General features: G+C 35.9%; 3 protein-coding genes across 3 annotated transcripts in view; 2 read left to right on the top strand and 1 right to left on the bottom strand.

Moving 5' to 3' along the window:
* LOC137933272 (NFX1-type zinc finger-containing protein 1) overlaps positions 1–9,722 on the top strand; it is a 17,172-nt gene extending 7,450 nt beyond the window's left edge. Inside the window, exons 7-14 of the mRNA XM_068777149.1 lie at positions 1,043–1,198; positions 1,613–1,760; positions 2,907–2,990; positions 4,913–5,187; positions 5,916–6,062; positions 7,282–7,456; positions 8,190–8,332; positions 9,619–9,722. Of these exons, the coding sequence (XP_068633250.1) occupies positions 1,043–1,198; positions 1,613–1,760; positions 2,907–2,990; positions 4,913–5,187; positions 5,916–6,062; positions 7,282–7,456; positions 8,190–8,332; positions 9,619–9,696 (1,206 nt within the window). The 3' untranslated portion in view covers positions 9,697–9,722. The remainder of the gene's footprint in view (positions 1–1,042; positions 1,199–1,612; positions 1,761–2,906; positions 2,991–4,912; positions 5,188–5,915; positions 6,063–7,281; positions 7,457–8,189; positions 8,333–9,618) is intronic.
* Positions 9,723–12,787: 3,065 nt separating this feature from the next.
* On the top strand, positions 12,788–18,808 carry LOC137933431 (uncharacterized). The gene is made up of 4 exons (XM_068777384.1): positions 12,788–12,902; positions 16,115–16,131; positions 16,890–17,049; positions 18,642–18,808. Exons 1-4 carry the CDS (start codon positions 12,788–12,790, stop codon positions 18,806–18,808), a joined length of 459 nt encoding a protein of 152 aa, XP_068633485.1.
* Positions 18,809–21,462: 2,654 nt separating this feature from the next.
* LOC137933430 (metabotropic glutamate receptor 2-like) lies at positions 21,463–49,122 on the bottom strand. The gene is made up of 17 exons (XM_068777383.1): positions 48,604–49,122; positions 42,147–42,342; positions 40,121–40,263; positions 38,634–38,804; positions 38,024–38,168; positions 36,086–36,337; positions 34,723–34,897; positions 33,347–33,453; positions 32,341–32,490; positions 31,082–31,215; positions 29,898–30,064; positions 28,415–28,573; positions 26,799–26,961; positions 25,334–25,547; positions 23,851–24,002; positions 22,898–23,099; positions 21,463–21,635 (listed from the first exon to the last, which is right to left on the bottom strand). Exons 1-17 carry the CDS (start codon positions 49,120–49,122, stop codon positions 21,463–21,465), a joined length of 3,222 nt encoding a protein of 1,073 aa, XP_068633484.1.
* Positions 49,123–72,089: the final 22,967 nt, after the last annotated feature.

Below are 72,089 nucleotides of genomic sequence, written 5' to 3'. Positions count from 1 at the left end.
ATATTAACGTACTTTTTCTAACAATTGGAATAAATAGTTGTTTGTTGAGATATTAGTTGGACTCGTATTTATATCTCGTGATAGTTAGGATGTAAAACAAATCAGAAAACTGTCGCTAATGTGATTTTGCCCCGGATAAAGAATATAAAATGTCAACCATTGCAGTCAATTCTTTCACTTAGATTGTTCTTATAATGGGGACAAGTCTTTAAACATAATTGCAATAATGCTGTCGTCATCGTTCCTGCCTATAGATGCCCAATGCAAGGCATAGAAAGGAAAGAGAGTCGTCTAAAACTCAACTGACATAAATAATAAAGAAACCAAATAATGTTAATGTTAAATTAAGGCTAATAAATGTAAAACGCAATAATTTACAAACAAAAATAAAAGAAAACGTAAATGTAGGATCCTGTAGCGAAGGCGAAGCAAGTGAGGCGAAAAAAGGAATGCAAGATATTGGGAAGAGAAAAAAAGAGAAACGAATGGAACATATTAAAAAGGACGAGAGAGGAGTATGACAATAATAATATTCAATGAAAAATTATTAATTGTGTGTCTTTATCATGGTAGAGGAGAACGAGAGGAAACGGAAGCCATAAATAGGCATAGTTCTCCCTCAAAGATTTCTATGGAGGAATATAACATAATGGCCACGCTTGACAGGTGAATTGGCAATTGCACTGTGGTAATATATGCAGAGGACGCTGCTGTCCATCCTCTGGAAACTTGTCCGGGAGTAGTGGCAATCCTATATAATTAATGCACAAAGTATATATTATATATAAGATTGCAGACGACGGTAGGCTGTTCTTATAAATATATATTTTGTTGAGCATGTGTAGTTTTAAAGAGAACAAAATGTCGGTAAATCAGTACCACGTCTACAAGACGTACTTACTAACGCCATCTAGTAGAGTTTTAAAGAAAATATGATAAAACAGTTTTATGCATTCACCGCAAATTTATGATCTACGCAAGTCTAAGTCTTTACCACTAGGCTACGAGTGCTCGATAATGATATGTGTTTGTTTGATTCTAGAAAATGATGGCGTCTCGAAAGATGAAAAGTTCTAAGAAAAGTATACAGAAGGTGAAAGATTTGTACGAATTGACTCCGGAAAGGAGGTGGAACTTCTACTTCTCAGTCACTGATGCCTTAAAAGACAAACTAATCACCAAGATGAACGATTTGATGGTATGTATTAATTTATTAAAACTTAAGTTCATGTATAAGTTATTATACAAACCAGGGGTGTCAAACTTAACTTAACTTATTTAATTTCGCAAGTATATACACTCTAAATTTATATTATGACTATATTTATGCATGATATTATATGCTATTTCTACTCATACTTATCCAAGCCAATTCTTTGGTCTCCATTGTTGTGTCTATCAACTAATTATAACAACATTTAACCTTAGCACTCTGAGATTTTCAGTTATATTATATCATACATATAAATATATATATATATATATATATATATATATATATATATATTATAGTTTTATTACCATCTGTGACAAAGCTCTCATAGATACTTGGTTGCACCACCACCAAAGCTCCTAATCGTCTCTGAGTTTCTTGTTTTTAATGTTATATTAGGTTCAGTATAACACGTGTGGTGAGGAAATGGAAGAAGTACGAACGCTGCTTGATGGGGAGATAGTTCGAAGCGCGCGTGTGGTGGGAGTAACTACAAGTGCTGCAGCTCGGAGACACGATCTGCTGAGGAAGCTCCTTTCTCCTATCGGTATGGATCTCTATTACATTAGTGTGTTATTACTATTTTTAAGGGGTATAGGTTTATGTCACCCAGAAGGGATGAAGAGGGAGGACTATGCTTGGAAGTTCGCTGGGACATTGAATCAGGGATGAGGAGATCCAAAAGAACCAAGGTCAACGAGTGGCAGTGGGTGGTTCATATCGCTCTAGATTTTCTCAAGTTTCGACCAAGAGCCAGTAGACGCGGCGTGGGTTCCCCCCCACTAGATGGAACAACGGCATATGCTATATCGAGAGAAGTCGCTGGATGTGGGCGGCATAAGACCGGTGATGATGGTGACCTTTGTGGGAGGGCTATACCTTGTTATTGGCGTCTATCGGTGACATGATGAAGAAATATCTAAATACGCACTACACATCGAAGTACAGTCATGTAGATATGTATTTATTGCAATAATTATCGATTTTTACAGTTAGTTTTTCATACAAGATGATATACCGTTTCGTATATTTTCTTTTCTTTTGTTCTGTTTGATTTGAAATTTATTTAGACAATTGTCGCATGGTGAGGTATGTCAGTACGAGATAATTGTATATAAATAATTGTATACAAGAAAGTTATGTCAATTTTTCATAATTTTTTTTTATTGGTCCTCGATTTTGGGGTCTCTCATACTTTCTGTCTTATAATCGTATTATTCGCGTTCCCGTTTTTTTCTTTCTCAATATCATTTATTCATTTATCTTTTATTTTAGACAATTTTTTTCATAACCGTTTTATACCAGAATATTACAGGCTAAGATTTTATTCTGTTTTGATTTATTTTTATTTGTTTGTATGCTTTATTATTATATTTACTTTGCCTAATATTTTAATTTCTACTTTCCCATTTTCTTTACATTTATCACAGATTTAAGAATTTATCTTGACTAGTTTTATACACTTTTTTTGTCTACTTGTCTTTTTAATGGTCTCTGCTATGACCCTTTTGCAGTACTCTAGAAAGGTCCCGCGACTTTTCTCGTTGTCTATAAGGGATGCGATGTTCTTAAATATTGAAATGTAAATGTTGTGTATATGACTGTACTCCCATGTGAAGCGATTTCAAGGGAACTACATATTTGGCAAGAGATACTTCTGATTATTGTGAATATAAATCGATCGCGATTGCAGTTCTGGTGGAAGAGGCTGCTGAGGTCCTGGAAGGCCATATTGTGGCGTCACTTACAAACTCCTGTCAACATCTCATATTAATAGGTAATTTATATTTTTTATTAGACGACTTATTCCACACCACAATGACACACTCACAATTACACATTAATTAATTTCCAAATAATGAAGCTGAGCTCATGATTCCTAACCTGGATCTCCTGGATCGTCACCGGTTGATCAATGTAAAAATCATCACCCTTTTTAACCTAAACCTAATTTGTTGATCATACCGTCCCCAAAGCAGCAATATCACGTCAAATGAACTCGTGCATTATTATAAGGACGAGACTCAAAATGCGATCGCAAGATTCATCGATGCGAATACGGCAACCGTCGCACAACCTGAGGATGCCAATGTGGACGAGGAATGAGGATGTGTTTTTTTTTTAAATGACCCACGCTGTTGGGGGCCTCTCGTACCCCTATTTGTGGTGGGATAGGGACTTTATTAGCATTTAATTTTTTCACATTATCTTTTATTTTCTCTCTCTTCTTTCATTCTTCACATTCTCTTTCGGTCCGTTTTCTATCTTTCATGCTACATTTCTACTTTCTTACCCTTTTGCTCTGTTCGTCTATCATTCTTCCCTTTTTCTTTTTACATTTTTCGTTTTGTATTTTTATTTTACATTGTTACTTATTCTATAATTATTTTCTATCACAGTTTTGTTTCTATTTACATTTTTAATCTATTTATTTTTTTATGAGGATGTGGTTGCACTAGATAATGTTAAAACAAAAACTGAGCAAAAAATTATCTGAAGTATTAAATGTAATAGTAATAACAAAGGCACTGATGCTTATATCTCTGGAATATAGATTTTAATAAAATAAAAAATCTGCCCCCGTTCCCTATCATAGGTTATTTATACCTATGGGTACAGTACACACGAGGACAGGGATCTATTCACGATAGGTCTTGCCTCCACAGTCTCTGATAGCATCCCTCTAAGGGGAGTGCCCCGTGCTAATACACTGACTCTCCAAGCTGGTGATGAAGCTGTAAGACACTCTCACTTTCCGTACTTCACCAAGAACACACTAACGATTCAATCGTCAGTCAGGACGTCAGGTAAGCTGGCTCCCATATTATCCAGAGTTTTACTGGAGTTCTTAGCACACCCACTTCCTGATTCCTATCACGGGATCTAGTCTAAACTACACCTGGGTACAGGGTTTATTATCTAGCATATACCTCCTGCTGAGCAAGTACCAGAGCTGCAGTAACTTGCTGGTTGCTGGCAAGCTAGTGGTCGCTCCTAACCCTGGAGGTGGCCACTACGAATCTGACAACAATGACCAGTGTCTACCACTGGCGCAGTAGGCAAGCTACTGATCCCCGTAGTAGTCTAGTCCAAACAACCAGACCCGCATCATTCCTATCGTTTGCTCACAGGGTGGTTATTAATCCTATTAAAAGGAACAAAACCAAATAGATAAATTGGAACCAAAAATGAAATAAATGCACATGTAAACGAACTTATCAAATAATAATAGAATAAAAGACAAGTCTAGCAATGTATCAAAAAATTCAAATCCCAACAAATCTGTGATATCAAAAAATAAAGATAAAGATTGGAAAATTAAAATGTACCTAGCCACCTAAGAGTAAAAAAGATGAGGAAAGGAAGGCGATGAAAGCAAGAAGGAATGAAAGAACAAAAATTGCAAGATATTGTGAAGTATAAAAGGAAAGAATAAGAGAAATTGAGAAGTATGTAAGGGAGTGTCGAATAAAGATAAAACTCTGAAAAAAATATTTATAAATAAAGTCCCTGTTTCAAACTAGATAGGGGGTACGAGTGGCTCCCAATAGCGGGGGCCTTTAACAAAAAAAAAAAAAAAACAACCAACAACAGACCCGTAGTTCCGGTCGCGAACCCACTGAAGTCAAGTGTCCCTAGCTGTGGTAGTGGACAGTGTGGTTAAGTCCAAAGTTAACGAACATATTTCTAAAAAACCAGGTGACCACAAGCAGCTACGTCCCACCGCAGCCCACTACAGACTGGCGAAGGACTTTAACTTGGAGATATCTCTCTTCGAACGCATGATCCGTAACGGCGTGCATGCGAGGACGTTGACCATGCAGCGCCGCATGCGGAGCCAGGTCGCCCAACTCCTCGTCCCCGAGGTGTACTCGCAGCTGGACACCCATCCGTCTACTCTCACCTATCCTGATGTCCGTGGGATGAGAGACAATTTATATTTTTTCAGTCATAATGTTTTTGAGGATACAGAGGCAAGTATTTACAGTGCTATTAATCATTGAGAGAGAGAAAGAGATTTCCACCTATGTACCTACTCATCACGATATCTTTGAAACTATGATACTTATATACTTGAAATTTGGTAGCTATATTTCTTTAGATAAGTGGATGTAAACTAAGAACGGATTATATAAAATTTCACCTACAATATAAGTTCACAGGGTGTTCATTAAGTGCGCAAAGTGGCCGGGATCAGCCCATTAAACAGCACATATATATTTATATGGCGGCGGGTCGGTGGCGCCATCTAGTACAAGAGAATGAAACGTGACTTTCGGAAGTGTACGAGAGTGGAACTGACCGGAAGTTCCTACTCTGGTGAAATTACCTTGCCGCGATGTTGATTGGGTAGTTCGAGATTGAACGTGGCGCCCAACGGTCGACGATAACAGATCGCTTACTGAATTTTAATCCGCGCTAATTTGCATTGTTTTGTGTAATTTATTTAAACATTTTTAGTGTGAAATCTCAGGTCTATTTACAATGTTTATTTTAATATCGCAACACTGATTTAAACGAGCAGACAGACTTAAAAAAATAATGAATGTAATGCTTTAACTATTTACTTAAGGTTAAACTTAACCGAATTTGTTAAATTCAAGTCTTTTCGTATACGTGTATGCGCGTTTAAAGATATACATAGTTATTATATATGTAAAGTGGTCGATATAGATTTAATCTCTGATGTTTCTGATACCAGGGCTTGGAAGACAGCTGGAGCCATAGAAACAGCTACGAAGCAAACTGGTGTTTAGCTTTGGCGAATTATTTAAGACGATTAGCGTACAAATCGAACGAAATAACTTTATTAGCAACTTATAACGGTCAAGCTGCGCTATTGAGAGATGTAAGTTGAAATGTTTATACATTGACTTTATGCCCCCACTAGAGCCTTAACCTGTCAACTGCCTATGGACATATCTGCCCGAAATAAAGTAGGCTACATTATATCGAATTGGCTTAAAAAATAAAGTTTAAAATCGCGTGCCCTGGATGTACTACCAACAACAGGATCATGAGTAATAACATTTCATTTATCTCGATCCATAGATGGATAATTGAGTGCAAAGTGTTAAGATAGTCTTTAATATTTAATGGAATCAGGCGTTACCTTGCGGATGTCCATCCTAAGTAAAAAAAGAACTAATATTTATCCACTTTCGCACATGCAGTGGTAGTCGTGCAACAAAGTGCACCGTCCGCCGATTAGTGTATGACTCTGTGTTTGGCACTAATCAGTGTAACATAACTCCTGAAGATGCCCCGTGGAGGGGTGAAACACGTGTTGAGTAATTTGGCGGTGGCGGTTGTGTGATTCACATTGTTTGCCGCATACGCATTTATCAGCGGGCTAGCGGGCGGTGCACTTTGTTGCACAACCACCACTGCATGTGCAGAAGTGGCTAAATATTCGTCCTTTTCTTACTTAAGATAGTCTGTAGCAAGTTTGGACAAGTTACTTCTAATCTATCGGCGTCTACAGCTGCAACAGTGAGGGCGTATTTGATTTTGAACAACGCATTGCAAAAAAATGCCAAAGAAATTAATGGAATATTAAAATTAGTGTGTTAATATGGTAACTATGTAGACTGTTTAGAACTAGTGTGCGTGACACGGGAATGAGACGGTTGAAATAAGAGAGAGATGAAAGATCCGGAAACGAACGAAATTAACCGACAGCCCAGCGACTTGGGTAGTTGAAGTGACGCAAAACTGAAGACCGTTAGGACCTTATGGTTCTGGAGTTGAGACCTTGGAAGGGAAGGCACATGATACTTCCCTCCATTTAAAATGACCAGATGATGTTGATAAGGTTGTTGAAAGAAGCTAAATGCAGCCGTGATTAAAACCGGTCTAGTAATGAATCTATTGGTGGAGATGTATGTGCTGATATATGGTGATGATGATAAAATAACGACTTATAAAATGTGATAATTTTAAATTGAACTAAAAAGATTTTAGGAGGCTTTTTCTTACTATATTATAAATTTTGGATAGGTTATACATTCAATTTGAAGCCTTTACACCTATAACCAATCATCCTGTATATTTTGCTTAAACTACAGTTGAGCAGAAGATATGAGTTATTAAGAGACATGAAGATCACTGTAGTGGACAATTACCAAGGCGAGGAGAACAGGATAGTGATATTGTCTCTAGTGAGGAGTAACAGAGACGGCAAGATCGGGTTTCTTTCAGCTAGAAACAGGATCTGTGTGGCCATGTCTCGGGCTCGAGAAGGTGGGTTTATTATTTATTAATTTATTTAATTAACAAATATGTAGTACTAAAATTCATATTTATTTGCCTTATGTATATTTAAAGAAAGTATCTAAAAGTAACCTTTATTTCTAGAGTTTTATACTGTAATCACTAGATGGCGCTGATTTTAATTTTACTCTCCATATTAGAACTTATACTTGTTTGTTTAAATTAATTAAATACATGTACATAACAATCAAATACATGCAGATAAGAATAAAGATAATGTAACATACAGGATGTATGTTAAAGCCTGAATGTGGAGTGTATATCTCATTTGATATCATTTAATGTGTAGTTTCGTTTCTAAAAATCAATGCACCCATGAGTATTGGTAGCATAGCAGTAGAGGACTTCGAATTGCGATTGTAGATCGCGGATTCGATTCCCAGGATATAATGTTACAGAATTTACACATTGTGCATTAATTATATAGGATTGCCACTGCTCACAAATAAGTTTCCACAGGATGGGCACCAACACCTTCTGCGTACCATAATACCACACTGCGATCGACCCAACCCACTTACTAAGCGTGATTATTGTATATACCCCGATAAATATATTTTCGAAAGTCCTATGTCGGTGGGCATCTATGATCTAAAATAGAAAAAAAAAATTATTTTATCATATTTCAGAGTGATCACTTTATACAGAGCGATCACCCTATACAGTATACAGATTAATGTAAAATAGTAAAGTATTTTGCCAGGTTTTTACATTTTTGGCAACATGGACATGCTAAGAGATGCAAGCCAGACTTGGAGGTCCATTGGAGATAAGATGAAGGCACAGAACGTATTGGGGAAGAAGATATTCCTCAAATGCGAGAAGCATAAACACAGCATTGTCACCGTGAGTTTATATTTAAGGATATACTATTTAATTTTTAAATATATTTACTTATCATTTTATAGAAAAGAGAAAATTTAGTTTCTTCAAAGAGACAGCTAATAATTTAAGTACACCTATCCCCCGATATACACGGTAGATACGTTCCTGAGTAAAACGTGTAAATCAAAAATTAAAAATTTTTAAGTCAAAACCGAGTAAATCGAAAAACTTGCAGAAAATGCATGATATTGCTATTTAACAGTTGCGGATTTTTTTCAATAATTTTAGGTGTACACGTAAATAAAAATAAAATGCATTGACCAGTTAAAATATTTAATATATTACGGAAAAGCTGTTTTTTTTTTATTTTAATTACAATATACATTAAACCGAAGAACAAAAAGTAAATTACTCTCATTCTTTTTTTCGAAATCACTCGAAGTTATTTGTGCCGATTCGATGTTTGAAGCAGAAATATTTACATTATGAGAGATGGTAATAAAATCGGTTTTTAAAACAAAAAAATAACTTTTTTGGAAAACCATGTAAAAGCGAATACGTGTAAATCGGGGGATAGGTGTATTGATAGTGGTTGCACTGGAGTTTCGCTGCGAGATGGAATTAGAAATGAGATCTGATGAGGAACTAAAGTCACAGATGTAGATCGAAGATTTGTTCGTCTGAACTGGTAATGGGCACATCGTTTGTGAATCCTATGGTCGTTGGGAACGAAAGGTTCTTGAGAGGTGATCACAAGTCGGTAGACCTTTGGGTAGGCCTTCCACTAGATGCGAGCAGTGCAAAGGCGTCTATCGAAAAGAAGAATTATAATTTACATATAATTTTAAATTAATGTATTATAATATATAGTACCCTGCGATAAATATTGTTCATCGACCTTTTATAAAGAGACGATCGGCTAATTTCGCCTTCGTAGAGTGCTATCTCTGTCGCACGAAATACAAACAGTCCGGTATCTATTAGGAGCTGTTACAACAAGTATCATTTGCTTCTTCTGATAATTATTTTTATTCTTTGTACAAAATACACTAATTTTTCTGTAAGTGGTGGCTTTAGGTTGGGGTAAAAAGAAATAAAAAAAACATGTTCACGTTATTGTTACGTATTTAATTATTTAGGAAAAATGCAACTGTACATAAAAACACCATTATACTTATTGTAAAATAAGACATTGTAATAAATATGAAAATAATTATTATTCTAATTCTCAATTACTTCCATTTTACTGTCTTTGCTTTTAACAATAAAAATATAAGTAAATTAATAATTTATCTGTGTGTTCCTAGGTGGAGAGTTATCACGAATTGGAGGATTGCATAGCTTCAGACGGCGTTTGTCTCAAACATTGTAACTTACACAAGTAATATATATGTTGACTGGTAAAGAATGTCTAAAAGCATTAAGTTGTAAAAATAGTATATAAATAAATGAATCTTGTTTCTCTAATTGTTGTTTTAATACACACAATTAAACACAAATGTATTATATAGACTTCAAGAAATTATATGGTAACACTAATAAATTCATTATGATGGCGATCAATGACAAGGGGATATTTAAGGCAGTCCGGAAGTCTAGCTAGACGATACTTTTCTCTGAAAACCAAGTAGATATCAATAAGCCAATACAATACGTCAACCGAAGCATCTGACATAGATTTTTTTTTCAAATTATAAGGGTTCTGAGTCAGAAGAAGCTGTAAAAGCCAGAAAGGCTACCAGCATCCAACATCAATCGAATAAAGCCAGCCGTACCCAGTAGGCGATTGATCTTCTAGCGCATTCGAGAAAATCATAAATGTAGTGTATATATGTGAAAGAACAATTAAAAGTAAAATTTTAATATTATGGTTTGTGTTAAATTTTTTCTCGTCCAATAGCTCATGCATTATTTGTGAGCAGGGGAATGGACAGAGCTGAACAGTTTTAAATTATACATAAATCTACAAAATTATGTACATAATAACGCTATCTATATCAGTTTATAGAAAGAATAATAAAACTTTCATTAGTTTTCTAGAGTTAGATATGTATGTCACTAGATGGCGCTAATTTTAATTATTTACATGTAACCTGTCAGAACGTTAGATATCGCTAGTAGTAGTAAAGTAAAATGTCATCACCTTGTTGAATCGGGATTCCTGTTGCTAGCCACCCAAGCTTGCTAATTGCAAATATCATCACATACACAACTATTCCTATGGGGCCTTACGGCCCCGTATTGACACTTAGCCACATTTTAAAATAAGAGATTTAATTTATTTACTTTATTGAAGATAAACAGTAACAAAAAGTAGTGAGAAAGTACAAACTAGAAGCAGATATATAAAATTAGTTACAATTGCTACTTTATAACTATCTCACTGAAAACATTTAATGATTTATGGTCAAACAATGACAGAACAAGTAAAAACATTAATAAACAGGGGTCAAAGATTATGGTTTATAAACTTATATTATGTTTGTTTATATATCTATATCATATTTTTATAATATGGTTTTAATCGTATTGTGTGTGCCCAATAATTTCGAACGAAACTGTCTTTTAAAAGATACGAGAGAGCACGAGAATATATCAATATCACCAACATATGAATTGTGGAGGTCACACATTCTGTATAAGGGTGCACGTTTACCGATTGCGTCCAATAGTATTGTTTTTATGTTACACTACTATCTATATTGTGCACGCGACTTTGTCCGCGTGAAATTTAACAAAAAATATTAAGTTTATTTAATTACTTTCGTCTAATATTTTTTTAAATAAAAATAATCTTAGTTACATCTTATTACATATGCTACCTGACATTATAAGCCCTATCAAAATTGGTGCAGCCATTTCAGAGACTAGATGGAACAAACAGACAGAAACAGATAGACAAAATTAAAAAAAAATATTGTGGTAAACGACCTTATAAATAATTCATAAGCATTTAGTAAAAAGCGGTCATTTTAATATTACAAGCAGACACTTAAAACTTAATTTATTTGTATACATAGATTCGAAAGATATAGACATGAAATATGTATTGTCATAGTTTTCTCTTTACGAACCTTTAAAAGTTTTAAAGGTGTGTAGCTGACTTAGACAAATGTGTTAGACATTGATGTACCAAAAAGCTATAAATCTTTTGCACAATCTGAAATGTTCATTCGTACTATATATGAAACGCTTTTTCTTACTATATTCTTCTTCTACTTTTTAGCCTATGGACGCCCACTGTAAAGTATATGCCTCCCTAAAAGGTCGATGTTGTACGGTCCTGCGCTGCCCGCGACCTTAACAAAGCAGTTGGTCCACCAGTGGGGCCCTACCCACGCCCCATTCACCAGCTCGTGGTCGCGACTCGAGAACTCTTCGGCACCAAAAGCCACCGGTCGCAGGAGCGACGTGACTCGGTCACTGCCACTTAAGACAGGCAATTCTTCGAGATACCTCGTTGATATTGGTTCTCCGAGTACAGCCTTCTCCATTGTTCTTCGGGTGACCTTGAGACTTTTTATGATGTCTGTAGTAAGTGACCACGTCTTGGATTCGTATGTTATCATCGGTAACACGTTCGTCTTTAAACATTGCGGTATTGTAAGATAACGTAATGTAAGATAAAATTAAAGACTAAAAATAAAAAAATAAATAAATAAAATGTACCTAGCTACCTTAGAGTAAGAAGATGATGGAAGAAAGGCGAGGAAAGAAAGAAGGTATAAAAGAGCAAAACGAAAGATATTTTGAAGGACAAAAGTAAAGAATAAAAGATATTGTGACGCGTGAATGAGAGTGATAAATAAAGAAAAGACTGAAAAAAATTTTGAACAATAAAGTCCCTAATCCCAAAAAGTTAGAGGTACGAGAGGCCCCCAATAGCGGGGGCCAAATTAAAAAAAAATTGTGGTATTTTGGACGTGATGTGGTTTCGGAGCTTTCCGAACTGCTTATCCAAGTTGGATTGAGCGAGTGATCTCTTATCACTGTTTTATCATTACGTTTTTATTTCTGAAACCATTAATTATTGGATAGGTTGTACAATACACTAATTGAAAAAAAAAATTACCGTTACTTTCACATCTTTAATGCTTTTTCTGCTTATCACCAATCATACTGTAGATTCCATATTTTCGTTTTGTAAAATTGACTTTAAGGTTACAAATGTAAACAAAAAACTGTACAAGTTATTTATTGATTTAGGTTCGAACCCATGTCTCTCATTTAAACTGGCAAGACTGCAAACCGCTATACCATCTCTACAATCAATAAATGTTATTCAAATACAATAATATTAATGGCTTCGTATTGTAGATCAATTTGACAATAAATAAACTATATAGCATAATGTATGTTTGTTTTATAAATACAATTCAGTGTAATTTCTAAATTCTAACGCATATGTAGTTTCGTTTTGTGTATTTTAATATGTTTTTAAACAATAATGTTATAAATATAAAACGTAACTTCTATATGGACAATTACATCGAATCTGATGTATTAAGAATAATAATGCCGTTATATATCGGACAATACATTACATTTTCACCTAAATATTCGATTCGTTATAATTTTGTAACTTCCAATAGTACTAATATAAACTTACTTATAATAATATTAAGTTTATTTATACTGTCTAGTTACGGATGTGTTTTCTACGCATACATAACAAAGGAGGTTGTAATTCTAAAATATAACTATCTATATATAATGAACGTTTGTATTTACGTCGCTGCGTTTGTTATTACTTTTATATTAAACACGACATCAACAATTTTTCATAGCGAAATCTTTTCAATACTCATTATTAAAATACGAAGAATATATAAATCCATTGTCAATGTGAGATTTGATATAGATAGAATTTATTATGTCAATTGGTTCTTCATTTTCAGTGTAGTGATATACAATATAAGTTATTACTCAGTGCGATATCTCATGTATAATGATATACTTGTTTACACTGTGCTAACACAATTGTTCACATTATCATCGGACTGCAACATTGTGATTGTGATTGGGTTTATTCACATACTCCGTAAACTAGTCGACATTTGGACACTTGAAATGGAATATATCATAAATAATTCGAGAGGTGCAAGTCTAGATGCAAATTTAAAACAGATAACCGAAGCTTACGAAGAATTTATAGAAGCTATGGAAATTATCAATAAAATATTTGGGATTCCTGTAAATATTTACTAATATTTTATCGTATTTTCATTTGTAAAGACGTCCACTTAAACATAATCACCAGAGATTTTCAGCGTCTTCTAACATCTTGTTAGTGGACGTCATATATTTCTCCTGCTAATCCGTTGTCATATCATAAAGTCTAGTGATCATCTGTTCTGTGCGGATGGCTTGTCTATTGCTACTTTACCTTCTCAATTGGATTTCAGTGGATCTCCTCCCTAACATGCGAATTTGAGTTCTCTCTCTCTCCTCTCTTTAGTTACCTCTCGTGCTCCTACTCCATCTGTGGTACAGTGACGTTACAACTCGAGTAAAGGAATTTATTTTATTTCACTTATGCTTTCATCTTTCACAATCTCTTATATTACAATTTCCTTCTGTCCAAATCTTTCTTCATATTCAAATCATATCCCGTGCATCAAGTTCCTTCTCTCATCTTAGTTCCTAGACCACATTTAGCTACATTATCATAGTTGGACGCAATTATTTCAAGTTTCATTTTTATCACAGCTATTTTATTACCTTTTCTTATCTACTAAACCTATATTGACTAAGTAAGTAAAGGACCAATATTTAGCCTCTTCCGTACATGCAGTGGTAGTCGTGCAATGAAATGCACCGCCTGCCACCAAATTACTCAACACCGATTAGTGCCAAACATAGAGACTCTGTGTTTGGCACTAATCGGTGTAACATAACTCCTGAAGATGCCCCGTGGAGGGGTGAAACACGTGTTGAGTAAGTAGAATATAAAGTATAAAGTAATTTGGTGGTGGCGGTTGTGTGATTCGCATTGTTTGCCGCATACGCATTTATCAGCGGACTGGCAGGCGGTGCATTTCATTGTACGACTACCACTGCATGTGCGGAAGTGGCTAAATATTGGTCCTTTTCTTACTTAGGATGGACTTCCGCGAGGTAACGCCACATTTCATTAAATACTATATTGACTACTCTTTGGATCTTGCTCGACCCTTTTTGACTTGTTTCAGAGTCTTATTCTTTTCTATTGTATATTTTACTATTTTTTTTTGGAGAATCCTAGAAATAAAGGGCGACATTTATCGTCGCATGAGAGAGGCGATGCTGGCTTTTTTCATCCTCTTCCCCATCTCTATTTCAGAATCAGAGTGGAGTGACTATGAGGTTTCCAATTAGTCCTAGAGTGAGGTCACAGATAATAAATAGAATATTATATATTTTTATCTATTATTAACACTCCCGAAGAGTAATTCTTCGTGCTTTATGGCGCTGTCTGATAATTCCTGACGCGTTTAACACGTTGATGTCACTCTGGAACCTCTTGGCTCCAACGGCAATAAAAGTATAATTTAATAAAAGTAATAAAGCAACCGATCCTAAAGCTAAACTGTTATTTTTTTTTAGTATGATAGGTTTTTAAACGAGTTTCTTGTTTAATACGGGAGTGATTATGATACCGTACTCAGTGACAGTATGGGAGAGGTGTATGACGATGGTATTAAATCGAATCTCTATTTCAGATCACTTGTTTTGTTTTTATGACGTTCTTTCAAGCGCTTGTTAAAGTTCAAGTAATGATCGATGTAAGTATGTAAAGGCTTTGAATATTATTGTTTGATAATTAAGTTTTTGATTTGGAAATTTTATCATAATTTTTATTACATATATTCACCAATACCTAGCTTTGCGTCGTTTCGTTTTGTCTTTTTTTCGAAGTTGCGTCGCTGCTTAATTAATACTAATTTTCACTGTGCGTCGTTAGATTTTCGAGGTTGCGTTGTTTTGGGTTCGAGCCTTCAATTTTCTTTAATTTTCTTTTTTTACAAAAGTTTGCAACACTTGTTTGTAATTGCGCTATGCTATCAAAACTCGGGGATACCCTTTCTAACTAAAAACAACGCAATTTGAATCCAGTTCTATTTTCACTTTGTTTTGCTAATTTTAGAGTTCAGTTTCAATTACGTAGTGTGTTGTACTTTTTTAAAAAGCGAATAATAAATTTGTATAAATTTTTACATGTTGTTTCTGGTTACAAAAAAGATAAATATTTGTCCAATTTATTTATTGGCAGAGTTATATTATTTTTTGTTTTATTTGTTTACTTTGTTTAATTTTCTTTTTAAAAAGCAGTATTTTCGTGACCCGGGAACCTATCTTATATCTTTACATGGTTTGCTATAGAAAATCTTAATTCACTTTGCGACGTTTCAACTCGCGTCGTGTTTTTTGGAACGTAACCACGACGCCAAGTGAGGTATTGGTGTATACATGTTATTTATTGCCATCAGTGATATACTACAAAGTTGTATTTTTTCTTCTTCTATTCAGCTCATAGATGTCCACGCGTATATCGGCTCGTTGTCGCCACTCGGGAACCTTTCAGCCCTTCAAATGAGCAATTGTTCGAACTATGTCGTTTCAGCCTTTCAAACAAGCAATTGTTCGAACTATCTTGGTTTACTTAGTTCTTCTGAGGAATTGTCACATTTGTCATTCAATCTAGCTGCGAAACTTTGAGCATTGCCCTGTCCATTTCTTTGTCTCTTATAATTGCAAAGTGTACTGTGAAACGCGCGAGGTTTAAAGTATATTTTTTTAAATTATTTGCTATTATTTTTCAAGTATCAGTGCAAAGAAAGGTATAAGCCTAACTTACAAAAAATACACTACACATTCTCAAGTTATTGTACAACCAAGAGATTAAGTTACAGTGGGCAGGTTAAATAACGCGCAGAATAGATGGCCGCTGGAGCCTTAAGGTTCTACAGTGGAAACCATGGACCGGTAAAGGTTGCACAGGACGTTCATTCGACGTGCAAGCCTTTTTCAAACTGAACTTATTGGAAAACTGTGGAGTAGTTTTATGTTTAGTAGCAGTAGATGTAACGTCTATTCTATGACTGAAAATATAAAAGATGAAAGATAAAATTCGTTTATTTAACGTTGGAACTTTTTAGCAGAAGGAAACTCCACAACAACACATCTAATAAAGTTTAATATAGATTTATACATGTACACTTTATCAGATACTAAATAAAATCAAAATAATCAGGCGACGTGACTGCCAAGGACTTTTTTTATTAAAATATTTTTTTTATTGAATAATAAGCCTTTTTAATTAACTTTTAATATGCGCTTTGAATTTTGTTAATGGTAGTCCAATTATATTTTGCAGAGTTTTATTAAAATATCTGAATTAGACACTTTGCAGTCGAAACCTCGGTACAGGCAGTTTCATGGTGCCTTGTAAATACACTATGGACGTCACCTATTCTTTTGAATGTATAGTTATTGTAAATGTACAATAATGAATAAGATATATCATTAATCGAATAGCTTCTTTGAGACTTAGCTGTTAATATTTGCGTAATATTGTTATTTATATTCTTTATTTCAGTCACCGAAATGGGGTTTAAGAATATTGTTCGTATTTGCAATGGTGATGAAAAGTTTTATGCTGGTTATATTGTTGAGCATGGAATGTGAAAATTTTCACTTACGCGTTAAAAACGCCTACGCATCCTTTATTATGCTCTTTGACGGAGAAGAAGTAGCAGGTAAATTTATAATGAATATCTTATTTATGTATATACATAAGTGTTAGTAGTTAGTTGTATCTTCGTATATCTTCTAACAAACCCTTCACAGGATGTATGCTTATTTAATAAAATTCCAAAATATATCTCAGATCTTAAATAATTAATGGAATCAGGTGTTACCTCGCGGAAGTCCATCCTAAGTAAGAACAGGACCAATATTTAGCCACTTCCGCACATGCAGTGGTAGTCGTGCAATGAAATGCACCGCCCGCCCGTCCGCTGATAAATGCGTATGCGGCAAACAATGCGAATCACACAACCGCCACCACCAAATCACTCAACACGTGTTTCACCCCTCCACGGGGCATCTTCAGGAGTTATGTTACACCGATTAGTGCCAAACACAGAGTCAAAGTCTAATTGACACTATAGCGGGCAGTGCGCTTTGTTGCACGACTACCACTGCATGTGCGGAAGTGGCTAAATATTGGTCCTTTTCTTACTTAGGATGGACTTCCGCGAGGTAACGCCAGATTCTAATAAATATTTATATCTTCGTCTTCAAAAAGTTAACAAACCCTTCATAGGATGTATGCATATTTAATAAAGTTCCATAAGATATCTCAGATCTTTCATATTTAATATAAATCAAAAATTAAAAGTATGTTATTAAATAAATTTTATTATATCATTCAAGAGTTTAAAGTTGATCGAAATGTGTGGAATTTGATTGATATTGTAATAAATACGTAAAAAACTATTAAATTTCATTTAAAAGAGCAACTGTTAAGTTTCTGGTCGCCCCATAACAGATCAGCATAGCCAGTGGTAGCTGACCGCTTATAATGTTAAAATATTAAAAAAAAATCGCGTATGCGTACTTGAACTTTGTATATGATAATACATTTTTAAAGAAGTTAATGTACACCTCAGTTATCAGAAAAAAGTTTTAAAATCATTATCCATCTTGAATCACCTAATTAAAAGTAATCACCTTTAAATATGTTAATTAACTATTTATTACTATAAGAATCTGACACATCGATTACTTCTGTTACAACAAAGTAATGAAACAAAAGAATTGAATAAAAAATGTAGTAATTTGAATAAAGAATTTTTTACTGTATTGTCTACATAATTAATAAATACATATAAAAACTTTTAAGTTAAACGGTTTTTTGATACCCAAATTTTTGTGGTTGTGGAAAAATGTGTACACAGTCCGCCATATTGGAACGGCGCCCATCTTGAATTTTAAATTTTGACATAATCATCGTGTTTTACTAGTGTAGCCCTTTCATTTGATACCCATATTGAGGGGGTTAAGGAAAAATATGTAATCCGGCATTTTGTTTTGGCGGCCATCTTAGATTTATAATGTTATTGATTTTATTATATTGTATTGCCATCTAAATTAAATGTGTTAACCAAATTTCAGATTAATCTGACAACGAGAAGGTGCTTAAATTTCAATTTCTAATTTTGACCCAAACAAATAAATTCCGTACGGGTCGACTAAATAAAACCGTTTAAATATACATTTGAAACTATTGATTTTTGGCTATGTATTATTATAAGTTTACCTATTTAGCTTTTACATCATCCTGTAGTTAAGGCTCGGATGGCGCGGACGCTTGCAGAAGCGGCGGTACGGATGCGAAGACAACCATGGCTTTCGGCATGCGGCCTGTTCACTGTGGACGCTGCCTTACCTTTGCGGCTCCTCTCCGTGGTCGCCACGTACACTATCGTAGTCCTTCAGTTTTATTTCCTGTGATTTCATTTTCTATAGACCCTCGAAGCCTTTTTCATTTCATTTGTACTTCATGTGGATGAACAATAAATATTTAACAATTAATTATAAATATTTAATTTATGATATGTCTAAAAATTTTAAATGACTTAATTGAAATTCTGCTTCTGTTTTTTGCAAACGTAGGACGCCTATTGCAAGGCCTAGGTCTCAAAGATCTTCCTTTGGTCTTAACTATGTCGTCGGTCTACCTAGTAAACCTCTCTCTTCTTCTAAGGTACTCCACTCCTCAAGATTTGATACGTAACATAAGAAAAGGACCAATATTTAGCCACTTCCGCACATGCAGTGGTAGTCGTGCAACAAAGTGCACCGCCCGCCAGCCCGCTGTTAAATGCGTATGCGGCACCGATTAGTGCCAAGCACAGAGAGACTCTGTGTTTGGCACTAATCGGTGTAACATATTTCTTGAATATTTCCCGTGGTGGGGTGAAACACGTGTTGAGTGATGTTGAGTATTCCGGGACGAAAGGGTGGTAGTTGTGTAATTCGCATTGTTTGCCGAAATCACATAAGTGGGCTGGCAGGCGGTGCATTTTGTTGCATGTAACATAAGAATAATAAGAATCAAGTACGTTTTTCCCATATTCATACTTCCACAGTAATTTATCGTCCCAGTTAGTTATTAGTAACATATACAAATCAAATTTTACGAAATAATATTAAATTCACAGTTTTAGTTATCTTTGATTATACAACCATTATGTACTTAATTGTAAGCACCAATAGCTCAGCGGTAGAGGACTCAGATTTGCTATCGTGGATCGGGTTCGATAACTGGTATTATAATTATATAGGATTGCCACAGCTTACAAACAAGTTTTCAGAGGATGGGCAGCAGCGATCTCTGCATATCATAATATCACACTACGATCGCAAATCCGATTGCTGAAATTTGCGATTATGGTATATCCCCTAATATATCTTTGTGGGAGACCTAGGGCTTCTTTATGGCACCAGTTTTATGGAATCTCTCGTTCTCCCCTACCATAGTAAAGCAGGGACTATTTAAACAATAATTTTTTTTCCTAAATATTATTATTGTTATGCACCTTCACAATATCTTCCATACCTTTTCTTCCTTTTCCTTCCATATATCGCCTTAATAAACAAGTTTCCAGAGAACGGATGTGGCGTTCTCTTGGTACTATACCACGTTGGTCACGCGGTCGTCAACTGGCCAAACGATTATGGTATATCTCTTCATATCTAATGGATTCAGGCGCTACTTTGCGGAAGTCCATCCTTAGTAAGAAAAGGATTAATATATAGCTACTTCCGCTATGTAGCAGTAGTCGTGCAATAAAGTGCACCGCCCGCCAGCCCGCTGATAAATGCGCATGCAGGAAACAATGCGAATTACACAACTACCACTGCTAAACCACTCAACACGTGTTTCACCCCTTCACGGGGCATCCTCAGGAGTAAAGTTACACCGATTAGTGCCAAACACCGAGTCTCATTCGGTGGTAGTTGTCTAATTCGCATTGTTTGCCGCACGCGCATTTATCAGCGAGCTGGCGGTCGGTGCACTTTATTGCACGACTACTACTGCATGTGCGGAAGTGGCTAAATATTGGTCCTTTTCTTACTATCTCTCCATAGATATGGTTTTCTATGGTTTCTGTTTTAGGGGATCTCTTATTTTCTACCATGGTTAAGCAGGAATTATTTACACTAGTAATAATGTTTTACTGAATGCCATTATTGTCATGCTCCTCTCTCGTCCTTTTCAATATCTTCCATTGTTTATTTATCCCTTCACTTTTCTTACATTTTCTTTCATACATCGCCTCACTAATATTAAATAAGTTACCAGAGGATGGATATAGCGTTCTCTGCGTATCATACCACACTGCAATCGTCAACTCGCCGGCCAAGCGATTATGGTACAGTACTCGATGATGCACATCGACCTTTGGAAAGAGACAGTCGGCTAATTTCGACTTCGTAGAGCGTTATCTCTGTCGCACGAAATATAACGACTGATAAAACGTCACATAGGTAGTGTGAGACAGAGATAGTGCTCTACGAAGCCGAAATTAGCTGATTGTCTCTTTCCAAAGGTCGATGTGCAATATTTATCGCCGGGTATTGTATATCCCTCCATAGATGTGTGGCGTGCATATCGCGCGCCACTCAAACACGCTTTGCCTAGCAACGAGCTCTTACCCACGTATCCGTCGATCGCATCGCGGCGGCGGCGGCAATGAAACGGATAAATGACAGATGGCGCCACAGTATATGCAAACAAAAGTTTGCATCTACTGTCGCGCTGTTGAGAGTCTCCGCGCTCATTATAAGTGCTAGCGGAGGTGCGGTCAACATTAACAAGAAGCTACAGAATAACAAGAAGCTATAGTACAACGACCACTCCTACAGATGTATATGGGGGAGACCTATGTCTTGCGGTGGCTTACGGAAAAAAGAAGAAGAAGAAGAAATAAAAAAAATGATGAGTTTATTTATTTTATTTGAAACATCATACAACATCTTAACCTAATATCACAAATTGGAATGATTCACTACCTACAGAAGTCCACATTCACTATACATTTAATTTGAAATTTGTCTTTATGCTTTCACACGAGCACTGGTTGTCGTTGGACTCGTGGACGCTATAAGGGTCGGGTGTCCTTTGGGCCTCTTCGCCGTCTGGCGCCGTCGTTATCAGCGGGAAAAGAAGGAAGACCAGCAGTCAGCTCTGCCAGCTTCCGGGGGTCCAAGCAGAGTCCGTTGCCAGGACTCAGCTCATCCGTCTGGACTTGTCGGTCCGTGGATGTTGACTTCTCTGTGGAATTTAATCCTTAAATGTTAAAGTGGGAGCGACCCTATGTGATACGGCTGGAGTCGCAAAATTATAGGTGATGTTTGTAACTTTGATTGTAATAGGATTCAAGTTGGTCTCTCCCGATATTTTCATTGCGTACGTAATAACTGTTAATGATACTAGATCAGGGGTGAGCAACCTTTTAAATCAAGGTTCCAATTTAAACTTTAAAATTGTTCGGTGGGCCACACATAATGTAACATTTATTAATTTACAAAACTTTATTTATAATAAATTAGTGAATGTATAAAAAAAAAATAAACATGATTAAAACGGAAAAATGTATATTTTAATATTTAAATTCAGCTTTTTATTCTTGCATCACTAAGTTTTGATTGGTGGTTATTGTTTCGGCTTAGCATGTGTCACTATCTTATTATAATTAGTTTTTGACAATATATTGACGAGAGAAAGTCGATAAAGTAAATTCAATTTTAAAAATACTTGTGGGCTGCATAAATAAGTTTTACTGGCTCCTTGTTTCCCACCACTTTCGCAGATAGATAAAATATAAATGAATAAATGTAAGAATGGTGTAAGGAAAAAGAAATGACGGAAATTGTTACAATACGTTCTTTTTTATACATCTGAATTATCATGCAATAATACCGACTAAGAATTATTTGTCTTTATTTAATTAAGAACATATACCAATAAAAGCAGTTAGGTGTGAATGGTACAAAATACATCGATCAACCAGGCTTCCGATTGACTTATTAAAGATAAAGATGAAAGATGAAACACGTTTCCGTTTTACGCTTCTAAATTATCATTGTAATAATATGCCTTAGAATAAATTGTTTTTATTTAATTAAGAACATATATCTATAATAGATGTGAATGGTACAAGATTCAGAGATCGATTAGGCTTTCGATTGACATAAAGAACAATACACGAACAAATAATATAATATAATGTACGTTTATTCAACGTAGGAACTTTTAACAGAACTCAATCGTCAACGTATCTAATTATTTTTATAAACTATATATTATTTTTGACTCTACTCTGCTTCGCAAGGTGTCATGATTGAGGTGAAGAAGCAGGAAGAAACTTCACAACAATAAGTATTATAAGTAATATTATGTGAAGGTACTGAAGTGATCGCCCCTGGATCTAAGGTCCAATGATGGACCCTGGGGCAATCTTCTTTGATGGATTAAATGGAAGCTTTAACATGATGTTACTATACATCCGAAGTGCAAAAGAGAGGGACTCTCACCAGTGATATCGAGCGTGGAGAAGTCAGTAGAGGGTGTCTGGGCGTTGTGACTCGGATGGGGGGCACGTGGTAGTGGTGCTGTACCCACAAGAGCAGCGCAGACGACTCCCCCCGCTGCCGCACCTGCGTCTCCTCCCCTCCACCGCGCTGCCATCAGCCTCGCACGCACATTCCGCTCTGGACGCACCACTATTATATACACCTGTACAATCACAGAATAAAATCTTTAAAGGGGTAACTACATACCTTATTTATTGAAAATCAATTTAAAGTACACCCTATTTCAGCAGAGATAGCTCATCGGTATAGACTGTGACTTGCGATCATAGGTGGCGAGTTCGATTCACTGAACACCGTCTTATATATAATTTACTTTTGCGATTGCTTACAATTAAGTTTCCAGAGGAATGACAGCAGCGTCCTTTGCCTACTATATGATTAGGTTATGGTATATCCCCCCATAAATATCTTTGCTGGAGGCCTATGCCTTGCATTGCGTCTATGGGCTGAAACAACAACTTATCATCCTAAGTAAGAAAGGGCTACTTTCGCCATGCAGTAGTAGTCGTGCAATAAAGTGCACCGCCCGCCAGCCCGCTGATAAATGCGCATGCGGCAAACAATGCGAATTACACAACTATCACCGTTAAATTATTCAACACGTGTTTCACCCATCCGCGGGGCATCCTCAGGAGTAATGTTACACCGATTATTGCCAAACACAGAGAATCTCCGCGGGCGGTGCACTTTATTGCACGACTACTACTGCATGGCGAAAGTAACTATATATTGGTCCTTTTCTTACTTAGAATGGACTTTCAAAAAACGCCTGAATCCATTAGAAGCTTATCAATCTGTCTCGAAAAGAAGAATCCAGAAGGAATTAATTATCTGAATTTGAAATACTTCCGAGATTGGAAGTAATCGATCCGATAGGTTATAATTAGAGTTACCTTGGGAGCAAAAAGGCAGGCAAGAGTGACGCTCGCGCTCAGGGATATCGTGACCGCCATGCTGGTGACCCTCAACGGCACGTGGCTCGCTGTTCCGAAGTAGAGCGGCACAAACGCCAACCAGATTACACAAGTCGTGTACATTGTAAATCCTGTAAGAAAAACTCACTTATTTCTTTTGTGACAGTTCTTTAATTCATATTAAATTAGAATTTAGGTTCAAATAAGTTTCATTGGATATTTTTAATAATAATTATAATACAATTTACAAAGGATGCGATTTAAATTTTTTGACTTGCGTCTTCCTATCGACACGTAATTGAAATAATGAAGTGAGATGATAATTAAAAATAATATATACATAAAAACAAATGGCAAAATCTTTACGCGTAATGAACTAATATTTAAAAATAGAATATCGTTGTTCTATTTTTAAAACATTCGTATAACTGTTAATATATGTATATATACTTTAATATACTCTAATTGCCAGATCAAAAATTTTAAAAATTGGAACAGGGTTAAACATTAAGAAACTATTGTTTATGTGTGTGCGTTTTGTCTTAACATATATATGTTTTAATTTTTCTGCAAAGCATTCCATTGTCAGTGGTTTAGTATTAGACTAACAATAAATACTTTAAAAGTAAATATATAATATCTGTTTCCATTAGTAAAGCCATATCTAAAGGAATACCTCTCATATAAAAGAAAATAGATATTATAGCAGAATCTTTCGAGAATATAATGACCATTGAAATATTTGCGAATTTGACAGTTCGTTGTGAACTTCGCGCGTTTGACAGTTCGTTCAAGCGCTGAGTTTTATATTTAATCATCAAATTGTATTTATTCTTTAAAATATTAATTAATGAATAATTTGATATTTTTTCTATTATTCGAAAATAGCGAGAGATAACATTTTCTGGTAGTTCTAAATCTACTGAGAAAGATATTTCAGTATATAAACAACCTAAGTATTTTACACAAAGAAAACTATTAAGTCTGTACGCAGCTTAAGTCTGGTAATTTGTAGAATATTGTAGCCATTGTGGGATAAACCAAAGTACCAGTTCGAAGCCATGCACTCCACACAGAGACAAGACGATGATTGGTAACGATGCTTTGGTTAGCCCTCACCAGCTAGTATCATCAGCGAAAAGTTACCAGTTTATCGGTGTTCTATATACTGCGTTTTGGAGAGTGTGGCAACAAGATGCACGGATTCAGTATATTCCTACACGGTTGAAATTTCTTCCACCGCACTAAGCGTTACGCTACTTCTTTTACAGTGCAAACGGCCGAGGAGTGGAACGACCTACCTCCTCGACGTTTCTAGCCAACTTTAATATATAAATGGAAAATTAATATACTATTTGATTGGGTGAGAAATTATCTTCTGGCTATTCTCTTTCGGGAAAGATATCTTAGTATATGAACATCGTGATATCTGGTGGTAGAAACCACAAATACTGGTACTAACCGATATGTTTACTCTCGTTAAAAGCTTCAGGAATCTTCCTAGTGAGCACCGCGTATACGGTGCACACCACGATCAGTACCACCGGGTAGAAGAACGCGATGGTGTACGAGGCGTCCACGTAAGAGTCGCAGACCAGCATGTTGTCTTCGCGCGTGGGGTAGTGATGTATAGCTCGGGCAGGTGAAGCTATTTGCCACACCACGACTATAACCACCTGGAAAACGATATGTATTAAGATGACTGAGGAGTAAATAGCCTAGGTGATTCATTCATTCGTTCGTTTGTTCGTTCGTCTGTTCGACCGTTCATTCGTAAGTTCATTCGTTAGTTGGTGCGTTCGTTCGTCTATTCGTCCCTTCGTTCGTTCGTTCGTTCGTCCGTTCGACCGTTCATTCGTAAGTTCATTCGTTCGTTGGTGCGTTCGTTCGTCTATTCGTTTGTTTGTCCCTTCGTTCGTTCGTTCGTTCGTCCGTTCGACCGTTCATTCGTAAGTTCATTCGTTAGTTGGTGCGTTCGTTCGTCTATTCGTTTGTTTGTCCCTTCGTTCGTTCGTTCGTTCGTCCGTTCGACCGTTCATTCGTAAGTTCATTCGTTCGTTGGTGCGTTCGTTCGTCTATTCGTTTGTTTGTCCCTTCGTTCGTTCGTTCGTTCGTCCGTTCGACCGTTCATTCGTAAGTTCATTCGTTCGTTGGTTCGTTCATTCGTCCCTTCGTTCGTACGTCTGTTCGTCCATTCATTCGTAAGTTCATTTGTTTGTTGGTTCGTTCGTTCGTCCATTCGTTCATTCGTTCGTACGTTACACTCTCACTTCAGACGAGTAATTCTTCGAGCTACGTACTTTAGTTCTTTGCGGATATCCTATTTTTATTTTTAGATGGTTAAATATACATATTTAAGATGTATAATCTAACAACTTATTTTGAACAAAACAAAATAATGCAAAATTAAAAGATTCCATTACGGTATTTATTCAGTAAAGAGTCCAATAGCGTGCCCATTAAAATGCTTATTGAAAATCATGAGAAGGGCTTAGAAATTTGAAATGATTATTTTTTATATAGTTGTAATAGAATAGGCGTTTGTTTTCCATCTCACCTGATGGAAAGTGTAGATGAAAACGAAAGTTGTACACGCCTATCCAAAAGAAACCTGTTCACTCTAAAAGGTTAAGGTCTCTTAAAGGTTCTACAGTCCAACTTATTAGGAAAAATAGACCCAGACAGGTCGTTCTGTACTAGTTGTACAGTGGTAACGAAATTATCGCTGAATATAAGATGTTGGTGAGCTACCCTCGCTCCTAATGGAAATATATCAGGAAGGTCTATGTCCAGGATTAGATGTCCCACAGATGAAACGGTGATGAAGTTGATAGAAATAAATAACGTAAAAATACATAATAAAGTCTAATAGACTTTTAACTTTGAAATATTATATCCGCGTGATAAAAAGTTAATAAATTTATTACTTGTACAGAAACCAGAAGAGAACAGATTAGAAGCTGGGATTTCGGTGAAATTAGCGAAGGTCTACGTGCTGAATGCTTGCTGGCGTCGAAGATCCTCGCAATCCTGTTGGTCTTGGTCAGTAGAGCAGCATACACCACGGTGAAGCAAAAACCAGTTCCGAAACTGTAACAGAACGAATAACATAATTTAGGGATACTTATAATCGGGATACTTGAAATCGTTTCTATTGATTTATTTAAACATTTACTATATAAAGAATAACGGCGAATTAAATATCTATCGTTATTAATAATATTTTCTATGGTTAAACGTTTGCTCTATGAGCTCGGTACACGCGCTGCGCTGTGGGTAGTCTCTCCCTGGTCGTCCGAAGATATGGTTAAGGAAGTCACAGGATGCAGGCTCCGCAAGACCGTTCATCGCGGTGATATTTGTACTTCCTTTTTATCTATCTAATATGTAAAATTCTCGTTTGGCTCCACCGATTTTCGTAAATCTTAGCGCGCATATCGGCCAGGGCGGAGAATCGGACAACATCTATTTTCGTCCCCCTAAATGTTAAGGGTGGTCCACCCCTAAATTTTATTTTTATTATGATACAGCATACAAAAATACATACAACCCTGAATTTTCACCCCTCTACGGTCAACCCTTATTTATATATATCAATAATAACGTACATGGCAAAACAATGTTTGCGGGATCAGCTAGTCTATTTATAATTTTCTAGTTCTCAATTTATCATTATACAATTTTCCGGTCTTACCTACCTTTTCTAATCTACTTTTTATTTTTATTGATTGCAACCTCTAAGACCCCCTTGCTGAATTTCAGGAACGAAGGTCGACACTTTTAGTTGCCCAAAAAAATGAGATTCCTATCTCGATATCCAAATGCATTCTTTGCCTTTCGAGCCTGTGACCAGGTGCACCTTGGTGTCATCCAACTTCGGGTTTTACAAGTACGAGAGAATCTCCCTGAGCTTAAACCGATGAAGGTAATCCGAGAATTTCCCGTGTCCCGTGAACATCTGGACTAGTACTGTGATTTTCTAATATTACTGAACTTTCTGTTATTTTTTTTATGACCCCCGCTATTGGGGGCCTCTCGTACTCCTATCTTGTGGTGGGACAGGGTCTTTTTTGGGCAATTTTTTTTTCACTAAGTTTTTTTTTAATTTCGTTCTCTGCTTCCATTCTTCACATGATCTTTCATTCCATTCTTTTATACCACATTTCTTCTTTCTTACCCTTTTGCTCTGTTCGTCTGTCATTCTTCCCTTTTTTTTTACATTTTTTTTACACATTATTACATATTCTATAATTATTTCTATCACAGTTTTGTTTCTATTTACGTTTTTAATCTATTTATCTTTTTATAGTCTGTTTGTTTTATTTCTTTCTATCGCCCTTTTGGCGATTTCTTTACAAAGGGATATGAACGCCTGTTTGTCATCGCCGCCTATCAGGGAGGCTATTGTCTCCTCCCTGATTTCAACGCCAGATCGGCACTCGAAGCCGTGCCGGAGTCCCCCGAGAACTTTCTGTTACGACCTGTTGTTGTCATACTAACAATTGACAGTTAATAAATTTTAAACAAAGAATGCTAGGATTACCGTTGAAGAGAGCAAATGATGTCAGTGGGTCGAAGGACGAGCGCGAATGTGACCAGGTAGCACATCAGGATGCCAGCCAGGAGTACGAACGACAGCTCCTTGCCACTGGCACGCACCACTGGAGTATCGCGTCGGATCAGCCACACTAACCCCACAAACCTGCAGACAAGTGCTCACAATATGCAGCATTATACAGGATGATTGATTACAGGTGTGAAAGCTTCGAAAGTGTGAGTGTATAGCTCATTTGCTGCCAATTACACTATAGTAGATAGTATCCATGAGCAGTGGTAGTCCAGTGGTGGATGACTGAGACTTGAGATCGCAGGTTCGATTCCCTGGATACAATCATTATACAGGATGATTGATTACAGGTGTGAAAGCTTCGAAAGTGTAAATGTATAACTCATTTGCTGTCAATTATATTATAAAACATCCTATCCATGAGCAGTGGTAGTCCAGTGGTGGATGATTGAGACTTGAGATCGCAGGTTCGGTTCCCTGGATACAATCATTATACAGGATGATTGATTACAGGTGTGAAAGTTTCGAAAGTGTGAATATATAACTCATTTGCTGTCAATTATACTAGAATACATCCTATCCACGAGCAGTGGTAGTCCAGTGGTGGATGACTGAGACTTGAGATCGGAGGTTCGATTCCCTGGATACAATCATTATACAGGATGATTGATTACAGGTGTGAAAGCTTCGGAAGTGTGAATGTATAACTCATTTGTTGTCAATTACACTATAGTACATACTATCCATGAGTAGTGGAAGTCCAGTGGTGGATGACTGAGACTTGAGATCGCAGCTCGTAGGTTCAATTCCCTGGATGCAATCTTATGTAATTCACACTTTGTGCGTTATTACATATGATTGCCACTGATTACGAATGAGTGTCCAGAGGATGGGCAGCATCGTTTTATGTATTTATATGTATATATCTCCATAGATATCTTTGGGTGACTTATGTCTTGCAGTAGGCTTTTATAGGCTGAAACGAATGCCTTTTATGGGTGTAACTTTATAAAATCCATATTTAGTCACTTTTACTATCTTAAAAAAAACTTGGAAAGATTTTTATTTATAAGAGGTACTGTGCAAAGACATATATTCGTTTTAGTGAACGCAGGGGACGACCTTTGCGGGTGGAATTTTGTGAAATCCATAAGATAAAATAAGATAAATCTCATTTTTCCACCATAACTCTAATCGATCGACAATTTAGTTTACTCTGCTTGGCAAGGTGTTGTGATTTTAGAGAAGAATCAGGAAGAAACTTCATAACGATATAGTGTTATTAGCTGACCTAGGCAAAAGGAACCAATTTTAAAATTAAATTCAGTTTTCTCTAAGGCTCATGGTTCTAGTTGAATTGCGAAGAGTCAGTATTTGGATAGAAATTGCACTAGTAAAAAAAGACTGCATATAAATAGGTTTGTATGTATAGATACGATGTATTTTATTGTATGCGTACGATGTCAACAAGGCGCCCAGGGCGGAGAAGGCCATAGCGCCGAGGGCAGCAGGGTGCGCTGGGCGGAGATAGAGGGCGGGCACGGGAGCGCAGCGTGTGCGTCGTGCGTCGGGCAGCGTGCCGCGTGGACACTCTGCACACGCAGTCTCAGACACCGGCGACCGGATCTGTCACACGTCAGATATATTTACATTCACTAGAAATAAATCGTCTTATCAAATGATAGACATTCAAAGCAAACATAGGATTCCCTTGAAGATTTTTAAATCTCTTTCCTCCATCTTATTTTTGGTACCAGGATATACACCATGGATGCCCAGACTACTGGTCGAATACTGGTGGCCCGCCGACTGCAAAAATAATACTCTCGTACATTCGAAAACTATTGAGTTCTAATTATTATCAATTCTTTAATGTCTTTAATTACCTATACTTCTCGTCGACAGTTCATGATTTGCCCGAGTGGCCCCTAGTCTTAATAAGTCTGTGCAACCATGATATACACTTTCCCATTTTCTCCTCTCTCTCTCTCTCTCTCATTCTTGACAATTTATTTTTCCTTCCTTCATATTTCCTATCATTCTCACAGGCTGTATAAAGTCAAAATGGTTAGTAGCGTAACATCAATACAAATCACATACTAGTATTAAAAGAAATCCGGAGTAATGAAAAAAAAAAAAACAAATAAAAATATATGTTAAGCTGTAGCAATGTGTGGCAATAGAAGTATAAGTAAATGGATTGTAGTTTCTTTAATAATTAATATAGTGATACTTAAATTTATGTCTAATATTTAGCATAAAACTAACTCTTGAATATTTTGTACATAAAGAAAACAGATACATACATTTCGCGAAATAAGAACTAATATAATTGGGAATGTAGACGAGGCAAGGAAAGCGAAAAAGACATGAAAGATCAGAACGCGAAGAATTAAAGATTTAGTGAAGGATAGAAGGAAAAGGCACAAAGATTTTGTGAGGAAAGAGAGGAGAAAGAGCAATAAAAATAAAAAAAAATGTAGAGAATATTTACACCTACATTGTAACCTCGCTGCCCTAAACAAAGCATGGCGAATGAGATAAAAAAAAAACAAAACCCTAGAATGTCTGACATAAATTTGACCTCGTAAATTTTTAGAACATTCTTTCACTCTTGGTAACTGAACAATACGAGGCGGTTACCTCATACTGGGTGCAGTTGAAGCAGTGCCAGCAACAGCTCTCTCCCTCCACGTACTGCTTGGCCTGGCCGAGCTCGCACTCAGCACTACAAACAGACTCCGGGGGCCGCCGCTCCCCCCACTTGAACTGGATTTCTGTCGGACACCAGAAACATTACAAAAAAGCATTTAATACACACCGCAATGATTCACGAACAGTGCTAGCCAATCGGCAGAGGACTGAAACTTGAGATTGTAGATCACGGGTTCGTTCAAAAAGTACTCAGAGCATGACCAGCATTGTCTTCCGGTCTTATAATACCGTAATGCGATCGCCAAACGACGCTGATAGACGTCCAAAGGAAAGTATATACCACCCCCAAAGCTATCTGTGGGGGGATATAATATAATCATCATGCTTATATACAAAGCATCTAACAGATTCAGGCGGTACTTTGCGGAAGTCCATCCTAAGAAAGAAAAGGACTAATATATAGCTACTTCCGCTATGTAGCAGTAGTCGTGCAATAAAGTGCACCGCCCGCCAGCCTGCTGATAAATGCGAATTACATAACTATCACCGTTAATTCACTCAACACGTGTTTCACCCCTCTACGAGGCTTCCTCAGGAGTAATGTCACACCGAGTGCCAAACGCCGAGTCTTGGAAACTCCGTGGAGGGATGAAACACGCGTTGAGCGATATGACGACTACTGCTACATAGCGGAAGTAGCTATATATTAGTCCTTTTCTGATATACAAAAAGGTAAAATTAAAAAGAAAAGCCTACATTGAAACAGAATATGATGAAAGTCTTCATCGTCTTCATTATATCAGCCGATAAATGCCCACAAAGATTCCCACGATGACTAGTCTTGTGCTGCTCTCATTCATCAACTTTGTGTTGTCGTCGGTGTACGAAATGGAAGGTTTACCCATGCCTTGTCTACCAGCTTAATAACGTGCCCGCTCATTGCTACAATCAATTCTTCCAGTTCTTCTGATTTGATCGATACTATACTCGGAGGTAGGCTGCGATCAGCCTACCTCCGAGTATGGTCATCTTTTAAGCCCATACACGCGCAATACTAGGCACATTTGGCAGGCTGGTTGGCGATCACGTTGTGGTATTATGGAAGCTGGTGCCCATCTTCGGAAACTTTTTTGTAAACAGCATTTGTAATATACGCCATATAGGTAAAAACTGGCATTAAAATTCCACGCTGCCGAAGAAGCAAAACGCGTGTAGGTTGTTGACAATAAGAAATTACATGAATTTACCGTTCATATCAAGTTCCAGTTCACCATCGAGGTACCTCCCGACCTTCAGCCAGCGGTAGTTGCCGAGGGACACCTGCTTGAAGTGTAATATGTTGTACCGAGCCGGCCCATCGCCGTTGCTATCAAAGTGGAATTCATCACCACTTAAACCTTGGACCAATAAAATCATTATTAAGTACGTAAACATTAATTTTAATTAATTTTTTTAATTACTTATTATAAAATACTGTGATTAAAAAGTAAGGTATATTTGTTAATAAAAAAAAATTATTTATTCCTCCAAATCAATTTCATTCTCTTCAAAGTATGGGAGATCCCATAAAACGTATTTTAGCCAACGCTTTTTTCAGTCCTCGAAATAGTCTGAATAGTCTTTTTCCTATATAGCCTTCAAGATCTTTTTCGAATCGGTTTTTATCTCCTCACATCGTGTCACGGCGTCCTCGCATTAGCTTTTTGATTTTTCTGAATATCCAAAAGTCGCACGGAGCCAAATCAAGGGAATGCGGTGGTTGCAAAACAATATCAGTAAAATTTTTTCGCTTTTTTTTTAAATGTACCACTTTGAAATCAAAATAGGAACTTTAACAAAAACACGTGTAATTCGGAGATTAAAAAACCTATTGTTAAATAGACACTTGACAAATGTTATAGACGCTAAGCTAGCTACCAACCTAGGAAAAAAATATTTGCCGTCTCAATGCCCGGGAGTCTTAAATGACAATTTCACCTTACAGATTATTATAATGTTGATACAATAGAAAAGAACCTAATAATTAACCTGCACGGTATAGACTTAAGCATGTATGGCAATATCATGTTCTATTGATCAATCTTTACTTAACCTATGCTTTGAAATTTTAGCTAATAAATGTAAATTAGCCCATAAAGGTTTTAAAAGTTTAAGTCCAATAAAGCTCTTTTTAGTATCATCACAAATCAAAAGATCAACTAGCTACAACAAATAGATTTAAAACTATATCATTATATACGATATTGTTCTTACCTACAAAACGAACTTGTCTCAAATAGCGAAGTAGAAGTGGTCCGCTGATGGGTCTCATTTCGGCACAAAGACCTGGTTTACCGCCGCACAAATCCCTGTGCATGTCCCTGGATGTAACACCAAACATTACAAATAAAATATCAAAATTAAAACTGTACTGAGATATATCAAAAGAGTGGCGAAGAAAGATATGCGAGGTATGAATGGAATGTAAATAAATGGTAAGAGAATAAAAGGAAATTTAAAAACCGAAAGAAGATTTATTATCACATAAAATAAAAACAAAAAATTATTTGAATTAAAAAAAGTCCATGTCCTCAAAGAGGGTACGAAAGGCCTCAAAAAACGGGGCCATAAAAAACTTTACTGATAGAGATACAGACACTTGTTGGAAATATGATGAACGGAAGAAGAATAAGAGTGATCAGAAAACACAAACAGAAAAATATTTCAAATTTAGAAAGTCCCTGTTCTCAATATACGAGGCACGAGAGGCCCCAAAATCGGAGCCATTGAAAAATTATAAAAGCATAGAAGAGCTTAGTAAAAACTAGTGTAAGTAAGAAAAAGACCAATATTTAGTCACTTCCGCACATGCAGTGGTAGTCATGCAACAAAGTGCACCGCCCGCCAGCTCGCTAGCGATAAATGCGCGAACATCATTACAAAATGCTTGTATTAAGTTACATTGCTATTTATATACGTATGTGAATAATATCGTGGAATGCTTCTATAGTCGCGCGGACTGTTATTTTTTTTTACAGCTCAGTTTTTTGGGACCACCCGTTCATCTCTATTTTTGAAAGGACGGAATCTTTTTCATTTATTTTTCACTGGCCTATAAACTATTCTTTTGGCCTCCGTTTTTGAGGTCTCTCGTTCCTCCTATCGTGTTTTAGGGTAGGGACTCTAAATCATCTGGTATATATTTTTCCATATTTTAATTTTATTCATCATTCTCATTTCATACTTCTCAATTTCTTATCTCTTTCTTCTTTCTTATCTTCTTCTTTTACACTATTAGTTATTTTCCTGTGGCACTTAAAGTGTTGCTCCAAGTCCATAGTCAGTCGAAAAGACGATATTTGGTAGATATGCAGGCTAGCAAGTGGCGAATAAGATATAAAGGTTTAAGTGTCAGATACACTAGAATCAAATTAAACTCTCCTATGATCGCATTTATTTTTCAAACGTGATTTGAGAGACCAAAACAAACCATGCGTTATTATTATTACCTGAAAATTCCTTCACATTAAAATATATTTGTTTAAATCTACTTGAGAGAGAATTGTAACCTAAACAGTTGCCTACAAGAGAAGTAAATTTTATGAAGCCTGAAAAATTAAAAATATGAAAACAAGTGGTTTTTAATATACCTGATAGCGTGTACAAAAGCATACACGGCGTCCGCAACGAACTGCAGTTGTCCTTCAAACTCCGTGTTGTTTGCTGAGAGGCGCTCATCTCCGGTGCATGCGCGTGTGTAGTTCCCATTGAACGGGGTACGAGGACTACCAGGATACCGGCATCTGAACTGCTCCTCCCAGAACTCTGGAACAGCATCAGGTAAATTGGTATAGAAACTTTCTTTATCAATCATATACGGAGGACAAAGAGAGAATCGTCTGATAGAGTTTGAAAAACTATCACTATCGGCAGCACCTCCTCCCTCATGAAAGATGATGGATCACGTCTCATTTTCTTGTAATAAAAATCTAATTAAACAAAATGAACCAGTTTGGTTAAGGTACAGTACAGGCGACAAATAAACTGTGAACATAAAATAAGATCTAATTTTAATTGTAAATTGATTGCTAAATAAAATTTGGAAACAAAAATGGGAAAATGGATGGGAGGCGATTCATGAATAGTTTGAGTGATATATAAAGGGTGACAGAAGAGAGAATAGAAGAAATTGTGGTGAATGAGAGATAGAGAGTGCTAATAGAAGAATTCATGAAAAAAAATGATACAAGAAGTACTTGTCATAGAATAAAATAGTAGATGCGAGAGGATCTCCAAATAAGGCCAAAAAGTAAAGGACGATCGCTGAACATACATAAGCCTTTTCCTTAGTTATCTAATGACAACCTGTTCAAGCCTTGCGCGGGTAACTTTGCCAAGGTCGTCCTCGTGGGTCAATGTAGGAGACGCCTTTCAATCCGTTGTCTTCACTCCAGAACTTTAAGGTCCACGTGGCTATTCATTCTACGCGCCATGAGATTTAACCATAGCGACTTAAATTTACCACGAAGGTGATTATTAGATATTTGCTATAGGTGGTCCAGTAAACCATTCCTGATCTCGCTTATCTTGTTTTCAATAGATGGACTTTCAATGCACACGCTGGACCTTAATTATGTCATCAGTCCACCTAGTGGGCGTCTATCAGCTCGTGGTTGCAACTTGAGAACCTTTCGGTCCCAACGAGCAATAATTGCACGAGCAATGTGTCTTGCCTACTGTCAATTCAGACGAGCAATTCTTCGAGCTATCTCAGTCATTTTGGTTCTTCTGCGGATTTAAACATTTCTGATACGATCTCGCAGCCCTATCCTTTACTCTCTGGGTGACCTTGAGATTTCTTATGAAGCTCGCCGTAAGGGATTACGTCTCGGATATGTTTGTCATCATCAGCAACACAAAGGTCAAAAACCTTCGTCTACAGACCTTGAGATATGTTACGAAGAGGTTTTAGAGTTCGCTTGTATACTAAGTTAAATAAAACAGAATGTTTACCTACAAACCAGGGATTCCTAGCGTTGTTCTTCACGGTGAGATTGAGGAAATATTCGCGGAAGCCACGAACGGGATTGGCTTGCGGTTGAACGCTTATGGTTCCCTCCACCACAGGTTCGTTTCCTGCTGCCACCAGCGCTCGTGCGCTCCATCCATCTGACCCTACCCACCCGAAGGCGCCACTGACACCACGTCGCTGGACCGCCGCCATTACACCAGCTACCTCTTGGTCTGAACCGAAGACTATCACACCTGAAATAACCCATATCATTTTAGGAAAAATTTGAAAACTATAGGATTAGAGGTTCATTGTTTACGTAAGAACACCAAATATTATTGGCCAACACTTTTTTGATTTAATCATTTGGCTGTAACGCTGGGTCATCGTGCATCGAAAACTGCGACGCAGCGCTTTTGCGCTGTATTTTTCAGTATGTTTTTGTGGTCTTAGATGTGCGCCAAAATCAATAAAATTTTAGTTATATTTTAAAAATTATCATATATTAAAAGGTATGTAAAGAATTATTAAAATTGATATTTGTTAAACAACATCAAGTCAAAATATGTTCCGCTGTTTTCGTGTGTGGTCGAATACAATTTAAATTTTGAACACCTGAATAATATTGTTATAAATGTGATGTTAAATAAACCTTGTGACTATTGTATTAGAAATGTTTGTATTGTCATTGTATTGTATTGTTTCGAAGATATTAATGCTGCTAGCCCTAAGGCTTTTAACAACTACGGAGTGGATGGGTATGTGAACTTATGTTATATACTAGTAGATATAATATGTATGTTTGCAGAAGCCAGGGTTCCTGATTACTGCGCAATCTTAAGATGTCGAACAGCTAGCGCGTGGGAAAGGCTACGCAATAATAGGAATGAAATTTTAACTTTGATCGCGCGATGTGTATGCCAATGGTTTATATTACCACTAAGTACACAAGAATGGCAAAATTAGTGCTATAGTTAAATATTTGATTAAATTGATTCGGTGTTTGGCACTAATTGGTGTAACATAACCCCTGAAGATGCCCCGTGGAGGTTTGAAACACGTGTTGAGTGAATTAACGGTGGCGGTTGCGTAGTTCGCATTGTTTACCGCATACGCATTTATCAGCGGGCTGACGGGCGGTGCACTTTGTTGCACGACTACCACTGCATGTTCGGAAGTGGTTAAATATTGGTCCTTTTCTTACTTAGGATGGACTTCCGCAAGGTAACGCCTTATTCCATTAAATAAATAGTTAAATTGTATGACATACTAATCCATAACTAATACAGTCTTTAAGTAAATTTTGTTACTAACTTACTTGTATTCTATGGACTCCCTAGATTGTGATATATAATTTATTATTATTATATTTAATATCATGTTGCACTTTTTTGGACTACGGTGATTAAATTGTCCAGAATGAATATATGTTTGAATAAGCCTAGACGGGATTCTTTATATGCAGCAAGATCTAAAGCTATTAGTGTGTTTACAGTAGATGAACATTTAAACCAGAGTTCCTCAAACTTTTTTGTGTCATAGACCCCTTGCCATGTTTTTCCGTGTTGGGTAGACCCCCTACTTACCTGATATTGATTTCCTGTTAATTTCTAACTGTAGTGAAGTTTAGTTTATGTTCAAAATGTATTGCGACAACAAAGCGAATACCAACATCCTACAGCATACATACACAATTTTATAAACATATATAATATTTTTTTTTACTTCATAGGTACTTTTATAAATAATGTAAATGTTTTATATTATAAGATAGTATGATGAAAGTAAATAGGTACTATCAGTGTATTTGTTGAGATCCACTATCGTGGACCCCCAAATTTTTTTTCGCTGACGTAGACCTCTTGCAGGTTGTCATGGACCCCTAGGGGTCGATATAGACCACTTTGGGAATCACTGGTTTAAACCATATGAGGCAGTACCTCTTGCTCGGGGTCGTGAAAGCAGCCGTTCGACTATCGCGTCGTATGCACTTTGGTCGGCCGCACCGGAGTCCTTCACCAGCCTCTCCTTCACAGCTATACAGATATCGTTTCGCGCCAACATCGTCTCTAGTTCCTCGAAAGCCTGAAATAACAAATATGATTCTATTCACTGAATCCTCATCCGTATACGTATTTGCTTGAATCTGATATAAGCAAGGATTTAAACGAAGGTTCAAGTAAATAAAAATCATGTCAGTATTAGCTTCGAAATAAGAATAAATTTTATTAAAAAATATAGACGGGGACAGAAAGAAGCTGGGAACGTGAAGAATGAAAGATTCTGTCAGGAATGTGAGGAGAATATGGAAAGAATTTGTGAGGAAACTTTCAAGATGAGGATGAGAGTGAAATTATTAAGAGAAAAACTTATTAAGATATATAATGTACCGCGATAATGAAGCCATATGAAAAAGGAAAGAAACATAGTACACAAGCTTTATAGAAATGTTCACTTTCCTCATGAATGAGGAATATGACGCAAGGAGAGGGAGATCGAATACAATTTTTCTAAGGTAATAAACTAAAATTATTACTTTAATATTCACACCTTGATGCCGTAGTTAGATTCTTCGTAAATGATAGACACGTATCTCCAGCCGAGCTTCTTCACGATCTCAACCATTGCCCGCACCTGGTGCAGGTCTGATGGTATGGTCCGCGTGAAATATTCAAACCGTGCCTTATTCGATAACTCAGGGGACGTCGAGAAGAATGATACCTGATAAAGAATATAATAGTAAATGAAGTAGGCTGTCGATCGGGTCCGCCCATGGACGCCCACTGCAAGGCTTAGGCGGCCTAAAGATTGGTACTTGGTAGGCGGGTTGGAGAAAGCAAAGCAGGGGACGCTACAGCTTGAAGAATCTTATTTTTGAGCAAACGCAATTTTTATTGTATAACGGGAATCGAATCCGCGATCCACCAGTCCTCTACTGCTGAGCTATTTCTGCTCATATATACACTACTAACTAAGTAAACAGATCTGCAGACGAACCAAAGTAACCGACATGAGCGAACGGTTCGGCAACTTGAAGTGGCAGTGAGTAGGCTTCAACGACAACAGCCGATGGAACCTCAATAACTTATTTATTTTTAATAACGGTAAGTAAGAAAGGGACCAATATTTAGCCACTTCCGCACATGCAGTGGTAGTCGTGCAATGAAATGCACCGCCCGCCAGCCCGCTGATAAATGCGTATGCGGCAAACAATGCGAATCACACAACCGCCACCACCAAATTACTCAACACGTGTTTCACCCCTCCACGGGGCATCTTCAGGAGTTATGTTATACCGATTAGAGCCAAACACAGAGACTGTGTTGTTTCGTGGCTAAATATTGGTCCTTCTCTTACTTAGGATGGACTTCTGCGAGGTAACGACTGATTCCATTAAATAATAACGGTAAGTTTTTAATACTTTCAATGTCATCTGTACAACTTAACTTAATTTATGATATAATTTACCCCTTATTTCTTACTATGTTATCTACAGTTCCATATAAATTAAAAACACATGACAAGCTTTATGTATTTCATCAACATCCTGTTAGTTTTGACACGTCTACTGCTGGATATATGCCTTCCCCATAAATTTTCAATATTCAAGACTCTGTGTTTGGCACTAATCGGTGTAACATAGCTCCTGAAGATGCTCCGTGGAGGGGTAAAACATGTGTTGAGTGATTAGACGGTAGCAGTTGTGTAGTTCGCATTGTTTGCCGCATGCGCATTTGTCAGCGGGCTGGTGGGCGGTGTACTTTGTTGCACGACTACCACTGCATGTGCGGAAGTGGCTAAATATTGGTCCTTTTCTTACTTAGGATGGACTTCCGCGAGGTAACGCCTGATTCCATTAAATTTTCAATATTGGTTGATAATCCGACCTGGATCTTGGTTCTTCCGAAGAACTTAAAAAGCTCGTCTATCCTCGTTGTGAGTGGATGTCGCTGCCAGTGCTCAGTCCAGGATCTCAGTGGTTCTGCTTCATCAGTTCTGCACGTATAGCCTGCCACTTCGACCTGTCACCAACTTACTTGTGGAATTTTGAAGAGTCGCAGCAGATTTGCAACCTGAACTGACGTGACACTGGAGGCTGCACCCACCACACCAGATATGACTTTACGGACGGCTGAAGCGTTGCAGGCGTATTCCTCGTCATCTATGTTTCCAATTGAACCTGGAAATACTCCAAATTTATAAAGGTTATAGGTGTGAAGGCTTTGGGGTGATGAGCTCATTTGTATTACACCCTTTTCAAAAATCTATGGTTTCAGAAATAATAATAATATATATTTATTGTCAGTCCTTGCGAATGTACTGCCACAAGTTATTATTAAGTTATTGTCCTATCACGTTCAAAAAGAACAAAAAATAATGTAACATATTTCAGAATAATCACATTAATCAGGGTGATTGAAAACAGGTATGCTTTAAATTTGTTTTACTGATAGGAGAACTATCCAGTTATTGCCAACGTGCGACCCACGCCCCACGTGGGGAAAATCCAAAATAGATTCGAGATGTGTGTGAACGCTGCCTATCCTAATTGGATTCGACGCGTAATTTCTTTCTCAAAGTCGGACTTACCAAAGTTTTCATTTTTTATATTTTTATTATTTTTTACTATTGTTTTCAAAGTTGAATTATTGTTTGGTTTGTCTTTTTTATTGCGTAATGTCGTTTCAGCCCATAGACGTCCAAGGCATAGGCCTTCTGAAAATATATCTATGGAAGGATATACCATAATCACCACGGTTGGCAGGCAGGTTGGCGATCAGTGTGATATTATGGTACGGAAAGGACACAGCTGTTCATACTCTGTAAAATTGTTTGTGAGCAGTGACAGTCCTTTATAATTAATGCACAAAGTGTGAATTATATAAGATTGTATACCAGGAATAGAACCCGCGACCTACAATCGCAAATATCAGTCTTCTGCCACTGGTCTATCACTGTGGTATATTGTTTAAGGTACGTAATACAAAATACATAGTTAACAGCATATATAATGATCTCTGTTTGTTTATATACGAGTAAAAATGTAATAATAAAAAAATACTTATTCATAATGCATATTAATAGATATACACTAAAATATTTAACAATAAAGTTATGTACTAATAATAAATAATAAAAATATGAACAATGCAGGCAAGGTTTTATAAATTAGGGGAGTTAAAGTAAATATTAACTGCTTCAGATATCTGGCTGCATGTCTAAAACTACTCAAAAAACTTGAACAGTGTACAGTACCGGGTGATAAATATTGCACATCGACCTTTGGAAAGAGACAATCGGCTTCGACTTCTTAGAGCGTTATCTCTGTCGCACACTACCTATGTGACGTTTTATCAGTCGTGCGACAGAGATAACCCCGAAATTAGCCAATTTTCTCTTTCCAAAGATCGATGTGCAATATTTATTGCCGGGCACTGTAAAGGAATATTATTTGATAACTATCTTTTTAAGTTTTTTGAGTAGTTTTTTGTGCGGTATCGTCCAATTATCATCTATGAATACAAGTAAATATTTCGTTTGCAAATGTGTACGATATACTATACACTCTTGTATAACTTTTTTTAAGCTTTACTGTGATCATAGCTGCAAGTAAACACTCAATAAATGAACGCTCTTACTCCGCCAAACATCTAGCTCCAGGCACCAGAGTTCGGAGGCACCAGAACTGACCAAAGCATCATCATGACTACTCTGACAAGAGTTCACAACTGAGTAGAAGACCAGATAATATGATAATTGTAAAAATATTTTAATAAAAGAAAAGAGAGTTGGTTATCGATTCTTCTCCGATTTGGAAACAATAAAACCCTAGCACCGAAGGTCTAATTTAAACTTGCTTATATCTATAGATGATCTTAATAAATAATGATCATAATCATTTCAGATTTAACACATCCATTGCTAGATATAGCCTTCTCCAGAGACTTTCAATAGGACCTTGTAGGAATTTCCTGTGTCCAGCATATTAGACAATAACATGAATAAATGAATAACCGTTATTTTTTCTCCAGGTGTTCCACATGGAGGTATTAGTAGTTTTACCTTTAATAAAGTCCAGGGCCATTTCCAGGCCTCGCGTGTCACTATCGCAGTCGTCAAGCACGAGCGCTCCCAACCGAACTGCTGGAGGCGCAAGTGGTGCGGCCATGTCCAGAGCAAGTAGCATCGTTTCCAGCGCCTGCACGCCGCCCTGCGCCATCAGTGGACCGCAGCCTCCCCTCTCCGCCCGCCCATGTACCTGCCCACGCAAAGACCTCGATTATTGGTGTTGTTCCAGCCCCTAGATGACCACTGCTAGGATATACAATAATCATTATGTTTGGTAGGTTGGTTGATGACCGCAGTGTGGGACGCAGAGAACGCTCCTGCCCATCCTCTGGAAACTAGTTTCTAAGCAAAGGCAATCATCTATAATAAATGCACAAAATGTGATTTATATGAGGTCGTAGCTCGGGAATTGAACCCACGACCTACCATCGCATGTCTTCAGTTTGGCTACCACTACTCACCATTTCATCATAAATTTCATTTGTTTTACACATTTTATGCAATGTATTTATAACGGCGAACCAAATGCCAAATGCATTATATACCATTTAACAGCTAGGCGGTGAAGAAATGTATTAATAAAGGTAGGTAAAACAAGATAATATGGTAAAGTACAAAAAATAGTAAAAAAAATAATCACTAAGATAAAAACACATATTAATGGATACTACTTACTATAATTATACACAAATATAACGCAATATATTTAAACATCTATATGCAATATTTATATAAATATAATAAATAATAAAATCCAATTATGATGATGATACTAATTCAATAATAAAACTTTAACTGCTGGATATACTTATAAATTTCCAATAAGATTGATTGGAAGTGGCAAGAAAAAAAAAAAAACTAAACTAAATACGCGACTAGATAAATAACGATATATGAGAAAGTTTATGATTGCCTTCATATATATAAAAGCTGTCTCGACATACTGCATATCGTTAAACTCGATCGACTGCCGCAGTTCGAAAAAATATTTTATTGAAAAATATATAACATATTACAATAACAAGCTACGTTAGGAAGATGGAATTATGGAATGATAGAAGGAAGAAAAAAGATACTGTGAACTATGGAAGACGAGGACGAAAATAAAAAAATCTTGTGAAAAAATTGCCATTTTCCCAACAAAATAGGGGTGGAAGGAGAGGTCCCAATAGCGGAGGCCTCATATAAAAAAAAACAAGCTACGTTACATCCAAACTGTACATATAAATTCTCTTACTAAGCGAAATATTTATAACGCATTTAAGACTTAGATATTTTATTAATGGTTCGGCGAATACATTACTAATATATGTTGTAAACATAGTAATAAATAAAGTTTGCGTGTGCGTTTGGTGTATTAATTTTATAGGATTGCCTTTGTTCATGAATATATTTGCAAAGTAGTAGCAGTGTCATCTGCATATAATACCACACTGCGATCACCAATCCACCCGCCAAGGCGATAATGGATTATAGAATAATAACAAAAAAATGTACCTAACCACCTAAGAGTAATAAGATGATGGAAGGAAGGCGATGAAAGCAAGAAGGAATGAAAGAACAAAATTAAAGATATAATGGAAATAAGGTAAGAATAAAAGAAATTGAGAAGTATGACAGTGAGTGAAGAATAAAGATGAAAAATCTGAAAAACTTATTTGTAAACAAAGACCCTGATGCCAACTAATTAGGGGTACGAGAGGCCTCCAATAGCGGGGGCCATAAGAAAGGCGATTATCCTCTAGGCGGTATATCCTCTCATAGATATCTTTGGGGAAGGCCTATGCCTAGCAGTAGGCGACTATGGGCTTGAATGACGGCAATGTCAGGTATTATAAATATGTTTTCATTGTAATGCTTTATGGTATGTATGTTTGTTTGATTAGATCCTAAAACATCTTTTTTTTGTTTCCATTGACGATAAATGTTTGTTAGATTTGAAGAAATGTTTTATTCTGATCTGTGTTTATTTCTCCTATATTATACAGGCATTAGCGCTTGTGACCTAGTTTTTACAATTACATTTATTTTACTTTTTTTTGCAAGTTAGTGTTTTCTTAACATTATAAAGTAAATTTAACTTTAATCTTTGTTTACGAAGTGGTTCGAACATAAAGTTGAGGTCGATGTAGTACCTGTTTATAAGTTTTTTTATATTCTTCTTTCTAGACGATAGACGTCACTGCAAGGCATTGGACTTCCTCAAAGATCTCCATGATGATCTTGCAGTACTCGTATCCAGTGACTTCTTTCTTAACTATGTCTTCGGTTCACTTAGTCGAGGGCAGAATAACACCGCGTCTACCGTCTTGCGATCGTAAATCGAGAATATTTTGGCTCCATCGTTTCATAGGTTTTTTTTTTATATTTATACGTAATATCTAATAGTATTTTTGATCACCTAAATAAGTATTTTACTAAGTGGGACCCACGTCCAACAGAGGGCAATTCAAAGTGGACTCGACACGAGTTGAACTATTTCTTTTTAAATAAAAACTATGTATATTACATAGGGAGGCATAAAAAATTTAGAAAATCTAAGATCTAAATGATTTCAAAGATAATAAAAACGCTATAAAAGATTTTATACTGAAATATTTTCATGTCCAATAATTCTTTTATGCTTTGAATGTAAAAGTTTGTACAGTAAAACTATTCGGTGTAGAACAATGGCAGGGATATTCAATTGTGATTTATAATAATGATATAGTTTTAGAATAATCTGCATAATATAGAGATAGAGTTTTTAAAAAAACCGCTGTATATTACTATTAAATATGTATGAAATTATGACAAGTATTTACTCTTAAAGCATCCCGTCTAATATCCTTCAGTTCCTAATATCTACGATCAAAGAATCTTTGTTCTGGTAGCTTTGAAAAGTTGACAGTCTTTCAAGGAGCGATGAAAAAGCTTAAGTTTTTCTTATGGGGGAGACCTATATCCAGCAGCGACTTTTCTAGGCTTTTTCCTTTATCTTGTTTATTACTAAATGGATCCAGGCGTTATTTTGCGAAAGTCCATCTTAAGTAAGAAAAGGACCAATATATAGCTATAGCTATTTCCGCTATGTAGCAGTAGTCGTGCAATAAAGTGCACCGCTCGCCAGCCCGCTGATAAATGCGCATGCGGCAGACAATGCAAATTACACAACCACTACCGTTAAATCACTCAACACGTGTTTCACCCCTCCACAGGGCATCCTTAGGAGTAATGTTACACCGATTAGTGCCAAACACAGAGATAGTTTATTATTACTTTTTTTAAGATAATATAGCTTATTTAATTATTCAGAGAGTCGTTTTGGTGTTATTCGATTGTAGCACGCTTATTGGTTCTATTAAATGTTTACAGGAGAAGCATTGGTCTCTGGTAGCGTGGAAATTCAACCCTAATACTACCACTGCACATTGATTATTGTATAATTTAAGTTACATATACATCTATAGAATTTGACTGAAAGGTATTTAAATATTTCAAAAAGACACAGGAACATGAGAGAAATAGGGAAAACCTGTTCCTGTTGTAATTGTAGATTGAGGATGTACATTCATCATATTTATCCGAAGGTATCTTGCATGTAAACTATTATTGGTACGCATACAGAGGATTTGCGAATTCTAGGTCGCAGGTTCAACTCTCGGGATAAAATATTACCTAACTCCAGCTTCAAAATAGTTTCCAGGGTATGAACAGCATCGTGTTCTGCATATTATAACAACACACAGCAATCGCCACCCCGCCTGTGTGGCGAATATATCCATCCATAGTTATCTTTGGGAGAGGTATATGACTTGCAATAGGCGTTTATGGGTTAAAAAGACGCAGAATGAACTGTTGGTATCAAGAACAATTTCGCGGAGCCATGAAAGTAAAAAAGAAACTATTTTCAGTAGGAGAAGGAGCAGGTGTCATGGTTGTCATTATTCTAGCAGTATGATGTACACATCTAGACAAAAGCAATCTCCATAGATATAATAGAAGCTGTTGGAAGATGTTGGCATATTACGTCGACGATTTTAACATAGTCGTCTGTCAACCTAGTGACCACTAAGCCAGGCGATTTATGGTCGACCATGCTACAGATGGGGAGTGATGGAAAAGAAATTTGTAGGGAGCTTCAAGCAGCGCACTTTGGTAAGAGCCTCTAATGCAAGTACTGGTGCATCTCCTGAAATTTCGTTCGTATGCCAGAAGGCGGGTACGACCATGGAAGGTGGAGACAATGTCCACCTTGTGACCAACACCTCGGTATGTGGTCAACCATAACACTGACCGACTGTGAAACAATTTTGTAATAATTGTCAAATTTGAAGGTACATCTGAATAACTATGCCATGATATACCTTTAACACTGTCTCCTCTTTGACTACTGAATGTGTAATTCATTTGCAATGATATAATAAACTGCAATGTTCATACATTATAAATTACATGTTATTAATATTCGAATGCAATCGTTTTAATTATAACTGCAATGCTTTAGTCATCTATAATCATAGCGATACAGAACAATTATTAATTAATACTTAATTATGGTTTTGGTTACTATATTAATGATACTTAAATAGTAAACAAATGAATGCTATTAGGGACAATTTATTAATAATATCACTGTATTTTAGCAATGATAGACAAGCGGTAGAGGAGTGATACTTGCAATCGTAGGTTGCAGGTTCAACTGCCGTTATACAATTCACACTTATTGCATTAATTATATAGGATTGCTACTGATCACAAAGAAACTTCCAGAGTGGATACCATGATGCTAAGCTAAAGAACTACATTCACAAAGTTAACAACCTTATTCAGGAGCTAGTTGTAGGTTGTATTCAAACGATCTTATTGGAAATTTATAGCAGAAGCCTATTTCGAACAGTAGACGTCTAACAAATGACGATGATGACATTAATGACGACGACGATGGTAGTAATAATAAGGATGATGGTGATAGTACTGATGATGATAATGATGACGGTGACAATGATGATTATAATAATAATGATGACGATGACAATGATAATAGTAGCAATAATGATGATGATTATAATAAAACCATGATTATGATGATGGCGACGATAGTGGTAATAATAATAGTGATGATAATGATGATGACGACGACGACGACGATGATAACGATAATGATGATGATGATGGCGATGAAGAAGAAGATGATGACGATGACGACTATGATGATAATGATGATGATGGTTACTTTAATTTAAGTACACGATGATCTATATAGCCTTGTGTGATTTAATTAAATATTAATTTAGTATCGAAACTAATTAATACTTTTTTTATTATAACTTAACAGTAATATTAAATTTAAGGCTAGAATTGCTAGAATAATTAAGGTCAGTGCAATTGGTGCAATGTTTAAAGAAAATTATAATGTATACTTCGTTTAGCTGCGTAAACAAAGTAAAGCTAAAATCGTAATCTGAGTGGTCATAGAGAATGCCTAGCCGCGCAATCTAATTTGCTAATGATTTCTGAACCGCTTTTAAATTCTTGTCATTACAAATGCAGAATATTTTTATCAACAACAGCAGTTCGTATAGTAACGGAGTTGGATCAAGATTTCATATATTCTCCCTGGCCTCAAAAGTTGCGTAAAACATAGCACAAGTTTTTTTTTCCTTTCTGTATTATTTTGACAATAAGATTGATGTATATTCCGAGTTGTGAATCAGATCGGAGGGTGATGAAATTTTGTTTATTTTATTTAATTGTCGACTTGTAAGTGTTCACCGTTATCATATCAGACAATAGACAACAACTGCAAGGCATAAAACTCCTTGTAGCCCAGGTTCACTAGAAGGCTAAGGTATCCCCTGCCTGTCGTAAGAGGTGACTAAAGAGTTACGTGTTCGCGGGGGTCGATGGTGAGGCCTTCATTGTCCACTAACAAACCTGAGGATGTTGAGGAAGGCACAACTTCCCCCGGGATGTGTCTTGGTGTAGTACTGAGAGGCAGCTGCAAGTTCAGTAGGAGATCTGGCGGCTCCTCTAAAGTTACTGAATACGACCACCGAGGAGGTTTTAGTGGGTATAAATACCACATAACCCTGTGCTTCCTCCAGAGAATAGGGTATCTTGAGTACTTACAGAAGATTTCCCCTCGGTACCAAAAAAACGCGTTCCCAACGATCGCCACGACCTGCGCTGCTCACATACAACGGCTTCCAGCGACCTTAATTAAGTCACAGGTCCACTAAGTGAAGGCTTACTTCATACAAATAACTTAGACAGTTAAAATGTATTACTGTTGATCTTTTCACCGGGCTAGTAAGGATAATTGACAGACATCGAAGAGATTACAATTGCTTTTGTTTACAATATATTTAGGTTGTTTTAATGACAGAGTGACTATATATATATATATATATATAAAGTGTACAAGAGTGCGATAGGGAGAAAGCAGTGAGCGTAGATTACACAAACTCACCATCATAAGGCCGCCAAGTACCACATCACCTTCCACCACCGCCGCACGTTTCCCCGGCCAAGCTGCATCATCATCGGCGACTGGCACTACCTTAGCTTTAGGCTTCCGCGGTGTCTTCGCTGCTTTAGCCTTTCTTGATATCTTCGGGGCTTTTTTAACATTATCTCTGACATTATTTCTCTGTAATTCATTTGTATTTAATTTTGTACTCTGTGTGGATATTTGATCTATGGTTAGTACAGATGTTGAAGTAGTCAGATCAAGTCCCAATTTCATCTGATCTGACGAAACTGATCTAAGAGGGGAAGCGCTTGGCTGAATTTGCTGGCTTAGTATCTTCTTTTGCTTTCTTCTCGAAAGATCGAATGGTCCGATTAGCATTCGAGACTCTCTCGCGAACCTAAGGTGGCTAAGAGAATATTCCAGAATGGTGAGGTTGTCCGAGGATGTTGTATTGTCGAAACTGATGGTATAAAGTGGTAAAACTGTCAGTAGAATCACTAAAGCAGCACGTGACATCGCTGAATTAAACACGCATTCTAATTTTAAAACTTTTCAGACACGTCACAAGAACTTGTTTGACGTTTCCGGTGTATTTAAGTTATTTATATGAAGAGAGAAAGTTTTCATTTTGCGAAGTGTAAACACGTCAAGTTCGGAGTTATAAGGCTGCGACGGGTAGAGCGGGTATCGCGGCGCCGTGCACTGCCGTACGCAGCCTCCGGCACTCCTGGGCCCTCCGCTCTCCTTCCCTTCAGCCCTCCCGCAGTTACATACGCTTCTTAGTTAAACCCGTCATTCTACGATTGGACACTATTTCATATTATTTGCAAAATAGACATATTACCCATTTTATTTTGGAAGATTTTTTTTTTAAATGTTAAATTAAACAGCTAGTGGAAATCAAAGACTTTGTAAACCAGCCCTTGAAGCTATGTTTGTTTTTAACTACAACATTTTTCTTCATAGCGTTTTGCCATAAACTGTTTTGAAATAAATATTCAGTGATTATTTTATTATATTTTATCATTCCAATTATTTACGCTTAACGTGGGGAGACTTGAAATATTATATTTATAAAGTTAATTTCATGATTATATAATAAATAGATACATATTATTGTAAAAAGGCGTATATTTTTTCTTATTTGTCATAGATACGTTTTACTAGTTTATATATATATATATATATATATATGTATATATATATATATTTATATATATATATTTATATATATTTACGGGTGTGCTTCCCTTTATTTTGACGTCTTATGTTATTTATTTAATTCAATTGATACACTGAAGGTTTATTTTTGGCCACTAATATATAAGTAATATAAAACACTATATATATGTAGTGTTAGCCTTTCTGGATTTTCCAGTAAATTAAGTAAATCTACATCAGATGCATCGCCTAAAGTATTATATTTACTAAGTGATATCTACTCGGTTTTAGAAGAAAGGTGTGAACCTTTTCCCTGAAGGCATTTCTTGCTTCTCAGGCTTTAAAATCAAAGTGTAGTAGATATACTACGCGGCAAAGATAATGAACGACCTTATCTTTAATAATGATTATTCTAGAATTTGATATGTATTCTTAATTTATGTGTAATAGAACTATAATAATAGAGCTATACGTGCAATGTATAAGTATAATAATGTAATATTAATATATACACTGAAAAGTTTCAACAACCACATTTAATGACAATATATATTCAAATCTAATATATATTTATTAATATAAAGTATTGAAAACGCGATGCCTTGACGATGATTTATGGGAAACTACAAAAATCAAATGTTTTTGTGGATGTAATTATATAAAATCCATTCTCGGTTATTTATAACATGTTAAAAATGTTTCAGCACGGTTTTATGTTAATAGAGTTATATTTCCAAAATATGTATTTCAAAATTGTACGTATCCTAAGCGCTAATAAATGTAATTTCACAAAACAGTTTCTTAGCCAACCTTAACTTAAACAAAGGCATATTACCACCAAATTTCAAGCCTTAGAGGCTTTATAATTTCAGAGATATTGTCATGAGTTTGTACGTTGGTGGAAATTTTATGTACAGAGTATTTATTGGTTATACGTATAAAATCCTTAAAGGGGTGAAGAAACTCAATTGCTGTCAGATAATATACGGTAAACCATAGCAGAAAATCAATGGTTTCACACTTATTTTTTAAGCTGCCAGCAGTTATTAGGCCGACGCATTTCAAAATTTAAAATAAATAAGTTAATTTGATAACATATTTCAAGGTTATCCTTGAAAAACCTGTAGTTTGTTGACCTTTTTAACGTGAAATCAGAAAACGATTTAATGTTGTTCTATATAAAGGTCGTAACAATAAGTATGCCTTACCGAAATAACAATACGGATAATAATACAGATTTGTAAGCAAAATATTCGTTTCAAAAATGGAATTTGATTTCTTTTTAAAAGGTTTTATTTAGTTCGACCCGTACGGAATTTATTTGGGTCAAAATTAGGAATTGAAATTTAAGCACCTTGCCGTTGTCAGATTGATCTGAAATTTGGTACACACATTTAATTTAGACGACAATACAATATAATAAAATTAATAACATTATAAATCTAAGATGGCTGGATACAAAATGGCGGATTACATATTTTTCCTTAACCCCCTTAATATGGGTATCAAATGAAAGGGCTACACTAGTAAAACACGATGATTATGTCAAAATTTAAAATTCAAGATGGACACCGTTCCAATATGGCGGACTAGGTACATATTTTTCCACAACCACCACAATATGGGTATCAAAAAACCGTTAAACTTAAAAGTTTTTTTAATGTATTTATTATAATTTTTTTTCTTGTAGTTTTTGATTTGTTCCAACCTGTTGTAAATGTTTTTTAACTGACAAAAACCGATTTTATAACAAAGGATATCGTTAGCATTTATTTATTCAAAATATTTTGTTCCCTTTTTATTTCCGCCATTGCGTGTTTCATATTCAATATTTCAATCTCCCGTCTGTTTCGTTACTGTTTCTATATTTCTTAACAAAACAAGACACTTATTGTCTCCGTAATAATCAGAGCTAAAGGAATGATTGCTATAATAAACCGAGATCGTTCATTGTTTATTTGCAAATAGGATCTTACGAAATCTGTTCTGAAGAAATATTGTAACGAAAACATAATTATCAAAGTCGTTTCAATAATAAGATTTTATTATAAATTTATTCCTATATCCTCAAGATGGAGCAGAAGGCGTCCACAGTACTTCGCCATCCCGAGCGATCTTGAGCCTTGCGCTTTACTTCGCTCCACGTCATTCCAACTGCCTTCACTTCTGTAATGATCGTCCGCCGCCAGGTTTGCTTTGGGCGGCCACGTCTTCTCTTTCTTTCAGGATTCCATTCTAGAGTTTGCCTCGGTATGTGATCAGGGTGCCTTCAGAGCGTATAGCCTATCCAGTTCCACTTGCGGCGTTTGATCTGCTGTTCTATCGGCATCTCATCACAGCGTTTACAGAGATCTACGTTGAAAAGTTTCTTAGGCCAGTATATACTGAGAATACGTCGAAAACAGTTGTTAACGAAGACTTGAAGCCCTCGCGAGATATCTTTGGTGACCTTCCACGTCTCGCATATAGCAACACGGTTTTCATATTGGACCGGAATATTTTGAGCTTCTCTCTCTCTCTCTCTCACACAACTCTCTCTCTCACTCTAACTCTCCTAGTCAGTTTCTGTGACTGTCATTCAGAACGGAGCCGTGCGAAGCGAAAAGCCTTTACACGGATTTTATTATTAAAATATGTTATTATCATAGGCGGCCACTGAAGAAAAAGGCTTGCCCCAAGGTCGTCACGATGATTAGTCTTGCACTACCTGCAACCAGAGACTTTTTTTTTTTTTTTTGTTTCGGTGGGGGAAATCTTCCGGTATTCAAGATGCCCTGCCTCTGGGGGAAGGACAGGGGTATGTGGGATTCCTACCCACTAAAACCCCCCCCGGTGGTCGCCCTCTGCGCTAAGCGGGGGAAACCAGAGACTTCCTGCGACTTGAACTATGTTATCGGTCGACCTATAGGATGGACCTCAAGTATAACCCTCTCCATTGTTCTCTGGGTGATCTTAACTCTACCATCTTGTGAGGCCAATCGGAAGCGACCACGACTCGGGTCCTTAAACCATAAGTCTAGTCTTATGTTTTAAGGAACTACAGGATTTCAGACGAAACTCTAGACAATTGACCGTTTCCATGAAGTTGGATTAAGGTAGTTTCTGATAGATTCAGATGTTACTTTGCGGATGTCCATCCTAAGTAAAAAAAGGACTAATATATAGAGACTTTTCTAGGCTTTTGACTTTATCTTGTTTATTACTTAATGGATTCAGGCGTTATTTTGCGGAAGTCTATTCTAAGTAAGAAAAGAACCAATATATAGCTTTAGCTATTTCCTATGTAGCAGTAGTCGTGCAATGAAGTGCACCGCCCGCCAGCCCGCTGATACAAATGCAAACAATGCGAATTACACAACTACCACCACTAATTCACTCAACACGTGTTTCACCTTCCTACTGGGCATCTTCAGGAGTAATGTTACACCAATTAGTGCCAAACACCGAGTGCTGTGAACCACCACCACCGAGTGAACTTCATTACACCACTACTGCTACATAGCGGAAGTTTATCATCATATTTATTATATAAGTTTATTAGTCCTTTTCTTACTAAGGTAATTTGACTATTTGCTCCATATATAGAACTCCAATAGTAAAGCCTTTTTGTAATATACTTGTTTACTTTGAGACTTTCTCATTGCGACGTTCTATTGATGTCTTCGGCATTGCAGAGTACTAATAATAGATACAATAAAATATATAAATGTGAATGGAGTCGTAAATATAAAAAAACATCATATCGACTTAGATTAAGTTCGCTTTGGCCAGAGAGAGAATATGAAAACCTTTTTAATTAAATGAATAATATAATATGCCAGGGGTGACCAATATCTCGCAAGCCACATGCGGCTCTTTGAAAGATATCAAGATAAAGATAGATTCTGGCTCTAAATAAATATCCGAGTTTCCTTTTCTTTTTAATGTATATTTAACATTATATAAGCAGTGGTAGCCCAGCGGTGGAGGACTGAGATTTGCGATCATAGCTCGCTGGTTCTATTCCCGGACTGTCTCATATAATTCACAATTTGTATATAAATTATGTCGGATTGCAATGGCAATGGAGCAATGGCTCACAATAAATTTTCCAAAGGATGAACAGCAGCGTTTTCTGCGTATTTAAATTTACAGTAGTCCAGTGATAGAGGAATGAGACTTGTGATCATAGATCGCTGGTTCTATTCCCAAGACACAGATATGTATATTTAACACTTTGTACATTAATTATATTGGATTGCCACTGGTTATAGATAAGTTTACATACCACACCGCGTTCGTAAACCCACATGCCAAGCATGGTGATTATGGTATATTTCCCCCACAGATACCTTGGGGGAGGCGTATGCCTTGCAGAAAAAAATTGCATCTGTAACAATCACTTAGAAGTACTTTCACAAATAATTGTATAAATTTAAAGAAATTAAAAAGAGATATAAAATAAATATGATTCATTTTTAATATTTAAAATATTGAAAAAAACAAGGACGTTAAAAAAAATTTAGTAATTTGAATTTTATTATTATATATATATATATATAAATATATATATATATACATTTTGAATTTTAATTAAACTCATTTTAGGAAATTATCGTAACTTTATTTTATTTACTAAAACCATTGATTTATGGATAGGGTTGCATCAAACACTAAATGCCGACAAATTATGTTTAATTAGAAAAAACACACACACATATATATATATATATATATATATATATATATATATATATATATAATTTTCATTGTGTATCTATCTGGTAGAAAACTCTTTTTGCTCCTTTTTGTTAAGGAGAAGTCTTTGTTCAAATGAATGTAATTGTAAACAACTAGTCGGGAACAAGGTATTTCGACCCTTAAATTGGATTTAGTGTGAATTATTTACCAATCTATCTGACAGTAAAATAAAAATCCTTCACCCAACGACAGGTAAGTCTATTAAACGCAAATTTATTCCATTGCTTCACCCGTCAAATTGACTCCTGTCTAGAAAGTTTGTAGCGCTAAGCTTTCGAAGCTTCGTACATAAAAGCACTTTATGGGAATAATTCGAACCGGAAGGGAAATTTCTATTCATCCGTCGCAAGTTATAGAAAAGTTTGCTCTGAATTAAATTTCCTCTTTATACAGGGTGTTAGTTCTAGGTGTCAATGCCTTAAAAAGGTGAATATATAGCTTATGTGTACAGTAAGATATTTATAAGTAACTAGCTGATCCCGCAAACGTTGTTTTGCAAAAAAAATTAAAGTTTTTAATTAACAAATGTAAGATAAGGGTTGATCGTAGAGGAGTGAAAATTTAGGTGTTATTTTTGTATGCTGTATCATAATAAAATAAAAACCAAAAAAATTGTCTAAAAAATTAAAAATAAAATTTATGGGTGGACCACCCTTATCACTTAGGGGTATGGAAAATAGATAGTAGCCGATTCTCAGACATACTGAATACGCATGTAAAATTTGGTAAAAATCGGTCAAGTCGTTTCGGAGGAGTTCAAGTTCGAACACCGTGACACGAGAATTTTATATATTAGATATATTTATTAAAATAAATTATTTTTTACTGTATATCCCAGCAGGCTATACTGCCAGAAATTACTGGTCATTTGAATTCCAATATAAAAAATAAACTAGTGTAACATATTTGAAAGTGATCACTTTATGCCTCCGTTCTTAAAATTCGATAGTAGGATAATAAAAGATGTGATAAACAAAAATAAATAAAAATAGGGTCGGGTGATATCGAAAAATAAAGTAAATTTAAATAAATGTAAACAGTGTTAATAATTTAGAATTAGAGGAAAAGAATGAAAATGTGATAATTAACTGAAATGATAATGTAGGAGTGTATAACATTGGAAAAACAAAACTGTAAAAAAAAGAGAAGAATCTACTGTTAAATTTTGGGAGCAGAAGTAAGTAAAGAGTCAAGTAAGAACGGGAATGTTTAGATATTGGGATGGAAAATAGATTATGTTTATATGATATTGTGAAGGATGTAAGGAGAGAAAGAAAATATATAAAAATGTCAAATGTATTTAAGCACTAAAAAGACTCTGTCCCTCAAGAAATAGGAGAGAATGAGAGATAAAAGGAAAAACCGATTGATTTGTTACCGCTCCGGCATTGATTTTGCATACTTGATGGCAAAAGGTTGTTGATAACGAAGGTGGATATATTGTTGATTAGAAATAAAAACTTCTTAAAATGTAGTCGCAAGAATTTAACTTAAGATAGCGACAATACTTTCCGGTCCCCCTGATATTAAACATTTCCATTTTTCAGGCTTTTACACATATTACCATACAGCCTGTATATTAGTTATTGTTTATTATTATTACATATAATATATTTACGTTCCAATTATGATTTTTGACAGCGGTTTTGCGTATAAAAATCATACATAAACATTTATTATATATTTATTTAATTAACAAAATATCTTAAAAATATATGGATCGATTAAAGATAAAACGATTTTTAAGTTTTTATTAACTTATTACTTCATAAATATATCTTATTTATTACTTTTGTTTTTTGACGTTTAGCTGTTAAGTCAATGTAATGTCAGGTGAGATAGAGAGAAAAGATTGATATGTTGCGAAGAATAAAATAAAGACTTTTGACAATCCCACACATATATATATCTCCTTTATATAATTGTCTTGTCCCTTACGCGATTTAAGCGACTTGGGAAATGAAAGTACATCTGATGAGTGAATGTAGTTTGTATGTAATAGAACCAGGCGTTACTTCGCGGAAGTCCATCCTAAGTAAGAAAAGGACTATTATTTAGCCACTTCCGCACATGCAGTGGTAGTCGTGCAAAGAAATGCACCGCCCGCCAGCCCGCTGATAAACGCGTATGCGGCAAACAATGCGAATCACACAACCGCCACCACCAAATCACTCAACACGTGTTTCACCCCTCCACGGGACATCTTCAGGAGTTATGTTACACCGATTAGTGCCAAACACAGAGTCTCTCTGTGTGTATCTAATAATTCAAAATAAATTCTTTTCTCTTAAGGAATTTTAGGAATAGGTGTGATGCATACAGTGATAGAGCTTAAGACCTGTGACTTTCCCGTTATTTTATATTTATTCTAAATCCATAAATCATGTATCTTCTTGTTCTTCATGATCAAGAAGCGATTGTAATATTTCTAAGGATGATATTTGTATGTAATCTGTGATAAAATATAAATTAACCAAATTATGAAAAATAAAATAAAAGATAAGATAAAGTTAAAATGATATGACAACCAAAATGTGATAGTAAGGAACGAAGCAAAGAAAGTGAGGCGATGAATGAACGGTAAAAAGTAAGTATAAGAAAGATAGAATTGTAGAATGTAAGTAGAAGAGAGATAGATCATGTGAAGTGTGACAGAAGAGCTTGGAAATAAAAAAAGAAAGCGAATCATTAAAAGATAAAAAGGTCCCTGTCCCATAAACAAAATAGGGGAACGAAAAGCCTCCAATAGCGAGAGCCATTATAAAAAAAGGATGATATCTTAAATCCTTTGCAAGCATACATTTCTTTTTATTCATTTATATACACGAGTTAGAGACAATAAAAGTGCCGAAGACATCAAATGTCTGAGTCATCACCTCAATTCGCTGGCTTTGGAATTGCTTAACATAGATTGAGAAACCACGTGTCGTGATTAAACGCAGGTATTGGATCTATCAAAACTCATGTGCATATAATACAACTGATTATAGTTTTGCGACTGATTGCAGACAACATAACAAAAATAAATACATTTAGAAAACTTTTAAGTTAAACGGTTTTTTGATACCCATATTGTGGTCGTCGTGGAAAAATATGTACCTAGTCCGCCATATTGGAACGGCGTCCATCTTGAATTTTAAATTTTGACATAATCATCGTGTTTCACTAGTGTAGCCCTTTCATTTGATACCGATATTGAGGGGGTTAAGGAAAAATTTGTAATCCGCCATTTTGTATCGGCGGCCATCTTGGATTAATGAAGTTATTGATTTTATTATATTATATTGTCGTCTAAATTAAATGTGTGTACCAAATTTCAGATCAATCTGACAACGGGAAGGTGCTTAAATTTCAATTTCTAATTTTGACCCAAATAAATTCCGTACGGGTCGAACTAAATAAAACCGTTTAATAAGCATACATTGGTGCTTTACCACTTTGTTTCAACATCATTTTCATCATCATATCAGCCATAGATGATCACTGTAAGGGATTGGTCTTCCTTAAAGATCCCCCCAATGACCTGACGTTGTCCGAAACCAATGACATTCCACGATCATAACTATGTTGTCAGTTCACCCAGTAAAAGGCCAGCTAGTTTTGTTAAACGGTTTTATTCAGTTCGACCCGTACGGAATTTATTTGTTTGGGTCAAAATAAGAAATTGAAATTTAAGCACCTTCCCGTTGTCAGATTGATCTGAAATTTGGTACATACATTTAATTTAGATGACAATACGATATAATAAAATCAATAACATTATAAATCTAAGATGGCCGCCGATACAAAATGGCGGATTACATATTTTTCCTTAACCCCCTCAATATGGGTATCGAATGAAAGGGCTACAATAGTAAAACACGATGATTATGTCAAAATTTAAAATTCAAGATGGACGCCGTTCCAATATGGCGGACTAGGTACATATTTTTCCACAACCACCACAATATGGGTATCAAAAAACCGTTTAACTTAGAAATTTTTTAAATGTATTTATTTCCAATGTCAAATAGGTTTGCGAAAAATAAACTCTTGTATGACAGTTTAATTTTTAAATTTATTTAGTTACATTTTAGCTTTTTGTGTAGCATTCGAAACATTGTATTTACGAAACCATATACGAAATGCTAAATCGATTAGAGATAAGCTCTCAAATCAAATGAACGAATAGATAATTAATCCTCAGCTACCACGCGAGTAGTTCAATGATTTAATTACAGAGTAAATGTACAATTGATTAATCATACTAATGATTGAATGAGATGAGATGAAATGCTTAAAATCTGTGGAATGACATACAGGTATATATACACATATAACATGGACGAAGATTCTCTGCGAAATCGACTAAAATCAGGAGAAACACAATGTCGCACTTAACAAATTTTATTAGATATTTAATGGAATCAGGCGTTACCTCGCGGAAGTCCACCCTAAGTAAGAAAAGGACCAATATTTAGCCACTTCCGCACATGCAGTGGTAGTCGTGCAAAGAAATGCACCGCCCGCCAGCCCGCTGATAAATGCGTATGCGGCAAACAATGCGAATCACACAACCGCCACCGCCAAATTACTCAACACGTGTTTCACCCCTCCACGGGGCATCTTCAGGAGTTATGTTACACCGATTAGTGCCAAACACAGAGTGAGCTCAGTCCGTCGCAGCTTGTTATTTATATGCCACCTCCTCCCCTACTATATAAGTATACTACTACCCACTATATATAAAGTTTTATAATATCTAATTTTATTAGATATTATAAAACACAGTGATGAAGCGAAGTAGTTTCACAAGAGACTATGACTGTCAAAACGAAACACAGTAACACCTGTAAGTAGTTTTAGACTATGAAACGATAGTCAAACCAAAACACAGCCATGAAAGTAAATTGTTTCATAAGATAAGGTGACTGTCAAAACAAAACACGGTGACATCGATTAGTAGTTTTAGAAGATAAGACGATTTTCAAATTAAAACAGTTAAGAAGCTAAGTTGTATTACAAGATAAGGCTAAGCTAAACAAGTTAGTCTACTGCTAGCAACTTAGGTTGTAGATACAAAGATTGTAAATACGATACATAACAATGCCAGAAAGTAGTTTCAGAAGATTTGCTGAATGAAAACAATAATGCCTCTAAGCAGTTTTAACTGATAAATCTTTGATAACTGTGAAACAAATTTACGGTATTACGGTAAAGAAATTTTACAAGGCAGTAGACAAAAATCAACTGATAAATAGTAATATATCTAAGTTTGGAGCGTTCGTAGATATATCTAACATGAGAACTTACTCTGAATCGTTCTAGATACTTTCATACTATCTCTTGACGGACGTCAACGTTTCGACCTCGTGCACACGAGGGATTTCTGAACGTAATTTAAGGCTAAAAACAGACATATGTCTGTGCGTGCGTGTGCGTGTGTGTGTGTGTGTGTATGTATGCATGTTTGTGTGTGCGCGTAAGAGTGTGTGTGTGATATTCACGCATCTATACAAAGAAATAAAATTGGAGTGATTTGGGTTCGATTCCAGGGATATAATTTTAAATAATTATCACTTTCTACAATACCATTCTGCCAGCCCGCCTGTCAAGTGTGGTGATTATGGTATATCTACCCATAGATATATTAAGAGAGGGGGATCTATACCTTTCAGTGGATATTTATAGCCTGAAACTATGAATTGTGTGCAAATATATCCACTAAAAATTGATAATCACCAATTTTTTCACAACTTTTCACAACACATATTTCTGTTTTATATAACAATACATGAACAAAACAATAAAACTATAATGGTAATCTATACAAATAATTAAAAATGGTGTGTCTGTTTGTAATAGAAAAAAAATGCAATCAAATATATGTGACGTAAACAAAAATGAAATTTTTTTTACTTTTTGTCTGTCTCTTTGTTCCTGCTAGTTTCAGAAATAACTGGACCAATTTTGACAGAACTTATACTGATGTAGTAAAAAGTAACTTAGGCAACTTTTATTAACACGTTCACTGCGGCTTGAGGTCGATTCAGCCTCATGGTAGACTTTGCACTGGTGCGGCGCGTAAAACTCGTGTTTTCTCTCTAGTGCGGCGGCTGTTTACACTCAACCGTATGAGGTATGACAAAAACAAATATAGCTTTCTTTATGTTTGCGAAGCATTGACTCAATATTGTAAATAAATATTGATGAACATGAGGCAGAAAAGGCCTCAACCGCACTACTAGGAAGTTCAGCTTGAGGCTGATTCGACCTCAGCCGCACCAGCTGAAAGTTCTTCAAAATTGGGCCCATAGTGAACGTGTTAAAAAAAATCAACTATTCAATTTGTTTTTAAAATTACACGCAGATGAAGTCGCGAGCACAGCTAGTTAACAATAAATCTCTATGGTGCTTGTATCTCAGTAATGGAAACGTAAAAGGGCGAATGTAATGTCACGTAAATAAACAAATAAATAAACCATATTCATTGGTACCTATTTCACGTCGTCCCTGTTCCGAGATCAATGGGCGTAAATAGGAGTCGGTAAGGCTTCTACGCTAGCCGCCATGCGGGGGCGGACTCGCTCATTTACATCGGCTACGACTCTGAATAATCGATGCGACCGAATCGAATAATCGCACCGAGAATACTAAATACATTTCCATCATACGTTTATCTATTAAATCGGTTTTTTTTTCTTCTTTTCAGGCTGCAAGGCATAGATGAGATCTCTACGATGACCGGTCTTGTTCTGATCTAAACTATGTCCTTGCTCTATCACCACCAGGACCATGCAGGCTGCGTTTACCGGCTGAAGTTCGCCACACGAAAACCTTTCAGCTCGAACGACAGTCGGTTGCACGAACAATGTAATCCACTGCCACTTGAGACAAGAAAATTCTTGAAACTACGTCGGGGACCTTTGGATCATTTACAGATTTCATTTTTGATTCCTCTCTTTTGCTCTCTGTGTGACCTAGAGCTTCATAATAAAGTACATCGTAAGAGAAGAAGTCTCTGAGATATATGTCATCATATCATACTTCTATCTCTTCTTCATATAGCATAGGCCTTCCTCAAAGGTCGCCACGATATCGGGACCTCCGTTGCCCGCATTCATCGAGTTCCCCCAACTTTAACAATGCCGTCGCTCCATCTAGAGGAAAGCCTACTCACATCGTCTCTACCGGCTGTTATGTTATATCTACTCTACATAAAATGATTAAGTTAGTTTTACAGGAAATTCAAAGGCTCGTGTAATAACACTGAATTATAGAGGAATTTTTTTTGTTGAACGTTTATACTTATCTCACCATATATTAAGAACTTTTTAGTTTAATAATGAACCACTCTATTGTATTAAGAATATGTTGAAATTTATCAACAAAAAATTCTGATAAAATTTGTCGTGGTCTTTTCTCGGATCATCAAAGCTTTGGATTAGATGCCATAGTAATATTCAAGCAATTTATAGCTTTCAAAGTGATCAGTAAATATAAATTTTATTATTTATTTATTTTTTAAAAACGCTGTTGACGACTGTACCATTGATAAACTGTGTTACAGCCGGGAGCATTTTTCTCCGAAGGCAGCGAAACGTAATAAAATGATACATTCGAATGCAAAAGTTTAAGTAGCTAGGTATATATAGAATGAGTCAATCTGTTTGTGTCGGTGTGTAGCAATAACATACTAACACTTATACAAGTATTGCTAAGTGCGTGTGAGTAATGTTATGAAAGCCTATTCCGAACTTCAATATATATATCATATCAACCAATAGACATGCAATGCAAACCTTTTTTCTTTAAAATATTTCATCTTCAACTTTTTAGAATCGATAGATAAGCGTTTATAAGAATTCTGTACTTCATAAGAACTCTTCGCGTTTCATCAACTCTTTGCATATCTCATTCACAATGCGGATTGATGCCACACCTCGAAAGGTGACTCGCTCATCATCTCGTTGGCTATGCTTTCGTTTTGGAGTTTGGAAATTTGCTCAATAGATTCATATATACTTTATACATACTTATGTCTTAATTTACCCTGTTGCCCAGGCATTTGCAAATACCGCGGGTGCGAGGGAGTAGGACGATAGGAGTGCTTAGTCTAACACAAGCAAAGACGCCCCCAGGACGCCTCAGCACGGGCCGCTACATACTACTATTTCACCGGATTTTGAGGCCGCCGACTCTTTAGACCGCTTCGATGCATGTTTAATGGAGTGAAATAACTTAAGAGCCCCGCTTATATAATATCCGCTTAGCATTCCGACACAAGGGTGCCCGAGAGAGCCAAACTTCGGCTTAGCTGGTTGGTAATATCACTGCTACCATTTCGGAGAACTTAAACGTCAAGAAGAAGTAGTGGAAGAAACTCCAGTAACGCTTCTATCAAGTATGTTTGGGGGTTGATCCACTCCTCAAAGGACTAAAATCCTTATTGGATAAAAATAAATATACAAAGGTACTTTCAGTTGTAGGACTTGATATTTTAGACCATTAGCAACCAAAGTGATCCAGGTGGACATCCTGGAGTCTGCGAGAAACTCGACCATGGTCTAAGATGGCATGACCAAAAATAATAGTTCATGGTTCGTTCGTTGACTTGACTTTACCTGTCTCTTTACGTATTTTACAACTTAAAGTTAGTAATATATCAATATTTATGACTAATTGTAAAATATGGTTTGTTCATTATTTCGGTATTTGGTCCCCCTTTAGGTTCTACCTCCAACTTCTTTCATGCATCTCTTTCTCTGGGTTATATCAACCAGTATTTCCTTGCAATATCTAGTCTTCTTTCTCTTTCGTGGAAGCTTCTTCCGATTTGTTGCATGTTCAGTCCACCGGTTTTCAGTTTAAGCAAACACGTGTATGCGCTGTTTTATGTTAGTTTCCTTTCTTATTACATCACTAATTATTTTGTGTATTCGTTTTAATTTTAGTGCGTTCCTCTCCGTTCTTCTCTGTTCTGTCTTGATCTTTTGTTTTTAGAACCCATTTTTAGCTGTTTGGAAGTTTGACAGCTGTTTCTTGTTAAGTATTATTTAGTGATCTCATAGATGTAACCATGATCTTCCATTCTACTGTCGAGTTCAGGGAATATGGTAGAAATGTAGCTAATTAGAATTCCTTTGGAACGATCTAAATTTTGAAGGTGATCAATTAGAAAAAATTCTCGCAGCCTTCTTTTAGACATTTAAAAAACGTTGCAACATCTATTGCAATTCAAGAAGATACTCCCTTGCATTTATATTCCTAGAATATCGTAACAGAATTTCCTTCGAGTCGTGAATTTGCAGTGAGAGAATTGTTGGATCCTAATGAAATTTAGCGACCGCAGTACGCTCATAGTGTACACGTATAAGATAAACCTCAAGCAAAGCTAGTATATACACGTTGATAAATCATGTATCTAAAAACTTTAAAGGATAAATATAAAGCTCATTTGTCAGAAAAAAGCCTTATTTTTGCACCTATTCTCAAGCACCTTATATAAAAATGATCACTCTGAATAATGTAATATTGATGTGCAGTAATAGGAATTTTGTAAAAAAATTTTCTTGATATATTATCGTTACGTTGTTTATTATTTCTGAAACTAATGATTTTTGAAAAGTGTGCCATTGATTAATTGACATATAAATCTTATATATCTATAACCAATCGTCCTGTTTATTTACTAAAGCTAGTCGTCTCAAAAAAATAATTTTGTTATCAACTTCGGAATGCTTAGTTTATTTATTGATTACATGTGAAATAGATAAATAAAATTTCTGATCGATATAAATTGACTGGTGCAGAAGTTAATGACAGTATAAATTGGCATTGAGAGAACTGTCTACTGCAAGAAGTTCAGCGCGAATTGTTAAATGCACGAAGTTCACTGCGAACTGTCAAATGAGTGTAGTTATGTGCGTATAATCAAATCATTGAAATTCAGTGGAAACTGTCAAATGAGCGCAGTGGAATGCAAACTATTAAATATGCGAAGTTCAGCGCGTGTTGTCAAATTAGCGAAGTTCGGTGCGTATTGTCAAATTATTGACGTTCAGTGCGAGCTGTTAAATGCGCGAAGTTAAGTGCGTACTGTCAAATTAGCAAAGTTCGGTGCGTATTGTCAAATGAGCGCAGCAAGAAAAGGACCAATATTTAGCCACTTCCACACATGCAGTGGTAGTCGTGCAATAAAGTGCACCGCCCGCCAGCCCGCTGATAAATGCGCATGCGGCAAATAATGCGAATCACACAACCGTCACCACCAAATTACTCAACACGTGTTTCACCCCTCCACGGGGCATCTTCAGGAGTTATTTTACACCGATTAGTGCCAAACACAGAGTCTATTTCATTGCACGACTACCACTGCATGTGCGGAAGTGGCTAAATATGGGTCCTTTTCTTGCTTAGGATGGACTTCCGCGAGGTAACGCCTGATTCCATTAAAAAAATGAGCGCAGTTCAATGCAAACTGTCAAATGGGCGAAGTTCAGTGCCAACTGTCAAATGAATGAATTTTGACAATATGGTAATAATCCAAACCCTAAAATTAATAAGAGATTAAAACTAATTTCGCTAAGTCACTCACGAAAATTCCTCGACCAAGAAAACAAGTTACGAATGGAAAATTTATTAAATCGGTAACTAGTTACGAAGTTGTTCGGGCGACCTTCCCCGGCGCGACCGAACGTTTTCATTAAACAAGTTCTGTACAATTTTCTATATTTTAGGCGAAAATATTAAGAGATTGAATTCTGTTTAATATAAACATGACGCATTGGTAAGCTTTATATAGAAACACTTGGTTTTATACCCTATATATATGAAGTGGAAGACCAGCGCGACTTGCGATCCCTGGTAATTGGATCGATTCCAGGGTTACAATATAACATTATTCTTATTAGATAGGATTGTCACTGCCAACAATCACACCACTTTGCGATTGCCAACCCCACTGCCAAGCGCTGGCACTGGTGATTAAGGTATATCCCCTTAAATATATTTTTTGAGGAGACCTTTACCTTGCAGTGGGCGTTTAGGGTCTGAAAATATAACCTATATGCATATACCTAAAGTTGAAATAAATAAGTCAATAGAGATTTATTTTCTATAAGTAATACGATACCGATTTAAATCTTTGGCATCACGGAGAGCAACAAAGTTTTGTGTGTGTATGTCACATTTTGAACATTCGAGCAAATTTATTCCGAAGTTCAAAACCATTTTAAAATGCATGAAATAAAATTAAAAGTTGTCAAACTAAGTGCATTAGAAATTCAAACCACAGGGTGTATTTTTATAATGATAACAAGCTTGAAGTGAATTGATCTTACATAATTAAAGATGCATTTTGAAATAATATCAAATACTTGTCTTAATTGTTTACAGGCAGACACGTTTGGAAACATAGCAGTTTTATTTTAAATACAAACTTAATATATAATATATATAAAAATAATATAACATAACTAGCTTATCCCGCAAACGTTGTTTTGCAAAAAAAATTAAAGTTTTTAATTAACAAATGTAAGATAAGGGTTGATCGTAGAGGGGTGAAAATTTAGGTTTGTATGTATTTTTATATGCTGTATCATGTAAAAACCAAAAAAATTGTCTAAAAAATTAAAAATAAAATTTAGGGGTGGACCACCCTTATCACTTAGGGGTATGGAAAATAGATAGTAGCCGATTCTCAGACATACTGAATACGCATGTAAAATTTGGTAAAAATCGGTTAAGCCGTTTCGGATGAGTTCAAGTTCGAACACCGTGACACGAGAATTTTATATATTAGATATAATATATGATACGAGAAATTACAAAAATACACCGAAATTTTAATGAGGAATCAAAACTAATGAATAATATTTCAAAACGAAATTTTGCACATACTTTTTTTAATTCCTTTTTAATGTCATCACGACTAGCCAGATACAGAAGTTTCTGTCAAAGAGTTTCTATTAAATTAGACTTTATAGAAAAAAAATTGCATGGACTCTCGTCCGGTGAGTTCAAATCGGGCGAGTTCATCGCGGGGCAAGGAACGGTCCGTTGGCCAGCGCTTATCTGTTCCTGACAGCTATCATGTGAATTCATTTCCAGAATCATTCGCTAAGTCTTTTTTTTACATTTACATTTGCCGAGTCATTGCATATGTTTTTCTAATTTAAAACATTTTTAATGTCGTTTCTGTCGACATATTTTACAGAAAAAAAACCGATTATTTTTTACCGCTCCGGCTTTGAAAATTTGTATACTAGATCGATAAAAGGTTGTTGATAACGAAGGTGAATATATTGTTAATAATGTAGTCGTGTGAATTTAACTTGTGTTCATTCAGCAAGGTGCGGATAATAACTTTTTTGAAAGAAATTTTGATTGCAAAGTTTTTGTTGTTGAATGTATTTTGAACATGAATATAAAATTTATGACACCGTTGTGAAAGCTACAGAATCTTTACATTTGATCATTTAAAAAGGAAAGGCATTTATGGAATATAATGCCATCTATACGTCTCCCTATAATGTGAAAAGGTCCGCTGGCCAGCGTTTATCTGTTTTTGACAGCGAGTCCAATATCATTTGTTAGTTCACTGAATGTTTCTCATCTAATTAGGACTTCATTTAATAAACGTACAATAATATATTATCCATATTACCGTTTCTGCAATAATTTATATATGAAATTACGTGCCATTGTTGTATATTCTCATGAAATATACTTTTGCTATATACACTGTTACAAAGTTTTAAGAAGTTTGATTGAAATTATAAAAAAAATCATTGTATAATTATTTAAAAATTATTTGTGTATGTAAAAATGTACAGGTGTCCCATATATAAAAGTCAAGTCAAAATCACTTTATAGGTCAAATCATATAAAATCTAAATTATGATTCGTTATAAATCAAAATAGACAAATTGGCATGTATATCGTTTCGGTTCCAAAAAGCACAGAGTATAACACATATCTCTAGCTGTCAAATGTTTGACATTAATCAAAACAAAAAAATAATTACTTTATATATAACGAATGCTAACAAAAAAATCTATTTATTATCTGTATAGCTTTAGTAAGAAGAGGACTAACCAAAGATAATATTTAAAGACACTTTTTGACATTGACATAAATTATTTGACAGCCACAGACGTCAAGTTTTTTTTTTTGCATAAGAACTTTTTAGTGACAATGCACAAATAAAAAAAAGCTAAATCATTCGCGAGCTCTAAGCGTGTAGTAACATATTTGTCGATTCATCTCTATTTGTATGGAGATTTGAAAGGCATGAATAGTGACCCAGTTTAAACAATCGTTCATTATCCATGACCCTCCATATATCTTTCGAGGGATACATTGAATGAAAAATTACACCAGCGAAACATGAACTTGCGTTAAACAATGTTTGTTTTCTATACATTGCTGGTTGGAATATCTCAGGGCTGTAAACAACGTATCTATTTCCAAGCAAAACAATCATTGAACTAGGGATAGTAGTGTAATATCGCTTTGAAGAAATAGTATAAACTTGTGAAATTCTTCTCCATTATTTCTTCATTACTTAAGATTGTGTTCGCCTTGAAACGCTTTGATAGAATCAAAGACGAGCTGTTTCCATGCTATCCTATCTTCTGTCTTCCTCAGAGCAGTAGTAACAGGGAATCCAGTTATAGACTTTACTTGATCAAACTAGTGGATTGGTGATCGCCCACGTGGTTACTTACCTTCCACTTTCTAAACGATTAATAATTTGTTGCAATGTTCTGGTTGTCTGCGATGTGACCAAAAAAAAAAATAATAATCTTTTTACTACATCTTGTAAAGAGTCTAGTCTTGATATTGAATTTGGTGATGATGGATTTGTTGATGCGTTTTGCTGTTCATGCGTAAAATTTTCCTTGAAGAACATATTTCAAAAGCCTCAATTCTTTTGCGGTTAGTTATGCAAATTGACCGTAATTCACAGCCGTACAGTAATATACTTGTGATGGAAGTGTTTCTGTCTGCGTGTTCATAGCAAACTTAAAAGTATCCTAAGCAAGAAAAGGACCAATATTTAGCCACTTCCGCACAGAGTCTGTGTTTGGCACTAATTGGTGTAACATAACTCCTGAAGATGCCCCGTGGATGGGTGAAACACGTGTTGAGTAATTTGGCGGAGGCGGTTGTGTGATTCGCATTGTTTGCCGCATACGCATTAATCAGCTGGCTGGCGGGCGGTGCATTTTATTGCATGATTACCACTGCATTTGTGGAAGTGGCTAAATATTGGTCCTTTTCTTACTTAAGATGGACTTCCGCGAGGTAACGCATGATTCCATTAAATATTAAAAGTATCCGACAAAGCCTAGCGGATTACCAAGTTAATGTAGCTATGGGTGTGGACTTGAAGGTTCTCGAGGAAAGATTATAGATCAACCTGCGCAGCGTAGGATCTCCTGATAGAAGCAATTCAATCAACCTGGTTCATGCAAAGCTGCCAACTGGTTTTATAGGAAGTATATAGGAAGTCAATGTCTAGCAGCGGTGGTGATGACTTACGCATCATTACGCAGATTCGATGATCATTGAACATTCTTATGAGATATTCGCAATATACATGAACGGACTTATGAGATGTGGACTTGTTTTCCCGAGGGTGTCAGATGCACGGTCAATCAACTCCACGCCCGTCTCCACCACCCTCTTCCCAGTAATTCATGCAAACCTATTTAGAATATTATTCACACTCTTTTTGCTTTTATTAAAAGAAATAAATTACAAAATGAAAGCGTAGAATATTAAAGAAAATAATTTAAAGATAAAAGCAAATAAAGTATCCATTGCGGTTTTTTTAAGGTCAGAGATTGTAATCTTAGAGATTAACCCGGAATACGCCGCGAACACGGCGTTACAAACTTAAAAGGGATTCAGCGAGATCGCGGTAATAATTCTTCACACTTATTAGGTTTATCTTGATGGAAGAAAATAAGAAAATTGAAATTTTCTACTGAGGCTGTAAGCATGAATAAAAGTCTTTTTTTAATTTGTAAAAAGTTAAGAGTTTAGAAAAGTTTAGAAAAGATAATGAAAATATAATTATTCATTAATTTTTACTCAAATTTAAAGTAAAATTAATATAGTATGCCATTCATATTACACTACTCGTATCTGCGCATTGTATATGCTTCATAGAGTTGTTTTGTTATTGTGATTTTTTATGGCCCGCCTTATTTTTGTGGACCTTTCGTTCCTCCATCATTTTTTGGGACAGGGACTTTTACTTTGAAGTTTTTCAGTATAATTTAATTTATTTTTCTTCTTTCTTCCGTCACAATATCTGTCATTCTATTTTCTTTTTCCCTTCACATTTTCTTTTATTCTTATTGCTTTTATGTAACTTCTATGCATCGCCTTCCATTCTTTTCCACATTTTTATGTAATATTATATTTATTGATATCCTTAACTCATTTGCTTAAGAGCATTTAATTAAAATTCTAGTTATTGAATATGTCCTTTTTTGTATCACAGTTATTTTTATACCTGTTTATTTCTTTGCCCGACCTTAATTTTTATTACCTCATTTAGCGGTCTCCTGTGTCCTTCATCAGGGAGAGCTATATATAGTTTGTTTGGAAGAGCTGTATATAGTGAAACCCATTTTCTAAGATGTTTATAAATAAAAGATTTGGAACAGATAACAGCCACGTGGGAAATTATGTTTCGATTACAGCAATAAATTATAAATATTGGTTATAAAAGGTTGTTTCGCTTCATAACTTATATATAAGTTAAATTATACAAGCTTATAGTTGGAGGCGTCTTTGGCGTCGATTCAAACCGACCACAGACTATAAAACACTCTGTTGTTTACTTTGAATAAGAAATGGGAATACGTTGGACATAATAGCCGAAGCAAGTCCCAAGTGACGCTCGGTAAATTTTACTGTTGAATTGTAAGTTTTGACGAAGTAAATGCGGTTTGCTTGTATAGGAATGAAATGTATTTTAGTTAATTTTTGTGTAAAATAAGTTTAATATTTTCTAGATCACATTGTGGTTAGTTATGGAGTTGAAAAACATATGTTTGCGGGAGCTACAATACGATATCGTCAGCGGTACATCGAACACGAGAATCCCACGCCAGATTGTCTTATATTTACTTTCGATGCATCGTCTTCCATTATTTGCCACCTTTTTCACAATAAATGAAAAAACTGTTTTTTTTTATATTTAATGGAATCAGGCGTTACCTTGCGGAAGTCTATCCAAAGTAAGAAAAGGACCAATATTTAGCCACTTCCGCACATACAGTGGTAGTCGTGCAACAAAGTGCACAGCCCGCCAGCCTGCTGATAGATGCGTATGCGGCAAACAATGCGAATCACACAACCGCCACCGCCAAATCACTCGTGTTTCACCCCTCCACGGGGCATCTTCAGGAGTTATGTTACACCGATTAGTGTCAAACACAGAGTTTTTGAAAGAGAGTTGTTTATTTTATTACTCTTAAAAAGCTTTAATTTTTGAATGTGACTTATTTCTATCTTAAAGTTATTTTTATATACTTGCTTAATTCAACTTTAATTTTTATATCTTCTTATTACCTCCTTTATTATAATTTTACATATTGCAAGGAAGTGTGGCGGTATCCTTTGTTACTCACCGAGGAGTAGAAGCTGCCACTGTCTATTTTCACTCCTAATTCTATATTCAGAACTGTTCTCATGTCAGAAAATATGGGACAGTAAGAGATTGCGTGCACCTAGATCTGCTATGTTAATAGCAGATTGCTTGTATAATTTTTGTATCAGTCTACTTATATATGAAAAAAATGGTGAGAGGATCAAGAAGTATAACAGTGAAATCACTCTGTAACCTGTTAGAAGAGCCTGCTAAGAACAAATATAAGCTCTAGGATCTCTCGATCATTTCCGGAATGACCTTCTACGGCTGCATTTGTAGGATAATTTATAATATGTTTAGGTAGAAGGGACAGGTCTGGTAGGTTAACATAAACGTCATTGCATTTATTTTTCTGTCATGTATAGTTCAGGGTCATTATATATTGGGTATAAATAAATTTTCAAATGTTTTTTTTTTCATGCTCCTTTTTTTCCTCCTCTCTTTCTTCAGACTCTTCACAAAATATTTCATTCTTCCCATTATGATCTTCTTTCACACGTCGCCTTACTTCTTTCATCTACATTCCTGATTACCTTTGTTTCTTATATCACAGCCCATATATACCCTGAATCTAAAATTTGACTTTATTCTTTTTTTCATTTATCGTCGTCCATGAGGAATGCGACGCTTTCCTCTTCTGTTATTCCTACTATTTCCATCCCGACATCAAGGCGGAGTAACCTCATCGCATTGTAAAGAGGTTTCGAAGGACGTCAGACCCCAACCTTACTGTAGCCCTCCCTACAATGCGAAGGTTCCTGAATCAGAAGATGAATTCATGGAATGTTACGAAGTTTGCTTTTGATGTATGACAAGCATTACGCCGGTTTGGTGTATATCTACAACTATATATATATATATATATATATATATATATATATATATATATAATTTTTACCGACACTGGCCTAATCAAAACGTGAAAAAGGAA

The sequence above is a fragment of the Battus philenor genome, unplaced genomic scaffold, assembly GCF_028537555.1.
Source record: "Battus philenor isolate CCGP_79_NKW_IND1 unplaced genomic scaffold, ilBatPhil1.0.hap1 SCAF_13, whole genome shotgun sequence".
Lineage (NCBI taxonomy): Eukaryota > Metazoa > Arthropoda > Insecta > Lepidoptera > Papilionidae > Battus > Battus philenor.
The sequence above is the reverse complement of the archived record's forward strand: the minus strand, read 5'-3'. Positions and strand labels throughout refer to the sequence as shown.

Excerpts from the sequence above, each read along its gene's own strand:
- LOC137933430 (XM_068777383.1), bottom strand. The coding sequence starts at position 49,122 with ATGTCACGTGCTGCTTTAGTGATTCTACTGACAGTTTTACCACTTTAT. Across the intron at positions 40,264-42,146 it reads GGCCCTGGACTTTATTAAAG|GTTCAATTGGAAACATAGAT; the intron begins GTAAAACTACTA and ends GAGTATTTCCAG. Across the intron at positions 38,805-40,120 it reads GACTCTTCAAAATTCCACAA|GTATCATTCTTCTCGACGTC; the intron begins GTAAGTTGGTGA and ends ATTCTTTATCAG.
- LOC137933431 (XM_068777384.1), top strand. The coding sequence starts at position 12,788 with ATGGACAATTACATCGAATCTGATGTATTAAGAATAATAATGCCGTTA. Across the intron at positions 17,050-18,641 it reads TGACGGAGAAGAAGTAGCAG|TTAAGGCTCGGATGGCGCGG; the intron begins GTAAATTTATAA and ends ATCATCCTGTAG.